This window comes from Genypterus blacodes, unplaced genomic scaffold (genome assembly GCF_046128005.1).
Source record: "Genypterus blacodes isolate CSIRO-AG114 ecotype Tasmania unplaced genomic scaffold, CSIRO-AGI_Gbla_v1 ptg000005l_1, whole genome shotgun sequence".
Lineage (NCBI taxonomy): Eukaryota > Metazoa > Chordata > Actinopteri > Ophidiiformes > Ophidiidae > Genypterus > Genypterus blacodes.
In genome coordinates, this window is record NW_027466819.1 from 518592 (window position 1) to 585397 (window position 66806).

A 66806-nucleotide genomic window follows, 5' to 3' on the forward strand; every position below is an offset into this window, starting at 1 on the left:
CCTCTAATTTTCATTTTCCTGTGGTAATTACTTTCTTTCTTCCTGGCTGCCATTTCCTTCCTCTTTGTTCTTTAAATGATATAATCAGGTAAAAATCTATTTCCATTTTAAGGGTTAACTTACTTTGTTATATTAAATTAGCTCTTTTGATACTTGAGCGATGGCTAAAACTGATTATTCTTTCTTATCTAATCTTACCTTACCCAGCAGCATGGCTACAGCTGATGTAACATCAGTATTGCCTGGTGTATCGTGTTGAAGTGGGATTCCTCCTCCACTCCCTGTGCACTTAATTTATCTCTCCCTGCTCATGTCAGGTCATTCAGGTTCACTGCCCATCAGCTGCTGCTGATGAGCCGCGAGCGCTCAGTGTTGTGCGCCGCCTCTTTGTATGTGACATGTGGGTCCCAGCCCTCCGGTCCAGCGCTTGAATTATTGAAGAGGTTCTGTTGGACTGACCTGACGGGGACCCAGAGCGATGGCACGGTGTGAAAGGTGGACGGAGTGTGACTGAACGCTCCTCCCTGCGGGCCGTACGTTACAGCGCACACAATCGGAGGAAATTAGTCAGAATACATTAATAAATCAACGGCTTGGGCTTCTTTGAGGTCAGAGTGTTCTGAGGACAGGGATGGATCTGAGAGCATACTGCCTTTGTCATATACATTGAGCAAACGTTGCTACAACAGCGTGATGTCTTATTCTGATTGTAGTTGCGAGTGATTATTAAACAGAGAAAGAGGCAAAGCTATTCCCTATGAGTTCTGCGAGCATCAGGTGGGTAATTTCCCTGCCATCATTCCCTGCCTCTCCATAACAAAGACACATCCTTGTCGATTTTGAGAAAGGAGGTTTATGTTTATGTACTGTGAAGCAGCGGAACAAGAAAGGAAGAAAAGGGGGGGGGGGGGGGCGGGGGTACAAATACATGCAGGCATCCGTGATCTGCATGAGGTAGGAACACAATATAAATCCAATGCTACAGAAGAGAACTCTGAAGGCCAGTTATTCTTTGTAAGGAGGAGTGAAGAGTAATAGTCCTTGCGCTAATGGTAGGACTGTTCTGCTGAGGAGTTGTTATTGTCAAAGATGAGAAAGGAGCTGAATCCGCCCGTCTGTCTCTACGGAGCCATAAATCTCAACACTTCACTCACAGCATCCTCCCAAAGAGACGGTTTATACCAAACATATAGCCTCCTAACACACACTGCACCTATGCCTTTAACCATCCAGATCACAATTTTACAGACAAATAGCAGTAATAAACAAATCCTCAGTGTTTCCAGATGTTGGGACAAGAGAGAAAGAGAGAGAGAAAAGAGAGAGAACACAGAGAGAGAGAGAGGGAGAGCCTGGAAATGAGCGGACAAGGCTTTCTGCTTGTACCAATCTGGTAGTTTCAGACAGGATATGTACTTTCTGTTGCACCTTGTCTTCATCCCCTGCTGCTGCTGCTGCTGCTGCTGCTTCTCCCCCACGTGTCGGCAATGAAAAGACGAGCATGTGTCTTTTATTAGTTTCAAAAGGCAGCAGGGCTCCGTCTTAAGTTGAATCTTGAAAATGATCATCTTCATGGCAGCTGCCTTCAATCCCGAGTTTGAGAGCAGAGAGCAGCGTCTCATTCAGAGCTCTGTGTACTTTGTCATCGCTCCCCTGAGACCTGGGATTTTCTTTATCCTTATCCAACCTCAAACCGCATGAAAACTTTGACTGCGAAAACGCATACATAGAAAAGTTTAGGACTCGTGTTGGGTTTTGTGAGCACTCACAATGCTCACATCAACCAGTGGAATCCCTCAGGTACGCAAACAGCAGCGGTGCCACAATGGAGAAAGAATGCAAGAATCTTGAACGCGAAATTCCACTTAATTGAAAGACGAAGGCGCCGAACCGACAAACTTTCCACCATGTTAGGCTCCAAAGTTATAGACTAAATTGTTGTCTCTAAAGCGCCACCAGAAAAGGAAAGAAAGAAAGAAAGAAAGAAAGAAAGAAAAAGTTGTACTCGTTGCTCAAAATTGTGTGTAGTTGAACAAACATACTTTTACCTTTGGCTTGCAAATTCCTCAGAGACACCTTGAGCCTGCTGCGCACACACACCTACACCTACACCTACACACACACACACACACCCCAAATTACCAAAGATTGCATACACACGGCGGCTGTCAGGCGTGTTCTGAACAGCTTGTTAAACAGAAAGCGAATTCCTCCTAGCATATTTTAACCTTAACATCTGTGGAGCATCTGTTGCAGCAGTGCGTCTGCCTCCACGCCGCAAACGGGTCAACTTTTATACTGCAGAGACTAAACGAGACGCACGCCATGTCTGAGATAAGAAATAAGTGTATAAAGAGTGATGATGATGATCGCTGCTGCAACTTTTCAAGCTTTTCTCACCTTAGTGTGTGTCCCCAGATGCCGTTACGTCTCTGATTTATGAATAATAGGCGACTCAGAGAGGGCCGGAGAAGAGAATGTTCACGAAGCTCCCAGGCTGTTTCTCTGGTGTGTAATCTGTGAGAGAGAGAGGAGAAGAGAGAGTGATGGAGAGTTGTGTTTTTATTTTAAGGAAAAAGTTGAGGATTTTCATGTCAAGACACTGTGCTGCTTTCACCGCTCCCAGAGGAGCCACTTAGTTAAAGCCCTGACCCAGCCTCACACACCACTGATGAGCCAACACACACACACACACACACACACACACACCATCCACTGCAACACAAACTACTTCTCACACATTCAAACTACATTTGATGAATCCTACGAGAAGGAAGAGACACACTGAGGTTGAGGCAAAAACCTTTAATCAGTGAGTGAGAGAAGGTAACACACAGAGTCTGAGACGGCCTGGATGAAGCTCCACAGATGAGTCATCCAGCTGTGATTCAGATGTGAAAAGCAACCGCAAAATCAGTCTGAATCTGAAGTGGAAACTTGACACAGCTCCAAATATGAGGAAATGATGGTGGCCATGAATTTTGAAGACTAACTACATCTTTTCTGAGAGTTATTGTATGGACCTTTGGGGGCAACATCCCATAATAATCTAGAACAGAGCGTGAAAGAATAGCAAAGTGTGTGCTGCACTGTGAGCACACACACTGTGATTTGCATAGGTTGAAGTTTATGGATTCGGTAGAGTGTGAGTGTGCACAGATCATTTATAAAGCCATTAAAAAATTACCGCTAATACAGAAAAATGTTGTGAACAAGGTACACCTAAGGTTTATAAAAACAACAAACTGCCTCACACCACCCACACTAGTAGGCGGATTCCGGTTTGCGGGGATAATTTATGGAAAAGTGAAGATATAAAACCTACAAAGTTACAAAAACATATTCACTTATTATCAATTATTAGTTGAGATTGTTGTACGCAGTTATGAATGTCAAGTTTGTTGAGTTATTGTGTACGGACAGGCATGTATAGATGTGTAGGCGTGGATACAGACAGTAATTGTTGTACTTACTGGATGATAAAATATGTTTCTGTTTATATGTGGGACTGGAATAAAGCATTCATTCATTCATATAAGGCAAAACACACCCACAAAACTGTTTTCAAAAAATTATAACTAGCAGAAAATTAGCTTCCCCAAAAATGGGCGTGGCCAAAAATAACTTTCACTGATTGGATATGAGCTCTTCTGTTAACGCTGAGGAAGACCCAGATGAGCTCTCAGGTGGATGGTGGAGTCTCTCCCCTCCTTCATCTTCTACCTATATGTTTCCATACACACAGTACATATAGAGTAGAGTCGCCCTGACGATCCTGTGGGTTATTTTCCGGCTGAATCAAAGCCAAAGTGCCGAAAGGGCCTTGAAAGTGGTTTTTTCCACGTTGCCAGTCCGTGTCGGGCCTGAACGCTCGGTGTGTGTTTGACAGCAATCTGAGCATATGTGGGTCAAAGAGATGTAGAGTGTGTGACCCCTGCAGTCTGCCTCCATCCACATCAAGGGCGAGGAGTTAAAGATGTAGCAAGGATGAGAAATTCATACCGACAGAAATATTCTTGGCAGCAGATGCTTCAAAGGAAGTGCGTGTGTGTGTTCGTGCGTGTGCGTGTGCGTGCATGCGTGCGTGCGTGCGTGCGTGCGTGCGTGCGTGCGTGCGTGCGTGCGTGCGTGCGTGCGTGCGTGCGTGCGTGCGTGCGTGCGTGCGTGCGTGCGTGCGTGTCTGCTTCAATCTAGTCTGGTCAATATCATTGAACTCCACAGGGATCCGACTCTGCCAGGGTTCACACTTTTTTTTTTTGTTTTATTTGGTAAATGGAGGGTACGGAAAACCCTTCATGTACAAGGAGAAGAAAATAAAGAATATGGAGTTTAGATTTTTGAATATAACAGCAAGAAAACCCTCATTCTGCTTCTGGATATGAGGTGAAGTCGAGTCCTAAGATTGCCTGCAACACAGATTAGTTTTGCTGTGGATTGAAGATCAATGGCGCTAAGTTCTTATGATTTATTCATGCGGAGTTTAAGCAGCAGCATTACAATGTTTCTCATGAAGTTCAGTTCTATATTCCTCTTCTTTCCTTCTTTTTAAAGTGAGAACATTTTAAATAATAAATAAACCTTGAGGCAGGGAATGTCTGACAGCATCACTGCCTTTGAACGCAGCAGAAGCATCTGTAGAGGCAGAGGACTGAGAGCGACTCAACACGCCGAGCCGACGCCTGACATGTGAGCGCTCAACGTTTAAACACACGTCATCTGATCATTCTATCTATTTGAGCTGATTTTAGGTTTTAATGGCCTGTGTGTGTCTGAGTGCTTAGAGCTTGCCTGAAGGGCCTCTGAAAAAATGTCTTGTCCCTCCAGAGACCTGAAACATTTCTGTCCTGTGTGCTGAACTGAACTGGAAATTGTTGGAATTCTGATTACATAACCGTTTAAATCAGCTTTACTTTCCATTGCGGTTAACTCTTTACTTACTCCCCTTTCTGCTTCCACCCCGGGGCTGTTCTACTGTAAATATATATATTTTGAAATGACTTTGCTTCAGCGGCCTCGTACCCGAGCTTTAAATGTAAAGTTCTGATGAACAGACTGCAGGCGCCGCACGTGAGCTGCGTGCAAAGCGTGCAGCCGACACCGAGCCTCTCCGTCTTGGCAGTGCAACAGCGCGGCACTGCTGCTGAGGGTGTAATGAACGCACAGAGGAGCTAATTTCAGTTAGCTTATCCACCGGCTCTCTTTGCCCTCATTGCCATTCATAGACTGCCTGGTTTGATTGGAGGTAATGATATTCCCCCGCTGCTCTCTGGAGGTGGCGAGGCCTCACCGAGCCCCCTAGTCAGCACAAACCCTCCTGCCTGTGCTGACTCAAACTCCCACAGTGCCCGGGTCTCCCTGAAGCCTCTGAGGCCGAGACTTAGCGAGGAGCCGCGTTTGTAGCAAGTCAGCTAAAATCGCCGCCCACAACACCCAGAAGAAAAGCCGGCTGAATAACAACAATGGAGTCCAGAGCTTTTGATCATTCCTGTCCACTAGCGTGAGCACCTCAGGGCTGTCTGACTCCCTCACCCCAACTTTCACAGATTGTTTGTCTGCGGTTCCTCTCCCTCCTTCCCTTGCACCCCGTCCCTCTCCGTAAGCCTCCATCTGGACGCGACTGTTTGTCTGTCTCTGTTTGTCCCCGCCGTGTCTGTTCCTGGAGTGTCCGTGCCCACTGTCTCTCCCTGCACAAACACCCAGCGTAAACCGCGGCGCTCCCTCGTTGCCGCTCCTTAACCCTCCTTCATCTCCGCATGAGTCAACAGTGACGGATGGCAGCCGTCTCCAGGTTTACCCACGGGTCTGATCTTTGCTGGCAGAGCCGGCGAGCTGCGACAGATCGATGACAAAGCCTGTCAGGCCAGCTCAGTGTTACCGGCGGCTAGATTGCATCTGAAAGACCATGCGGCATGCGGTTAATGAATTAAAGAAGTGGCCAGCCAACATTGATCAGATCAGCTGACAACCATCAATATCTTCCGGTTTTATTGGGGTGTTGAGAGATGTGAGTGATGCCCATTTTCTCTTTCTTCTGCTCTATTTGTTTAATGGCAAGCAGGGCCGGAGCCAAGAAACGTGCAGAAAAGAAAGAAAAAAACAGAAGCACAGGCCCCGACTGTAGAGCCGACTGGTCTGTCACTCGTAAATCTGCTAAAATATACAAGAAAATGGCGACAGGAAGTAACTCATCCTGTCCAAAGTAAAGTACATGTGCTTGCGTCATATTCTGCACTTTACAAGCAGGTACGCTCGTCCATTGCGCAACACTTTCTGCTTTAATCCACTACGTCATTTTGTACATCAGCCCCTCGAATTAAACAGGAAACAAACCTTTGTTATTTGCCCTTGTCATGTTTCATTTCAATTCATTTTGTGTGTTGCAGCTCAGGGACAGGAAGCGTTTGAGAATTCTAGGAAGAGAAAGAAACGAGAGAAACAAGAAAGCATGGAAAAAGCCCCCGGAGCGGAAATATGTATGTACAGATCTCGTGATGTCATAAATAACCTAAACAAATCAAATATACGCTGCTTCATTACTCCAATTTTACAATTTCATCCCGAACTATAAAAAAACGGGGGGTTGGCGTTCATTATTGATGCATTAACACATCAAAGATCCATGTAAAGGCATCAATAATTCAACACTGGTGCTACATGCTCGAGTATATATTACTTCTTTATACTCGCACAAGCAGAAATCTGAATGCGTGAGTGGCAGCGGAGTTTTATCTCATTCCACTCTGAGTCTGTCTACGTAAATAATAGGAGATGTGAGTTCTTCCTCCCGCTTCCAAACAGGCAGGATTCATCGGAACGACCCGCAAATTTACCTCACGTGATTCAAAACAGGATCCCAAAGACTTGGCAGGAGATGAAACGGCTCCCCAAATCGTTGGCGCCGTCACTCTGCGACGAGGCTCCAGGCGTTTTTCTGGGCAGGAAAAAAAAAAAGACAGAAAGCCTGTTTTTATCAGGGAGAATGTTTATGTATGAAAATAGATTTGCGCAACACAATCATCACTGTGGGGTTCCTCTCAGTGTTTGTGGTCCCGCTGTGACCTACTGCTGACTTGAAACACCATGAATCTTGATAGGACAACAAGGTAATAATAGAGGTACAGCCAGAGCGTCACCTCCTACAGCAGCGCAGCCAAACACCGCCCCAGAAATTCTCAAAATAAAAAACATTATCAGCCTATATTTACCCCAACAAACTGCCAAATTGGGCCAATCTTAAGAATTGCTGCTTTTTGAGTAAGATATCAACATATAAACAGATGGTACAGCTTGTGCACCGACCAAATCCAGCAGCAAACAGTCACAGATGTGCATTTTCAGCGAAATAATTCCCCCCCGAAAAACCGCCAGTGAAAACACATTTATATGCAATAAATTCATGAGATCACTTAATTCAAAAACACACTGCGAGCTCATACACTGCTGACCTTTCAAACGGTTGCGTCTGCCTGTCACACACTCATAGAACTTCTAGTCTCTCACGCTGGAAAAAAAAATCATTTGCATTTTCCATCATCTCTCCCTGAAATAGCAGAAATAATGCCTGGTGCAGGGAGAGAGAAGAGTCCAGCACAAAGGACAAAGGTCCCCGCAGATTGCCAGATACAAACCCCTGTCAATTTATGGCTATAATGTACCTTTTCACTTTATTGCCTCACTCGTATAAAAAGCAATACTGGAGGACAAGGGGAAGAAAATGAAATCCCATTCTTCACTGAGCTACTTTAGACGCCGTCCACCGGTGGAGAGGGAAGAGTTTGAACTCAACACACAAACCACCGACTCCAGAGGACCAACAGTGGAGCAAAAGTGTGTGTGTGTGTGTGTGTGTGTGTGTGTGTGTGTGTGTGTGTGTGTGTGTGTGTGTGTGTGTGTGTGTGTGTGTGTGAGCGCACGTGTGTGTGTGGAGCCATTTCTGCTTCAATTCTGGTCTGCCCGCGACTCAAAAGTGTGTGTTCCCGCTGAGTTATTAATACATGTTACAGCCATTAGTCTTGTCGCTCCGGCTCTGTAAAAGTATGGAAGCCGGATATAAATGGATGTGGGAGCGGAGCTTGTGACTCAGGGCAAAGTCCAGGCTTGTTTATGACACGGAAACCTCTGCTGCAGTTTTTCATCAAAATACCGCCGTCCCCAAAACCACGAGCGGCGGAGCAACTCTTCATACATTATGTATGTGTACATGTAGGCGTAGGGCACACAGATATAAATGTGAATAAACCAGGGGAATATCCATCCATCCATCCATCTATGTGTCCATCCATCTCTCTATCTGGACAAATCTCAATGTTCTGCGAGAATCAAGATGAATCAATCTTGACTCAACAGAATTCCGGTGTCCGGGGCAGATTCCCTCCTCGCTTCCTGTCGTGTGTGCAGTGTGTGTGTACGCGTGTCTTTGTGATTCTTTAAAGGTCTACATTGCACAGATGCAGGAGGAGAGGGGGGTTTTCACAGCAGATGAATCCACTGGTAATTAACACAAAACAGGCAGCCGTGATGAAGCAGCAGACTAAATGCGTTCCGCTGTGACAGGCTGAAAGGAGCTTATCATCATATCATAATGTTAAAAATCCACAGCAATTATTCTTCACAGAGGCGTGAAATTGATTCCAAACATTTTCTTTCTCCCCTCCTCACACTGTTTGATCTCTGCTCCCCCGAGACGACCTTTGATGAAATTCAATTTGGAACAGTCGCGCTGTATGAAGATTACCTGAAGATGTCAAACTTTAACATTTCGCAAAAAATTTGGTCTGTGTGCTTTGGAAATGTTCTGATTGCTATGAGAATGAAGTGGATCTTTATGATTTCCAGGTTAGAAGTTGTTTCTCACAAGCGCCGGCCCAACCCTGACTCCCCCCCCCCCACCACACACACACACACACACCCCTGCCTCCAAGCTCTCACGCATATTAAATGAGCTATGACATTCAGCCTGTGATGGAGAGAGAGATCCATTCACACAGCAGGAATGTTCCCGTGGTGAACCTGCACTCCAGGGCCTCACAGTGGCCTTAAGGAGCTCTGGGAGATCAGCGCCACCTGGTGGAAACAGACTGCCAACATGAGACAACCAGGGAAAGAAGCTCAACGTCTCTCAGACCTCAAAATCAGAAACACATGTGACAGTGAAGTGATGCGATTCAGATATTTGGAATGAGTAACTGGCAGAATGTTGAACTGAGGCAAAGGAAAGCTGATCAAAGAAACCATTTGATTAGCTTTGACTGAGAACAATTGCTTCTAGATACATAATAACAGTGGTAAGACTTTGACACAGGAGGCTGCGGTGAGCATGAGTGCTTGTTTCTACCAGTTGATTGTCGCTTCTTACTTGTCGGTGAACTGCTGACTGACTGCTCATCCTTGACCTATTTGTGTCAGAATTGTGCAGATGTGTGCAGCATTTCCCTTCCACTTATATTTTGTGATTTGACATATACAAAGCTCAGGCCGAAGAACGACTCCTGTGATATCTGTCTACATAAACATAAGCATCAGCGTTTTACAGATGTAATGCTGTAAATCTGAGGATGCAGGATATTTCCCTCAGCTCCATGACGACAATACAAAGCTCCAACTTCACTGGCCTGTTTAAATTATCCTCCTGCATTTGAATTCATACATTCCAGTGATAAGGCCTAATAGCTCCAACAATGATCTGAGTGTTTCAGAATCATACATGTAAAAGGCAATGACACACCGCTGAAAATCCTGACTGGACTGGGGCCAAAACAGTTCATCTCTAGTACAGCAGTAGAACTCAGCACAAGCCCAAGCATTGCAGAAGAAGAGCTGCAATTAAGGAAATACTTCAGCGGGGCTTTCTTAAGTGCGCGGTGTGTTCAGGTAGTCATTACAGCGCCTGGATGTGTGAAAGCTGCCTTTAAAACTGTCAGTCCCTGCAGCAGTATTGGCTTCCGAGAGGCGACTGCTGTGTGCCAGCGTGAAGTGTTTGAGTGAAAAGCAGACCGTCCAGTGTGTGTGTTTAATCATCTTACAAACTCAACGATTCCAGCTAAAGAAAATACATATTTCAGGAAAAAGCAGTGAAACAAACATGACTGAAACAGAAGGTAAACATGGAGATAATAATGTGGTACAGTCTAAACACAATTACAAACGAAATAGAAGAGAAGAGATGGCTTAATAGCTGTTTTATCTGAAGATAGTTTAAGTTATGTAAAGCTTGATTGATTCAAACATCATGTAAATTAACATAAATATTGATTTAATATCATTAGTGATAATTAATTAAAATATTGTGCCAAATGTTTATGTTCATTGCTCTATGTACAGGCTTTAGTCGACAGAAAAATAAATAAATAAATAATAACATTATGACTTACATGAACACGGAGAGATGTTGTTGCAAATTTAGGCTCATAAGTGTCTTGGAAACTTTAGCCGTGCAACTATTCAGCCGTGGAAACTATGACAAACGCGCTTTTAATTCTTTCCGGAGCTCTTCGTTGGAGGTTCAAGCCCATTCAGTCACGGCTAACTAGCTACAGGTGTGGCTAAGCTAATGACTTAGCGCAGGTATGCTAACGAGCGTACGGACAGAGCGGACTCAGGGAGCGCGGTGATTGGCTCGTTCATGTTACGGCCTGTGATTGATTGGTGGACTCGGCGCATGCGCCTTTAAGGAAAACATGAAACTTTTTCAAGCATTAAAGTTCAGTGTTCAGACTGTGACGTCAGCTCTTGTTTACGTGGCAAAAATCACTGGGCTGGAATGCAACGGAAATACAAGAAATAAGGGTTTCGTGCATTTGTTATGATTAACTGTAAGCTTGCGTTTGTTGCGTGTGTGTGTGTGTGTGGCTGTATCAACCTTTAAAATAAATACAATGAAACCATTTGACCATTTTCAAATATTTCTTTTATTGAGAACTTCATACAAAGTAAACAGATGAAGCATTATGAGGTTCAGAGTTACAGAAAACTAATGAAACAAATTTAAATACTGATATGATAAAACTGATCATAACTCAAATGGGGGAAAAAAAGAATGTACAACAGAGAGAAACTATTTCCCATAACGCATTCAAACTACCTCTACTCTACCACATACAGTATCTAACCCTATCTACACGAACTTACATATAATGTTTGATTCACAACTTTCACATGGTTTTGCAGGAGACCAAAACTAGGAAATGTTTATATTATCTGAGAAAATGAAGACTCTGTATTTAAACAAAAAGTTGATTGAGGGATTGTGTTGTTTGCTTGTGGAAGACTGTGATCCATGAAGTCCATAACGAAAAGCAGTCCAATATGTTTCGTTGCTGTTCTGGTGTCAGGTGATGTCTTACTGCCTGTACTGGCTCATCATGCCCCTCAGGAAGTCTTCAAAGCGTGGTGCAGCAGCCACCCGGGCAGGTTCGTCAGCGGCGGCAGGCTCGTCAGCAGCAGCAGCAGCAGGCTCGGCGAGGCGCAGGCGGCAGTTGTGGTCGTACTCGGGGTCACAGTCAGGGTCAGGCAGGATTATGCCATCTTTGCCTGGTTTAGGGGCCTCAAAGCCTCTGGCAAACTTACCGCAGTTTGGGTCGAATGGATGGCAAAAGGGCTTGGCTGGAGCCTTGATGTCAGCTTTGGCCTCATCTTCCACCGGGCTGCAGTCTTTGTCATAGTGCACGTAGCAGTCATGGCCCTCCCTGGTCTTGCCACGGACGCCAAGCCTGTACCGGACCTGGTTGATTGATTGATTGATTTGTGTTTGTGTTTGAAAACAGACTCAAACGCATCTGATGCAAAGCAGATTGGAGATAGCAAGTGAAAGCATTCTGCAACACCCGTTTAATTTCACTACAGCATTTAATAAACCAAATGACAAGCAATTGACAAAACAAGATTACACTAGACTAGTCAAAATAAGAAAGAATCAATCCTAGTAGCCAGAGTTCAAATTCAGACCTGGTGCTCGGGCATCTGAGGCGGGGGCTTGCGCAGGGCAGCGGCGGCTGCCAGTATGCAGTAGGGGTCATAGCGTGGATCACAGGTCAGAGGAGCAGCGGGAGGAGGTGCAGGCTGACCCTTGGGGGCATACTCCAGCACAGGCTTGGTCATACCAGACAGCTTGGTGGCAGTCAGGGGGTTGCAGCCTCCGTCAAAAAGTGGGTTGCACTGCTGCTCTGTGGCGGCCTCGCCAGCGGCCAGGGGGGCAGGTGCGGCGCTGGCCACACAGAGAGGATCGACTGCTGGGTCACAGGTGGGGTAGAGCATGTGGTAGTAGCCGGTGGGGGCTTTCTGGACCAGGATGGGCTTGCAGTATGGGTCTTTGGGGTCGCAGTTGAGGGCGGAGTAGGAAGGGGCCGGGCCAGGCGCTGGGCGGTAGCCATATGCTGCCCTCAGGTGGTACTGCAGACACTCCACATCTTCAGGGTTGCAGATTCTCAACAGCTCAGCCCTCTGGTCAGCGCCAAGGAAGGGCTCCAGGACAGGAGCATAGTAGTAGAAGCCAGTTGGGGTCTTCATGGGCATGGGGAGCATGGGGGTGAGGATGGGAGCTGGCATCTTGACTGGGGCTGGAGCTGCTGCTGGCTCAGGCTCTGGGGCGGCCTTGGGGACGATGGGGTAGAGGCAGTATGGATCAAAAGGGTGGCACAGCTTGACAGCAGCAGACTTGAACTGGGCCGGCATCACCACTGCTGCCTTTGGCTTGCTAGTGGACTCTGCAATGCACTCTGGGTCATCTGAGTCAGCGCAGGTCTTGTATATCTCACTAAGGTGCTTGAGGTAATGGTTGAATGTGGGCCCCTCCTCTGACCTGTGCTTGTTCTGCAGGTAGGCCATGTACAGGCGATCCAGATCCTCAACCTGAAGGATTAGAACAGGATACATACAAATGATAAACCTGACCAACAAAACAAAACTTGAAACAGAATCCTATGATGTTTTTGTCTCCTTTGATGAAAAATTTAATTGCTGACTAAATGTGTTCTCTCTGAGGCACTGTTTGTTACGTAATGTTGAACACCAGATGAAGAAGAATTCTACTCACTCCCTCCTGGTTGTGACTGTCCACAAAGTACTTGTACCAACCCCAGAAGTCAGGGAGGCGTTTGAAGTGGGGCAGAGTCAGGGCGGGGACGTTCCTTCTGTTACGAACCAGCCTCTTCAGGTTCTCCATGGCCTCAGCCTTCACATCATTAGACACAGCAGCCACTGAGGGAGAGAGTGGGAGAGTGGCCACAATATTATAATATAATATAACATCCTCACCTCCTTGTGTTGAATGCAATCTTATGTAACCGCTAAGTTGAATTATGTGATCGCCTCTCTGACACGATGTCAACAAGCACTGAACATTATCAGCTTCACAGAGGCAGGATTTATAGCCATGGTGTTATATTGGAGTATATTGGATTGTCGAGTGGCCTCCAGGTGCATTTTCTTATTATTGTTTGTTATTCCCCCAGAGACTCTTTTGAATGTAATGCAATATAATGTAGAACTGAATCACAGTCTCTCCAAAACTTGATCATAATGAGCTTCCCTGAAATAATCAGAGCAAGGTTACGGTTGGATTGGACGGATTGCATTTCAGTGTAAAGGCGTGTTATTGGATGTTATTGATGGTTGGATGGATGGACTTAAATGTGTCCCGGGTCCTTACCTTCCTCCGCCTTCTGCTCCAGTGGAACGGCCCCCAGAAAATCTGTAAAGACAAGCAGCAGCAGCAGCGTTAAGCAGCAGCAGGGACATTAGCTGACTGGGACCAGATGTTGAGCATCGCCCCCACATCAGGGAAAACGCTGACAGGCTAATAAGTCCCTGGGTTAACACGGCAGGTGCTGGGTCTCTGGCGCCCCAGCACAGGCAGCATCCTGCAGATTAACACACACCCCCCACCCACCTCCACTCTCAGTTAGGCTTTGAACCAGTGTGTTGGAGTTTATGCGGCTACGAGAGGCCTACTTCAAGTTAACCAGTAAAACTACAAAGTGCAGATCTTAAAGTGCCCCCACTCCTCTCTGTCTCACACACACACACACCAATTACCAAGCACTGTAAAAATGGAAGCCCCATGAACGTGCACATCCCTGTTTCCACATGTGGATCATCATCTGTTCCACCAGGGGTTTCCTTCAGAAGTTTATGACTATGAAAGCAGCCAGGTCAGCTGATTATAGCTGAGACTTCCGGTCCCTCATTATAATGAATGTGCAAAAAAACACCGCCCCCCCCTTGGATAAATGACTTTTTATGACTTTGGTGGGATTCTAAAGCACTTGTGACACATGACACGCCATGTGAGCGCTAAATGAGATAGGAGGAATGGAGCCTTGATGCCAAACGTGAATGTTCCGCTTCCATTTCTAAATGTTAAACAGTTACACGAGGATGCGTTTCTGTGTGTCTGTCAGCAGCCTGCATAATAGATGTGACAGAGATCAGATAAAGTCAAAACTTAATTCAGATTCAGTTCATATCAGTAGAGGAAATCAACAAACGTCTCACCTGGAAGTAAAACAATAGCTAGCAGGAATCCAGTGTGGACCAGGGAAAGTGAAAGTTTTCCAGCACGAGCCATCTTCTGTTTTATGTGCGTCCTGAGGGGGAAAGACAACATAAAACATTCATTGATCATTAAAATGTCTCAGGCTGATGCTTTATGGTTAGTATGAATGTCTGTTGTTAGAATGTTACAATACAGCTCCGGTTGGATAAATCCTAAGTTGTGTTGTTTTTGCAGGGACTGAACTTTTGGCTGTGTAAATACAAGAGTAGGCAGTTGGGAGGACAGCTAATAACGAAGCTTTGAAGGAATTACTGAGTATAGTATAGTCTCAACATCAGAATATCAAGTAGTGACAGAAGAGAATAACAGCAGTTTGAAATGCTTTGCTCCGTTAGTGCACAGATGGGTTTTGGATTAATTCACAGTTTCATTATAAATCAGTTCACCCCATTCATCCAAAGACAATCAAGTTTCCATTGCAGATAATGATTGCGATCAAACGCTACACGTTTGAGCCTCCACAGTGTTACTCACCTATAATGGTGCTGAAGTTTTGCAGGGACTCCACGCCTCTGGAGCCGGCGTTCAGGGGGGAGTGTTCCTTTGTGGATGCGTGAGCTGTCTAAACCCTGCTCCTCTCTGCTCCCCTGTATGGGACACTCGGGCAGGGAAACATTTTTAAGGAGCCCCTTGATCATTAAAAACAAAAGGGCATGTCAGATGGCTCAGGCGTGCTGTTAGACGCTCTGGGATTGGCTCCTTCGCCAGCAGCCACCAACCAATGGGGGTCCTGTAATTAGGAGAGGCAAACAGCGAGCCTGCACTCGGTGGAGGAAGATTATCAAGGTGGCGTCCAGGTTCCTTTTCCTCATAGGTTTGGAAGTAAGTGTTCTGATGAAAGGTGACACAGTCTAATCCACCGGATGATTTTGAGATTTGAATTTTACATAAACTGCTCAGTGGGTGTGGACTTAAAACTGTACGCTGTTAAATCTGCACAGCTTGAGGCCTCCGTTACAGATTTATGCAGAGGAGCCTGCAGCTGTTGCAGAGGTGGATCATGACCCGACATACAGAGAAAAATATATTATAATTATAGAGCATAAAACTCCTCTGCCAGTGAAAAAGTCAAATGGTCACCAGAGTTTCAACAACTTGGCTTTAGTCCATAAGTTTTGTCCATAAGTGAGTAAGAATGATTAAATTTCTCCAAGAACTGTTACTTTGATACTTAATGCAGCAGTTACAAGGGTTGATTGACAAGTTCTGAGCCAAAGATGCATTCCAAACTCTCCAGTTATCTATTTTTTCAACGTGATCTCTCTTCAACATGACACAGTTCTGTCAAAGATGCTGCGGGGAATTAATTCCGTCTTTTGTCGATTTGACATCATCATCTGAGAGGGAAAATGTGAAACATTGAAAGGCTTTTAGTGTTTGGGATGAGGTTGAAGTTTGAGGAGCCAAAATCAGGCGAGTAGGATGTCTGCTGAGCTCGAGTCAAAGCCGCCATCATGGATTAAAGCCAGCAAGTACATAATCATCGCAAGTTGGACAGGTCCGTCTGTGATGTACAACTGGCACAGCTGTGGGGACGGCTGGAGACGTTACATCCATCACTGAGCTCAGATGGCAGAATGCAAAAATGCCAAAATCTGGGCACATATAATAAAATATGTGTGTCAAGTGCAGAATTTATCAATCACCCTCATAATCGTGGCAGATGGGGAAACATCAAGTATTCTCCTGGAGCATTTATGAATTTCTCTAATGTCCTTTCCTGGAGAGGAGAGGAGGCAGCTTTGTGTTGTCTCACTCCTACACTTGTACATTCTTGCACATGTGTATGTTTTTCATTACAGATCTTAGAGGTAGCAGGAGTCATTAAGGAAGCAGACCTCATACAGAGGGGCACTAATGAAGCGAGCTGCTGCTGCTGCTGCATGAGGTTCCACTATTAGGACCGGCACGCAAGCACCCCGTGTTTGTTTGGAGCGAGAGCCGGGCGCCTGGATGTGCCACGTCGCCTCTGGAGCCTGAGAGGAATACACAGAGAGAGAGAGAGAGAGAGAGAGAGAGAGAGAGAGAGAGAGAGAGAGAGAAAGAGGAAACTAGCAGCCATTAGCTCCAAATAGTGACAAACAACACAACACAACACGACACAACACAAATCCTTACTGCTAAAAAGATTCAGATATTCACTACACATATACATTTATACACATTTGTACAGTTTGTCCTGCAAATGCATCCCTACTGCATGTCTGATAAGTGATGATGACTCAGCCTGGACCATTATCTCTGCCACTGACACATTTCAGAATGAGGCTGTCACTGGATGTCTCGTCTTCCTCATCATGGAGTGAAACAGACATCGGCAAAGATGTCTGCTGTCTCTGTGCATGGAAATTTTTAGTGGCAACCCAACTGAAATTTGAGATAAGCACCCATAAAGTGTCTCGTGCTCCTTGTGAAGGAAAAGCTCATTAAATAAAACAGACCCTCGTAAAGATGATGATGCTCGACAGCTGCTTGTATGCGAGCACTTTGTCTTGTGGTTTCTCACTCGTCGTCGCCATGCACTTTGCAGACAAACAATTCCAAATAAACGGGGCTGTGATTGTTAATAATTAAAAGAAGCGTTGTCGCGTCAGAGGAAGAAGTCCAAAGGGGGAAGAGAGGGAAAACTAAGATTTTGAGAAGCGTAAGGGAAAGAGATAAACATCCGGTCTGTAGAGGAATAGAATTATTAAATTTAAGGCATTCGAGGAGGGATTCAAATCTTTTCCTCCCTAAGAGATCAGCCATAACTAATCTGTATGTAAAATCATTCAAATATAGTGTGTGTGGTAGATGTTGAAACAGTGGATCAGATACTCACTTTAAAGTGTGTTTACTGGTGCAGAGCTGTGACTTCTAAAGGCCCAAACATGTTACATCTATCCCCACATACACACTGCACCTTCCAGTCCTTTCACAAAATGTTCACAGATGTTCAGATGCAACATAAATAAAACCTTAAAACATTCAGAATCTAAATAAATAACCAGCTAAAGCTCTTCCTCACTTCTTATGCATTTTGAACAGCATACCATTTGTTTTATTTGCGATCATAAAGGATGTGGCGTCTGGCCTGGAGAGAGAAGAACCCGGGCCTGTGTTGCTCCTGTAAAAGCTTAATGGTGATGAAGTCGATCATTTCCCTGCTCTTGCAAAGATTTTTTGTTAATTGCCTTTGATCTTATAACCTACCGCCAGATGACACAATGAACGTTTTCCTGAATATACCGGAAGAATTAATGTGATTGTCTTGATCATAACTGCAGGACGTTGCTATGCCAAGTGCTGACAGCGCTGTTCTCTGATGTTGTGCTGATTCTACACACGCAGCGAGTCAAAAAACGGGCCGTTTGCATTCTGGGCTCTTCAAACGCTTCTTATCAGTCTCCAACTCGGGCTTGACTTTTGATAGAGAATTCATTTATCCCCCAAACAGAACTCTAAGTAACCTGCAGAGCTGGTAGGATCTCATACCTGCACTCGGTTCAAGGATCGATAAGAAGTGAGAACCTGGAGTGTGTAACTACAGACAGAATTCTTCGACTGTGTGTCTGAGGATTTCATCACCCGAGTCTAAACACAGCCCAAGAATTCTGCAGCCGTCTCCACTGTCAAACCTCAGGTTGGTTTATTGATGCCTGTAGTCTTCATTTCTATATTTTATAGCAAACACTGTACTGTCTCTCTCTCTCTCTCTCTGTTTGTGAGGTAATTATAGGGTTGGATTTTTATAAAGCTTTCCTCCAAATGTGTTAAGTTGATCACAGCTGCAGGATGCGACGCTTCCAAACGGCTCACATCAGCACCGGCTCCAGTTTAGTTTGTGTCCCTGCGTCCCATCTGGATCTGCTGCAGCTCATTCTGCAGTTTTATGCTCTGGTCATGATTGGCAACTCACCAATAAGGATCCAGCCAAGAAAGTAATGCATGCAGAACTCTCCACTCGTGTGTTTGGAAATGGAAGGAGCCCAGGAAACTACTCGGTCAATTTGGCCTCGACCCAGATCCAGGAATTTCCTTTAATGATACCTTATCGTTGAAAATGAGCGATTTAAACCCAGTAATTGCCGTTAAACTGATAAATTGTGGACACATTTTAGTTCTTCTGACTTTTCTGTAAAACTCACAATGTTCGGAAGTATCAAATAATCACACACACACACACTCCTTCATATACAAAACACAATTTATTGAAAAGCTTCACACATTGAATTCATCCCCAAAATAAAAGGATGATCGCATAACTATACATATGTACAACTATGTGAACAAACGGCACGCACACACACACAGACGCACGCACACACACACACCGCTGATATCAACATACACACACAGATGTTGTATTGCAAATAACTGAAGCCACTCTGTTGACATCATTTATCATATCCCATCTGCAGTGTGTTTAGGGGTGACAGCGCTGGAGCCGCTGCCATCACAGCTATCATTACTCTCCTAACAGGTGTTCCTCCAAACACCGACACACACACACACACACACACACACCTGCAATCCAGTGTGGAAGCCGCGGACGGCGTGGACGCTATAGAAACTCATAATTTGAACATTCCGTATACGGAGGAATCCCTGGGATCTTAAGAATTCTGCAACATCTGGAGTCGGTGGCGACTTATTAAGGAGCTTTTTTTTTTTTAAAAGCTCAAAAACCAGGACGACTAGGAAAGGAAATTGTATGTCATTAGAGTGTAAATGGCTAGTTTGCTTTCTATAAAAACAGAAAAAAACTGAAGGGAAAACCGGTGCATCCATCATCACACTGCGGACATGTTGTTCTCTCTCTCTCTCCTCTCTCTCTCTCTCTGTGTCTCTGTTTCTCTCACTGGATGTCGTCGTCATCAAAAAGGTCCTCGAAATCTGCAGAGGAAAAGCGAAAAAATGCACCCAGGTTACGCAACGGCTCCACAATGAAACCATGGCAGCATTTCAGAATGTTTGTTTTTTTTGCAAGGTGGGCGCTTTCTCATAAAAGGTCGCAGGGTCGGGGGCGATAAAAGTCTGAAAGGATCTGGAAATGCGATCGCCCCGGCCGCCTCGGTGCCCTTCCTGCGTGCCTGTCGGGTTTTGTGGGGTCAGAGGTCGGCTGGGAGAACCGTACGAACACGCCGGAGAATATGTGCCACATCCTCTGTTTCTGCCAGCGCCTCTAACCTTTAAAATCCCATTTACACCTTGAGGGAAAAGACATTCAGTGCACGGCGGTGCTGCTCAGCAGGTATTCAAACCAACTACTAGAAAATAACTGCAAACAAATCAACGGGGACTAGGAATCCTTACATGTACGATGATAACAGATCCTTTAATTTGAACACTTTCATACTTGCTCATACATTGTTTATGTGTGTATCCTCAGATCTGTAGCATAACACACATTCAGTCTACATACCGTGCAATGTTTGCAGACTGAACAAAGTGTTTGCCCTAAATCTGTGTCGTCAACACGGTTGCGTGTTAAAGTCTGTCATCAGGCACGCAGAACATAGAAATCTTAGACGGCACGGGACAGGAAAACAATACTTTGAGCTTAATTAAAGCCTTGGCGTAACAAAACACATCACCTACACTGACAGACAGACAGACAGACAGACAGAGGGACTTCCTGGTCTCCTGGAACTGCAAGACCGGGACAATACTTCACGTTCATTTAGATTCAATCAAACTAGACTCAGACACACGTTCGGCCCGAGCAGCTTCGCTCCCTGAATGTGCCTGAGACATAAAATGTGCAGCAATGCAAAAAATAGATATTATCTGTCTCCAGCAGAGTCTGATAAAGGACGCAGACAAAGGGACTGTTGGTTATTGCAGTCGTGCTGTAATTGAATATTTCCTGATTCCGTGATGCTGCAGTGTGTTTTCCAAAGGGACTGGTTCATGTTTCACTCACAGTAACATTTGACGAACATTGCAGTTTTATCCCACAGCGTTAGGATGAGGATAACGTCGCTGTTACCAACTCTGACTTCCTCCTATCACTTTAAATCAGAGCTGCTGGAGCCTGAACGTTCCTCAACAACGTCAAACAACCCAAACCGTCTCAGCGGGACGACTTTACTGCCGTTACAGAAATTGAGCGAGCGATTCCGCTATGATTGTTAAGGCGAGCGAGCGTTGCAGATGAACGGGCCGACATCTCTCTCTCCCGCCGTGGACGAGCCTCTCCAACAAACACGATTCCCCCCGCAGAGACGTCTGCACGGAAAAACTTGGCCGCACGTGGAGAGGAGTGGTGGCCGTTTGATGTCGACGCGCCTCGGGACAGAGATCACACTACTTTATAAAAGGCAGTTTGTAAAGCGGGGGGGCGGGGGCACCAGGAATGTTGGGGGGGCCGGTAAAGATGTTAAAATGTTTTTTTCCTGCTGCAGATCTAACAGCGCTCTGACGCCCGGGGGGGGGGGGGGGGGGATAGAGGGGATAGGGGGGGGGGGTGGTGCTAATGGATCCAGTCTGTACTCGGTGACACCTTCGCTTAAAGATGACAGAGGGGTCGTCGGTTCGTTCCAAGACGACTTTAAAAGATAATAGTTTGCTACATTTTTCTTTTAAAACCGTGCGTCTCCAGAATGTTGACTGTTGAACATAAGAAGTGATTAACCGCTGCTCTTTAAAGGCTTTAATGAGGCAAAGAGGTCAGAGGACTTTCCCAAGCAATAAAACACAGAATCTTTCACATCTTCATCTGAAACCGTAAATATAAACTTTGAAGTAGAAACGTGGTTTTCCGTGGAGACAACAATCAATGTTTTCAGCTCTAATGGACATAAACAAACCTCAGGCTCAGCATCTTAATGTGCCGGTACATTCTGTAATATGTGCTGCCGAGCGTCTCAGGTTGTTCTGTGCTAAGGTCGTCGTAGTACAGAGAGTACAGGGGAGAAAACATCTTTACCGTTGAAGAAGTCTGCGTGCACGGCCTTCTCATTGGCAGCCAGGTCCATCAGCAGTCCTGTGCTTCCCCCAGCCTGCCAGAGCACAAACATGCAGCTCATACTAACACACTCCATGAGACACACACAGGCCTGAAACATGATTATTATTTAATCTTCTCAGTGCTTCACAAGTTCACACTCACAATCACACGAAGGAGAACACAACCGACCTGACACGTAAACAAACAGCAGCTCACTGAGGTAAGTCATGACTCACTTCAATATTTATATTGGCTTCAACTTCATCTATTATTCTTACTCTACTAGATTAATAATTACTGTTATATGTTTATATAATTTATATATTTCTAAAACCACAACACTGAAACATATTAAGGGTATATTGATATGAGCCTGAAGCCTCTTCATCCTTTAAATAAATGAAGAATAAAAGAAAACTTGAGCATCTGAGCAAAAAATCTTTTAGAACTGGCAAAAAATAATCTAATATAAATGTTGTTTTGAATTGAATTGATTTTGATTAATTCATTGTATTTAATTAAATTACATTTTGAAACTATACAAAAGGAAAAGAGGGAAAGTAGCTTTATTAATACGCTACATTTTGTTATAGTTTGTTGTGGAAACCTTAACTTTTTCCGCCTCATAACAGTTTCTGCATTACCGTACTGTTACAACGAACTAGTTCATTAGTTAGCCAACCATACAACCTATGTAAATTAAAACTACTGTCTCAGCTAAATGTAGCGTGAGGGAAAGTTATATCCTCGTAGCGTTTTCAGTTTCGTCAAGCTTTAAGTTACTGAGCAGCCAGGCTGAACAGATACACTCAGGTGTGTAGGAAGTTATTAAATGTGAAGTTTGAAGTATAAACAGCTTCTCAACTACTTGGCTGAGGTGTGAAAGCTACATTAAAGAGCGAAAGAGTCGTTATATTGTCGTTACTTGGCGCTGTGTTAGCTCGCTGCTGTGAGCGTACACGGTGTACTGTTATGCGTTAGCCTGCTAGCTCGTTAGCTGACCCACCTCGTCCAGGTCCACGTAAGGCCCCGCGCCCTCCGGGAACATCTCGTCCACGGCCGGCTTCATCACGGCCGAGTTCGACTGGTCCTTCAGCGGCATGGAGGAGCCAGACGAGGCGCTCTCTGCGTTCGAAGACAGAATTGAAGCTTGGCAAGCAACAAATGTCGCTAACGGACTGGAGGATCTGGCTTCGGTGCCTCGTCAAAATAAGTCCGATGTGAAATTCTGTTGATGAGCCCCCCGTATGTGAGGTTCCGTTGCGGGGCTTTGAGGGGGAAACCCGGGACCAGACCAGAGACCCGGCACAGCACCCATGGGTGACAGGGTCTGTTCAGAAAGGTCACCGTATCGTATAACGAACAAGAAGAACAGGGAGAAGAAATAGGTTTAATATGTTTTTTATTTTCAGTAGCAGAAATACATCAGTTATTGAAGTTTGATGTTTATGGCTGTAGTTTTAGATTTTGTGTTTCCAGTTTGGGGCATAAACATTCCTCCTCTCCTTCTTTAATCTTTCTTCTTATAATGCAAATGAAACAACACAACAAAAGGAACGTTTTAATTGAACATGTGCAGTGTTTAATAGAAAGGCAGGTGAGCTATGACCTTTAATTTATGATGTAATCCATAAAATATCTTATACCTAAAATACAACAGGCATGCAGTTAATTCATGCAGGAAATCTTCACCTTGGCGTAAGAGGCATCAAATCTGTTCCTCAAACAAAATAATGACCTTGCTCTACTTTCCACTATCGGAAATCTTGATTATTAGTGAAAGATTAGCTCAAGAGCTGAAGATTAACAACAGCGCCACCCTGTGTTGCATCTCCGTAGGTGCCTGGTGACTCAGAGGGTTTTGTCACAGCCTTGCTGCTTGGTGTGAACCATCCTGATCACTTCAATGTTGTTCTTTGTGAAGATCTGCTTGGCGTCCTCGATGGTGGCGTCTGGCAAGGTTCGCGTTCGGCTCAGAATCCAAGCGAAGTCCACGTGGAAGAGCCTGAGGACCTCCGTGCAGGAATACACCAGGGCTGAGTTCACGTAGTCAGTGGCTAGGATCCAGTAGGGGGAGTAAGGCAGGACTGATGTGGGGGAAAGAAAAGGAACAAAAGACCCAGAACATATCAGATCACATTGAACAAGTGGCTACAGTGTTCTATGTTGACCTCCTTTGGGTCGAGAGCCGAGTAAATCTAATCTAATGTGAGGTCAAATAAGTAAAGTGGAGATGAAGAAGTCTACAGTGTTGACATAGCAAACACACACAAGCCTTCAGTCATTCTGAAATGATTTGCAAATACACCCACACTCACCATATGAATAACTTATGCCCAGCTTGGCAGGATTCTTCAGATCCTCCGTGACTCCAATCCCTTCGATTTTTCTCAACTCTCCCTGTCTGTTTCATGGAGAAAATCAAATTTCATGTTGCGTTAGATCAAATCTATGTCAGACAAATATTACCAGACTCCACATGTGCAGAATGAAAGTGAGCTCACAGTATTTCAGAGCTGACCACTCGGATGGAGTTTTCAGTCGTCAGTGTGAAATTGGACTCGATGCACCTTCCCTTCTCAAACTGAGCAGGCAGTTTGGCAATTTCATACCATCTCCCCATGAACTGCACAGGCAAATACACACATGAGATCAGAGGAACGTGGAAAGCCCATTGAAGACTTGTATCTTGCTTTGGTGGAGCAAATAATGACGTCTAGTAAATGCAAACGGTATAATAGCTGTCAAACTATTCCTAAATCTGTTATCAATAACAAGTAAACACATTATTGCCTCATCATTAATGACTGATTAAACAAATTAAATGTTTGTTTTGTCCTCAGCTTCTCATAAGTGTGTGATAGCAATCCAACAATGGCATTCACAAGACCTGCCAGTGTGTTTATTCTCCACCCATCCTCCAGTGGTACCTGTTTAAGGTCAAAAGCAGCTTGAACACTTGGCTCTGGACACGGTCCCCAGTGGGGCACCTGAGCCCTGATGAGGGGGAGGAGGAGGGGAAGAACCAAAGCGAAAGACAGCTTCATACTGAGAGAGGTCACCTGCACAAAGACAAACAGCAACATATAGCATACACACGTGTCTCTATGAGAACAGACTGAAGAGGAAGAGATAACAGAAACGCTTCAGAATATAAATCCTGTACAACAAAAATAGAGCTGGAAAATGATCCAAGGACAATCCAGACATCATCAGGGCTACAAACAATAAACAGCCTTGCAAATGTACAGCATTTTCCTAACACAAATTCAATTGGAATCAGAGAAGTGTTTACCATTTTATTCTTAAAAATCGTATCTTACCTCTGTGGCACTGATATGTGTTTTCTCCTTTAGAGATCTGCGTGTATTTGAATTAGAGACGTTGCCCTCTGGGAGGTTCTGCAGCTCTGTGGCTCTGGCTCATCAATGGCCGCCTTTGTATGGAGCCTTATTTCAGACACCAAGCAGATCATTAGCAAATAGGAGTCATGGGGGACATACCGTTACAAATCTGATAAAACAATAGGAATGTCCTCCTGCTTTACACAACAAGCAACAGTTTCTATTTCTGATATGTTCCTTTAAAATATCTGAGGATTTCTTTCACAGATGTAAAGAAATCATTTTTATGTTGACTAGTTTTGATGTTGAAAGTCATTTGTTTGTGATTGTTTGGCAACGATTGGCTGTGACTTGTGGTTGTGCACACACACTTTGTTCACTTTGTTCCACAGGGTGTGATGAGCAGAATCTCTGTGTGTTCAGGAGGATTCAGCCGTTCTGGGCTCATCTTGTCAGTTATGATTCTGGTGGAGAAGATGATGTAATGTGCTCCCTCATCTCCGAGCACACAGGGGTTTAACTGTCAGACCTGGCTTAACATGTGTGTGTGTGTGTGTGTGTGTGTGAATTTACATATCTGGACCTGATTGGACTGTTGATTTAGAAACACATGAGCTGACATCAGTCTGGAGGTGGTGTTTGTCTAGATGGATGTAGAAACCCTGGCACACTGTGTATTGTTTCAGACTCAGTGTTGGATTAGACCAGATGAGTTTGCGGTGAATAGTCAGTGAACAGGAATAACATCCTGCAATGAGGGACAATAGGCATATATTGGAATTGGAATATATGGAATTTCTAATCAAAAAGGTTTATGAAACGTTACATCCTTCCATTCTCTTTCACCTTTACAGAAGCAAAACCACTATCTTAGTCATTTCACTCAATCGGTAAAAAGGAAGAAGGATCTGAGAGGAAACAAAAAAAACTGGAATATGAATGCTTTTATGATTGACAGGCACCATTACATCATGTCACTCTCACACACTACACGTGGGGTCACATTAAGGCTCCACGTTGGTAAGGCATGCGGTGATAAAAACACCATCACGTGTCGGATAACACACACGCACAGTTTGGGAATTTTTCCTGCTGTTGAGGGACAACAGAGGTCAGGTCGAGCATCAGGTCGGCAGAAGGAAATGGATCTAGTGTATCTTTGCTGTATGTGAAGGAGCCGAAGATGGGACTATAATGACATCAGACAACAAATTGGTTATGAGGGATTAGAGTCAGTAATGTGAGGATAGAATAATATACAAATGCTCTCTTGTCCTTTATCTACCATCCACCATCCAATGAATGTATGGAAACACCAAAGAAAGACTCTAACACAAACAAAAATCAGTGTCTGATCTTAGATCTTAGAACATCAAACATGAACTTGTTTTCCATTAATTACTAAAACAAATCTGTATTCTCAGTCTCTGTCAGGGAACGAAAGTAAGCAATCCACCTGTGAAACCACCTGTAAACAGATCTGAGTGAGGATCATCAGGCAGCACTTCTACTCTGCTGTACGTTACCACACTGAGCATTTCAAACCCACTTCCACACTGAAATGTGATTAATATTCCAAGGTTGTAGCCATTGTTTACCACAGTTTGTTGACCCTGAGCTTAATATTTCATTCATTTTAGGAATCTTTGTTTGGAGATGTTAAAACTCAAAGCAGCGCTGATTGTTTCTCTGATTCTACTGCTGTGTGTGTGATGATGATATTCAAATGTTCAACGGTTTTAATGAGCACTTTGTGTCCTGTGGCTCTTTGTCGGGTCGTGTTTTCTGTCTTTCCTGTTGACAGCCCACTTCAACTTCAACCCATTTGCCATCCCAGAGATTTTCAAGTACCTGAAAGCTTTCTGTAAGTGCAGCCTGGGGATTAAAACTCAGTCCAGACTCACACGTCAGGAAAACAACAAGCACCTGTGACCAATTAATTTACCTTTACACCTATGTGTGTGTGTGTCTGTGTGTGTGTGTCTGTGTTTTAACTGAGACAAGGGAAAACAGATATTGGATAGAATGGAGCAAAATGTATGTGTGTGTTGTGTTTGTCTTCTCCTTGTTAACCTCGAGAGTCCCACCATCGCACATTTCCTGCTGCCTCTGCCGCGACTGATCCTTTCATCTTTTCAATCTGACCGTAAAATCCCAGAAGAAAATAGTTATTTGTCTGAGTAGGTGGTAACATCGTCTCCCTGCTCAATAATTAAAGCTCTGTATCTCAACACTGAGCCTGCTCTTTAGAGGGCTTCTCACACGCTTCCCCATCACCTCTGCAGGAAGCAGTGAAGGAGCTCACACCAGCATCCTGGAGGTCGAGGGGTCAACATTTATGAGGTTCTTAACTTGTCAGAATCTCCTTTTGGCAGAACTTATCATCTGGAACGACTCGCACATCAAAATGTTGGTGGTTAGAGGTGAATTCTTGAAATATTAAAACTCTAAACAAACTTAAGGTAAAATTCACTTGAGACCTTTGGCTCAAAACATTAAACATTTACAAACTATCTGCCTCCTGCTATCCAGGCTTCCTCTGAAAAGGTTCTTATTATTCTTATAACAACTATCACATTCCTGCAGTACCTAAACCTGGTCTTGGTGAGGGGCCTCTTTGAACAACACATCCATTTGAACAGGTGCCAGACTTCACACTCACTCAATCACAACAGTGTTATACATGTAAACACAGAAGAGGCCCCTATAGATCCAGGGCCTATAAAAACAGCCTGAAACTGAAGCAGTCAAGCTGATTACCCACAGGTAAGCAGACCACAGCTATATGCTCTGTTTCTGTGCATGTCTCTCACTCTTCCTCCTTTCTATATTCACTCCATAGCGACGTTGTGCCCTCCTCACCGGGCTCCAGAGCCTCCTTTCCATGTACAGCCCAAAGCCTCAGCAGGAGATGTTTCTACTTACTGATTGTTCTGCTTGTTTGGTTTCTCTACAGGTCACAGTGAAACCATGACGGCCATCCAGATGATTTCTTTGACTCTGCTGTGTGTTCTGTCAGCCGGCACTCATAGTTTGAGTTTCGGCAAATGTCCCAAACCCGCTGTTCAGCAGGACTTTGATCCTACCATGGTGAATACTAAACTTCTCTCCTCTCTCCTTGGTTTGTGACTCATTCTAGTTATGTACAGCACACATACTTTCAGAATAAATTGGACCTGCCACGATGACTAGCAATTAAGAGCTGTAAATATTCAGAGCCCCCTGAGCTTTGTAGCATGTGAGCTGACAGCCTGTGTTTCCTCTGCAGTACCTCGGTAAGTGGTACGAGAACCAGAAGCTGCCAACGTTCTTCCAGAAAGGCGAGTGTGCCACCGCCATCTACAGCCTGGAGAGCCCCGGAGTCATCGATGTCCTCAACAAGGAGCTGCTGTGAGTACAAAACATGGAGTAAACTCACATATCTGAAGTATTACATGCACTCAGATACCATTTCTACAATAAGCTTGGTCTATATGTTGTAACTTTAAATATGGAATTTAAAGGGAATGTATGAAATGACCCAGTTTTCATATTGTTTGTTTCTTTCAGTAAAGATGGGAGAGTGAATGCCATCAATGGCTCTGCCAAGGTCAAGGACCCGTCTGAGCCTGCCAAGCTGGAGGTCTCCTTCTTTGAGTGTAAACACAAATTATTGTCAACACTTACAACACTATTAGCATTTACTGTTTAAACCTGCTGGACACTTTTATCAATTTGAACTCTGACACACATTCCTTTTGCAGCAACTCCCCCTGGTCCCTACTGGGTGCTGTCCACTGACTATGACAACTACTCTCTGGTCTACGGCTGCTCTGAGTTCGGCCCGTTCCGCTCTGAGTTCACCTGGATCCTGAGCAGGGAGCCCACTCTGGATGAAGAGATCGTGGAGGAGCTGCACGCCATCCTGACCTCTGTGGGAGTCGATGTGAACAAGATGGTGATGACCAACCAGGACGAGGACTACTGCCGCCCTGTGAACCAGTAAACCTGTTTGAGACTACAGGGTATCTGGACACAGGATCACTCAGATTGATGTTGTTAATCACTCTGTAGTGTCTGTAATGCCCTGTGGATGTGGATGTGGATGTGCTGCCCTGTTCATGCAAAGTCAGGGCAATAAACCTGTACAAAGAATCTGCTGTTGTTGTCCATTTTGTCATTCTCCTTCACAAAGATTCTGTTAATGAATACCCCGATGAATACTACATTAGAAAGAAGTGTGGTTTCCCATTGTGGGCCAACTCTCCTTGGGGTTTTCTTGCTTGAGGAGAAGGAATCAAGACGTCGTTTAATTGTCTTTCTACAATTAAATTTAGATTTTATTTGATCAGAATGTTATTTTAATGTTCTGGCACATCCAGTTGTAGCTTTACAATGTCTTATATTTAGTTACTTAAGTTTCTATATTTGTGACAATGTTTTGCTTCCCTGAGTCGTTTTCTAATGTAAACAAAGTGTTATTCCCAATTTTATGCACAACTTTGGCAGTTTTATTCTTTGTACATATAAGCATGTTACCATTGTGTTTATTACTCCACACTTTAGATCTCTGCTGAGCCCAGATGTTGACACTATTTACTGCAGTTATGATTAGGACTTTGTAGTATTCCAGTCCAGGAACCTCTTATAAGAGCTGACACAAGATTATTACAGCAAATACAATGTGTGTATAAAGATAAGACCACCAGAGACGAGACCATCGCCTGCATTTTTATCTTACTAAATTCACGCGTTGATGTTGCGTGAGATGAACAGGCTGAGCACACACACAGCGGAGTACACAGTGTTCCTCTGGCCTGTGCCCTGAATCAGGAATGTCTCTGTGTGTGTTTACTGGTACATGGGGCTGCAGAAATCCAGATCCTGTTTGGTGCTAACCATTTTATCCACATGGACTCCGAAAGAGGCCAGGACGCCGCGCAGGTCAACCATCGTCTGCTCGGGAAGCGTGTGCTCCCTGCTCAGGATCCAGGCAAAGTCCAGACGGACCGGGCCGATCTCTGAGCAGCTGTAGACCAGGGCGTGACTGTCGTAGTCTGTGGACAGCACCCAGTACGGGGAAGAGCGTCCGTCTGGTGGAAAGGAGGAACAGGTAGCTGAGTTCTATATTTCTGTTATAAATATGATGTTCAACCCCAACAACCTTAGAGTAAATTCAGACGTCCTTACTCTCTATGAAGGTGACCTCCAGCTTGGCGGGCTCAGAGGGGTCCTTAGCTGTGGCACTGCCGTCGGTGGAACTAATGGTACCATCAGCACTGAAGGAGACACACAGGAATTACAAATAATGACAGTGAGACGGAGCACGTCTGTGTCCTAATGTGTGTGTGTAGTCCTCACAGCAGCTCCCTGTTCAGGACACCGACGACTCCAGGGCTCTTCAGGCTGTAGAGGGCAGTGCTGCACTCACCCTTCTGGAAGGGCTGAGGCACTTTCTGGATATCAAACCACTTGCCGAGATACTGCAGAGGTAGAACGTGGCACAGAGAGGAGGGAAGTCAAGACTGGTGCTTCGTCCCCCAATGGAAAGGAAAGGAAAGGAAGGAAACGAAGTGTATTCACCCTGGCAGCATCAAAATTCTCCTGAACAGCAGGTGTGGGGCATTTTCCAGGCATGATGACCTGAGCGTTGGCTGCCAGGACGGACAGCAGAGTCAGAGAGATCACCTGGATGGCCTTCATCGTCAATTACAACCTGCAGACAACAAAGCAAGCTCTGTAATGAGGCAGTTTTGGGGGAAAGAAAGAAAGAGTGACCTGCTTTTCTTACCGTGCAGAGGATGTTCTGACCTCTACGTGGCTTTTTATAGATCTCATATGTCCGCTCCTCCCTGCTTCTGCACATGAAGCTAAGGTGTCTGCGAGAAAACTGGCACCTGTTCAAATACCTATTTAGGTTTTGTACTTAAACAGGTCAGAAAAATGGGATAATGGAGTAATCTAATTACTGCAGTCCTCAGCACACAGATTATAAAAGGGGACAGTTTATGATGTAACAGTTTAAAGTTAACACACAAACAGCTGGAAATGTGACTTTTCTTTTGTGCATTATTGTGACGATAACTCAAATCTCCACAGAGTCAATCATTGATATGCAGCTGCTGCACATGTTGTACTAGTAGCTCTCTGTTTGACAGCGTTCCATGGCAGGAATTACTTTTGATTCAAGCGTTTGATCAGCCCACTTAATACTCAGGAGCTTTAAAAAGCCAAATATTCCTTTTTTTTAAGGCAGACATGGGAAATGTGATACTTCAGTGGATAGAAAGATAGACTCATGACTCAAAATACAACCAGAGTATATGACTGCAGTAGATTTCTTACCTTTAGCAGCTGTATTTTTTTAATATTGTAAATTTTTGCATATTGGGCATTTCTGTTAAGCAAGTCTGGAGCTGACTGAAAAGTTCTGAGCCTTTAATTTAATCTAATCTAATTAAATTTAGAATTTTTTAGAATATTGAAAACACTTCTTCCGGAGTGATTTAATCTGAGTTTCATCTTGGTCTTACTGTCCATAACATCCTCCTTGGATGATGTAGCAGCATCATCTGAGAGCAAACACGTCCCAGCTAAAGCCTGTATTGGTGTTTGGGATGAGGTGAACCTCTGCTGGGCCAAATCACTCGATACCATCACTGCATGCTCAGTCCACACTCACAATGCAGTTAGGATCTAAGGATTTTAAGTTATTTCAGGGATTCTTGATCCTAAATAATCTCGCTACCAGGATCACACTGTAAGCGAGTCTTTAACGAGATTTTCAGCAGGCGAAGGCGCACAAGGTTTAACACTTCCCGCATGAAGGGATAAGGCCACACATTTGACCCATTACACCAAGGGGTGTGTCTCAAAACCCTTTACTTCACTGTGATTCCATAACACTAAAATCAGACAGAAATCCCATAAATATGTTTGCATGCAAATTTCCAGATTGAAAATGACCTCAATGTCTGCACAAACACACACACACACACACAGCTACCAGAGGCAACCTCCTTGTCAAACATCTGATCACTGTCATCCAATCAACTGTAAAGTATTGGAAGTAAAGTATCAAAAAGTAGTTCAAGCACAGCAAGATTTGTTTTGGAAATATTGTATCTCTAGTTTTGAGGATTATCATACTTTCAGATCAGATGGAGGATTTGCATTACAGGATTACAGATTATAGGATTTCAGATTATTTGAGTGACCAATGTCAGGTTTAGACAATAACATTATTATCAGATGGGAAACTTTCTGGCCTGCATGGAGGGAAAACTGTATCTTTTGTATTTAGTAGCGGAGGTTGTCACTCACCAAACACAAATCTCATCCAGCAAATTAACTACAAATTAGGAATAGCCGGTACAATATCGCCAATATTCCCTCCAGTAATCTTGCCAAACTCGGTTCAGGTCTGCTTCTTTCGCTCAATCACCTCTCACCTGACCTTGTTGTTAATAAATGCTCTTTATTCTGCTGAGCAACAAAAGCACAACTCAAGTTAGTTAGGTTAGGTTGGTGAGCACAAACAGGTTAAGTGGTCCGAGTGTGATCGGTTGGAGTTATCTGGTTGAGGAAGTAGCTTCTCTCCATGAGGCCAGTGAGCAGTTGGAGGGGGGGAATGTTGCCACTGGAAAAGGAAGCTAAGCGTTTAGGTGTCTTAACTATGGCCTAAAGTGCTAACAAGGGATTAGTGAGGTAAACGTTGAAAGAGGTTTAGTGCTCCGTGCTTAGGACCAGTGCTGCGCCAGTAATTACACATCATTTGCTAGGTGGGGCAGGCAGTTGGATGGGAGATCACAGTGATGTCAGGGCAGGGAGGGCTTACCACAGGAGATAAGGCCAGCTAATGGAGATGAAATGAATCGTATTTCAAAGTACTTTTTTAGTTAAGGCAGTTACCTGGCACCTGACCCCCCGATCGCAGCAGCAGTTGGCCGGGCGTGAGGACGGCGTTTAGCTGGAAGTGAAAGAGGTGTGGAGAGTTTCAGAAGGGCTGCCATTCATCTTATTTGACTTGAATCTGCACTTGGATTTGGAAGGATCCCGTTCCCCGGTCCTGCTCGCTGCTGTGAACTTGAAGGTGAGTTGCTTCAAACGTTCCCACTCTTCACGCTTCCTCTCTCCCCTCTCTCATCACTCATGTTCCTCTTTGTTGACAGGTGGATTTGTTTAGAATTGATTTCATTTGATTTTCATTTATAGAATTTCATATTAGTCACATTGAATTTGTAAATCTTGCAAAGCAACAAATGATTTCCAAATGTATCAGTCTGAATTAAACCATAAAGATTTATTGATGACTCAGCATGATTGACCTTCAGATCTGTAACCTCACAGGAACAGATCTGAAGTCTTTACACAAAGCTGAATGTACTTAAGGTGCACTTGAATGATAAAGGATGAATCTTAACATGTGCACTTCACTCCTCAATCCATCAAAGGCACCAAACCTTCAGCAAAGGACTCATCATCAACTAGATTAGAAGAACAGCATAGAAACATGTGTAATGTGACAGAATGATTAACCAAGGCTGTGTTGTGTATTTAAACGCAATATGTAAAATAGTGTTCCTTCCTTTACTTCAATGTCCTTCTTTAAAATAATCATTATCTCACTCTGTCCTTTCAATCTGCGTGTTTTCCAACAGGTTGTCAATACCTAAGGGCTAATGACACCACCAGAACATCTTAAATCAGTACTAAGTGGAGTTTACCACTCTACTCAATTATCTCATAAAATCTAAGCCGGAGAAATAATGTGCGCGGCTTTAGCACGTGTGTGTGTCATGTGGGGGGGATTAGGGCGGCTAGACGATACTTCTGTCCTGTCTGATATGACCTCTCCTCAGGGCTCCATTTAAGTCGTCAGCAATTTTTCCATCTAATTCATTCTTGTAATGAGATTAACTAGGCAACGGCAAATCCAAAGCGGTCCAATCCCCGGCCTTGGCTGCTGCACTAGGGCCTCTGTTTGTTAAAGGAAAACGTGGCGACGGGCTTTTATTCTCACCTTTGACTACTTGAAAGTGTAAATCTTAATGTTTGTTCATCATTAATATGCGTAACAGGAAGTTCACGCACATTCTCAAGTTCATTCTTACTGCATTGGAAGTCTTGTTCTGCGTTTGCCGTGACTAAAGATGATTCCTTCTCATGGCTCAAGTTCACACAAGCCTTCTTCCTGGGGCGGTGCTATTTTGGTTGAACTTTTAATTCAAAACGCTAAAGCATCAAACCCTGCGTCTCTATCGGCCCGATTGTGACATTTTCAATATTTAATTGGATTATTAGCTGCGTGAGTTGCTCATCCACAAAGGTATTTACAGCCTCACATATGGAAGTATGAATCATTAATTCGCTGTTAAGGGTTTAACACATCACGCACCAGGCTCAGAGCTTAGTGCCCACTTAAGAATTACAAGGACATAAACATTAAAAGACATTTCTACTGACATTAGAAGAGCGGCAGAGGGAGGGCGGCGAGATGCGTGTGCCACATAGCTGCACATAAACCGATTGCATCCCCAGATTTATCCCCAAGGTGTTTTTAGGACATCCTGAGGGTTAATGGGGACTAATAGGCTTAGCACTTCGGGTGTATTGTCCAGGATGCTTACAGGCAAGGTTTGCTGAGGGTAAAACTCTAAACGTGTGGATTACCTCCAACACATCCCTTTAAAGTGCTGTATAGCCAGGACTTAGCTAATAGGATCCGGGGGGTAGCAGGGGCCTGGGAAGGTGGGGAAGGCGGGGGGGTTGGCGGGGCCGGCAGGGAGAGCAGGGCCAGCAGGGCCAGCAGGGCCAGCAGGGCGGACCACAGGCTGCTCAGCAGATGTAGATAGCAGACTGTTGCTGGACTAACAGGGGGATTACAGCCCTCAGATTAGATGGGCTTCAGAGGGAACTTGAGGGCCTGTGGATAATGCAGAAGGCAAATCTCATGGTCACATATGACAGGGGGCGGGGCCAATGCAGGGGGAGGGGCCAATGACATACAGTATAGAAATGACAGGATGTATAGACTCGTGCTGTGTAATGAAGATGAGGTCGGCTTCATTTTGCTGCTCGGGTTCAGATTCCTCTGTCCAAAGTGCCACAAAAACACACACACACACACACACACACACACACACACACACACACACACACACACACACACACACTCACACACTGGCATTGGATTATCAGAGCTGGATTACTGTGATGTGGTTTACAGTATCACATTAGACTAACTGAAGGTGTCTAAGTCCATTGTGTTTGTGTACACAAGCTGCTGGCTCAGCTAAGAACAATTAGGCCAGTTGGTGTGTCTGCGTGTGTGTGTTCCACCCTCATGAGGGACTACATTTACATTAATTAGGAAACATTAAAAGATTGAAAAACACTCAAATAAAGGCAATTTTGTTGGGTCACAGGAAAGAAGCTCCATTGTTCCCTTCACTGGCACAAAGGTCGTCTGCAGGTAGAACAAAAACATTCTGTCTGCAATTGTAAAATAATTGTATAAAAATATTTGACCCACAGTACTTTTCTTAATTTTTAAAATTTTAGTAGCCTTAAAAAAAGAGGTATTTTGATGGGACAACACTTGTCAATATTCATGTAGTGTGTGGATCACTGCTGCACCCTAGTGGTAGGATGGTGAACTGCCTGTCAGGTGGCTGTCGCTGTGGTTTAACATGACAACAAATCAAACCCATATTTACGCCTCAAACTTTTATTCTGTGCAACATCCATCATCATAAAGTTGTTGAAGGAATTCTTACATATTCCAGTTGTGTGGGGACGCCACTCTTGACCCTGACCCTCTGTTCAACTTCTATAGCATCTATAGGTGGAGGTTCAGAGGTCGTGAGGGACATGACTCCCCGGGAACAGCTGAGGAAGATGACAGCTCTGGGAGAGCAGGGAGCTCTGGATGAGAAGCACTGGTACCGCCTGGTCAACGGTATGTCGGCTGGAGGTGAGAGGGAGGACGACGGTACACATGGGAGAGGGAAAACACACACACAAACACACACACACACAATGTCACTGAGATGTCTTGAAGTCGGTGTCATGGGATTTATATTTATGTTATATTTTATGACAGTTGTAAATGGATGCTGGTGTTATTTAGTACAAAGTCATAAATTGTGGAGACTTTGAGGCGGATCAGAAAAGTGTGTCACGGTGACCTGTAGTTGTTTGTTTCCATCCAGAGCTGAGGCAGAGGCAGGAGATGATCATGAGGAACCAGATGGCCATGGCCCCGCAGATCCTCGCCCAGGGCCAGCAGAGGTTACAGGGCGTCCCGGCTCAGTTTGAACCCCGTTTCATGGAGAGGTCTGTTCAGAGGTTAAATCAAAAACTACAAATTACAAATGATAAATGTATAGATGCTTTAGATTGCGTCTTTCAGTGCACTAAGTGTCTTTCCATGCCTTTCTCTCCTCAGGGAGTTGGTCCCTCCCTCTGAGATTGTCTCCAACGAAGCCAGACAGATGCACATGGGACCTCACCTGAGTGCTTCCCTGCCCCCGCATGCCAATGTCCTGCCTGGGAGAGCGTTCCCTGGAGCAGGTGAGCATGAATCCAATACGCCTTCATTCCTGAGAGAATAACAAACATGTCTGTAGAATCAGGGACTGCAAAACACGCTCGTGCACCGCCTCACTCTCTTTCTCTCTCTCTCAGCAGGCTATGGCTTCTTGCCCTCAGAGCCCATGGAAACAGTTGCTCGGCGACAGGAGCTCATTCACAAGCAAAATATTGCCAGGTACTATGTGCAGAATTTCATCAGCATCTCATGAAAACTTCCCACCTACACAAACTGTAGGCCTGCTGAATAAAACTGAATATCATTCATTTCCATCTGATTCAACAAAGTCTTATGCTTCCATCATCCTCGTTACTCAAACATGTTTAAAAAATATGTGTTTCCTTACAGAATGGAGATGAATGCCATATTGCATCAGAAAGAGTTGGAAAACGCCCATCAGAAGGGCCTGATGGGAATAGAAAATTCCATGCCGTACCCGTCAACCCCGATGGCATTTAGAGGTCGTCAACGCATGCCTGATGGACATGACATTTTTGTCCACCGCCCTACTCTGGATGAACTGCACTCCAACAGCATACTCATGTCCACCAGCCCATACCCACCAATCAGCACGCTCCACAGGGAGAGGGGACGCAGGGCTGGGAGAAGACCCACCGCTCACAAGAATGCAGAGAGCCACATGGCCAGCATGAAGGGCCACACCGAGGACAAGAATGTAGAACAGAGCCCGGGGGCGACATCAGGGGAGGAGAAAGAGGTGGAGACAAAGGGGGACCTGGGGGAGGACGGTGCCACCATCAAGACACACCATCAAGCCAAAATAGACTCTGAGCTCGCCACGGGAAGCAGGAAGAACTACAAAGTGGGGGAGGCAGAGCTGCATAAAGCCTGTGCTAACAACCAGGATGGATGCTCAGATGTGGCCAACAGTGGAGCCAATGACAAAGACATGTCCAACCAGTGCTCGGCTTTCCAGGAGAAGTTCATGTATCCCTCCTCTGGCGGCGCTGCAGGAATGCCGTACATGTTCCCCGTACCTGGAAATGGTTTCCTTCCATCTGGTGGGTCTGAAAGAAGTCTGAAGCTGGACAAACCTAAATAAAATGAATGAATGAATAAATGAAGCAAACATATTCTAAACGGTTCATTTTAATTCTTTTCTAGGTACACCCAGTCTCTTCCTTAACGGTGATGAGGTGTCAGAGGACGTGAGGAAGTGGACAGTGAATGATGTGTATAACTTTATCAACAGTATACCCACGTGTTCAGAATACGCTCAGGTCAGCACATGCAGAGTTCTGTGATTGCTTATTTATCTGGGTGGTGTTGGATCTTGTGTTAATGTGATGTGTTTGCACCCTGCAGACGTTTAAGGACCACATGATTGATGGGGAGACGCTGCCTCTCCTGTCAGAGGAGCATCTCCTAGACACAATGGGGCTGAAGCTAGGGCCGGCACTCAAGATCCGCTCACAGGTATGAAGAGGGACTCAACTCTGACATATTCCAGCTCTACTCATATGAGACAAACACATCAACAGTCATTGGTTTCTCATATGCGTACCCTCTTTTCCCTGCACCCCAGGTGTCCAGGCGTCTGGGCAGCATGTTGTATATGATGAACCTTCCGCTCTCCACTGCCACCATGCAGCCTGCACCTGAGAAGGCAGGGGACCGCTCATCAGAAATCAGCTCCCCCGTCAACTGCAACAGTGATGAGATGCTGGCGAGTCCACGAGACGCCGACGTGGTTAAATCCACAGAGCTCCTTAATGATACAGAAAACAATTCCCCTCCATCTGCCAGCAGTGAGACGGCCTGATCAGCACTGACACAACCTGTCACTTCAGCATGGCTCAAATGTGCTCCTGCGCTAGTGGTTTTGTTTACATAATGATTTGATTTAAATGACTTTTCACAATTAATACCTGGACTTTACGGCCCCACACAGGTGTCTGCTACATATATATTTTGTACTTGTACATATATTTTCTAATTTATCTGTAACAGTGAAGTGAAAGTCATGGATCTTTAGGTTCTGTTAGGTTGATCTATTCTTAATAGTCTAATTTCTCCAGTAGGCCTGCTTAAGGACAATAACAATCATATCAAGTAGACATGAATTCAACAGCAAATAATGAAGTAACTGTTGTGTTGTTTTGGAATTTGAGTGTTTGATACGTTTGTAATAATTTAATCAAGAATAAAAGGCTTTAATGTTGAACGGTGTACTTATCTATTAACTTAGAGAGTAAATCTCACTTTTATGGCGGCTTCCTGTCTATCTTCGTGCCGGGGTCAGAGCTCAGAGGTTCCGCTGCTTTTCCTTCCAGCTCCTGGGAAACGTGGGGCTTTAACTTCGTCGCTTCGCTATATTTTGGTTGTATTTTGTATTTAACGACAGAGCTGCAGGTTACGGCAGGAATCGGGACGGGCGCGGGGGCAGTAGTCCACCTGGCCGATAGGGGGCGATCGGCAGTGGAGTCCAGCAGGGCGACGCTAGCGAAAAACACATTTTCGGGTAACACAAAAAATGCTCATTCGTAAACAAACAACCTTTACATGAACACTGATACACGTAAAATAACCATCTGAACTTATTGTCACGCAGTAACAAGAGTCTCTAAATTAACATCATGTTGAGAGTTAATTAGGATAAAGAATGAGGAATGAAATCACATTATATTACCTCATTTTGATGTGAATAGGAAAGATTACGTATTCTCTGTTGACAACCTCATCCACATTTTCAACACAGTTATAAACTGTTGCACAAGTGCGTAGCTGATATCTATTCATGGAAATTTAAACAGTAATCTCTTAACACCGTTTAAACTCACGCATCTATTGGCTATAACGCTCATCCGTGTTACTTATGAATGGAACGATTCAATCGTGACGAACGCTAATTGGTTAGTCTCGCGATAGTCCGCGTTCAATGCGCGTACGCAAGCCGCGCGCACGTCGGAAGAGCTGAGTTGGAGGATCATGGCGGAGCGCAGGAGGCACAAGAAGCGGATTCAGGTAACAGCTTTTCATTGATATAACACAGGAAAGGCTGCGTGTACAGGTCGAAGCGGCGGAGATGCAAACACACACGGGGTTCTAACCTGCTGCGCGACATTTTCTAACCGCAACCCCTCTGCGTGGAGCCGCGAAGTGGCCACTGATGGAGACGGATGGTAGCTAGCCTGAACGGCTGCTAGCATTAGCTATCTGGGCGAAAACAGATGTTAGTGTGTCTGTTTGGGAAATACGTTATCTGTCACCGTCACTACCGGCTGTGGTTACACTGGTCTTTTAATGAAATCCGTGTTGTTGTTTATAAGCGTGGCTCGTTGTCATTGTGAACCGGCTGTGTGTTAGCTGGCTAAGCTGCGTCAGCTCTAAGCGGGCATGTTTACCAATATGGGGGAGTTTGAACTAATGAGTCGATCCAGTGATGCTTCAAACACAAGAGAGCCGATTGAAGATGGAAGCTGCAGTTTAAAGCGTGAGGGTCGCTACGGGCTGACGTGGAGAATGAGTCGCGAACATGTCTGGACCGGTTGCACAGGCTGCAGCTGATCTCGGTTGTTATTATCATTTAGTCTGTTAGGTATTTTCTTGGTTAGTGATGGACAAATGATGAAATGGACAAAATGTTCCCAAAATGTTCCCAAATGTTCAGCTCACACATCAAACCAGATGGTGTATTCAGGTGTCCTGCTAAAGTCTGTAACTTAGATGTCTCAAAGTTTATCAGCAGGTCATTGCAGTGGAATAGATTGACTCACATATTGGGAGTGAATGGACTTAGGACAGTTGTTACATGTGCATTTCTCTGCATCATGTGGAGGAGCGCTTGATTTGAGACAAGCCTTGTTGGCCCATTATGCCATATTCAGACCTGAGAGGATCCTGACCCTGAACTGATGCACAGCTGGAGTATGATGTCAGCCTTGGCAGGACGAGGACACTGGAGACGATGTCACGATCTGTCATGGTGCAAGATGAATGGAAATCTTGAATTTGCCTGTTGACAGTTTAGTTACGTTTGTTAGTAACATAACAACACACATTCTTATCTCCTTTATGAGCCTACTGCAAGCATGCAGGTCTGGATGACATACTGTATATTGAGCTTTATCTCAGTGTCCAAGGGTTGATGTTGACATGGGTCACTTTTCAAACTAAACATGTTGCTGGATCGTAGATATTAGCCTTTACTTTGTTCTAGGTGTGCTGGACTAACTGCAGTGCTTACATGTTTAGTTTGTGGGCTTACAGAGGAAAGCAGCTAATCCTCAGGTAGGTGGTGTAGACGGGGACGGGCGGGGGGGCTTTCCATGAGGGGTCTCGTATGACTGCTTCTTCAAACAAAGGCTTGTTTGAGGGCCTCGTCTTCCTCATGTTGCTGCCGTATGTCAGCCGGCCAGTTGGATCAAGAAGCAGTGACTCTCATTGTGCTGATGCTCTCATTCCCCTGTGCTGGCACACTGATGGCGGTGCAGATGCTGTGAAAAGTGAGCAAATGCAGAGGAAGGGAATGAATTCTGGAAAGAATGTGAGATTGATGATGAACAAAAACTCTGCTGGAAGAAATCAAATTGTTGATGTAAACTGCGTGTTACCTGTGTGTGTGTGTGTGTGTGTGTGTGTGTGTGTGTGTGTGTGTGTGTGTGTGTGTGTGTGTATGTGTATATCTGTCCATATCTGTCCATGCAGGAGGTGAGCGAGCCCACCAAGGAGGAGAAGGCCGTGGCCAAGTACCTCCGCTTCAACTGCCCCACCAAGTCCACCAACATGATGGGCCACCGGGTCGACTACTTCATCGGTACGCGCTGCAGGATAAACCACACACAACAATAATTATGAATTTGCAGCAAACTGTCAAACCGAGTGTTGGCCCGTATGTTTAGATGTCCGTCTCTGTCTCTCCCCCCCGTTAGCCTCCAAGGCAGTGGACTGTCTGATGGATTCTAAGTGGGCCAAAGCTAAGAAGGGCGAGGAGGCGCTCTACACCACCCGGGAGTCTGTGGTGGAGTACTGCAACAGGTCGGCTCCCCACCGCCCTCTGTCACACTCCTCACACTGTCACACTCTTCAAACCGTCACACTCCTCACACTGTGGCTCGGGGACGGTTTAGAGTTACGCAAGCGTCACAGGCTCCCTTCAAAAATGAAGAAACATGACAAGACCAAATTTGCTGCAAAGATACAGATCTGAACTTTAGGGAGAGGTTTCCATTTTAAATGGAAGTGTGAGTCAGACTTGCTGCAAATAATGAGAAGATGTTACGTGTGGCAGCATGAAAGCAGCTGTGAGTAACAGAGAAGCAGAGAGCGACAGCTCAACATGAAACTGAAACCATTTCTGCTGTTATTTCTGAATTTGAGGAGTTTGCATTTCTGTTCAAATTCAAATTTCTGTTTTTCCAAGGCTTAAATATTTGAAATCTTTCACGTTTGCATCTGAGTGATCAACACAGGAATGTTTCCTCTGAACAGTAACGATCTAATGAGCTGATGTTCTCCCACTGCAGGCTCCTCAAGAAGCAGTTCTTCCACCGGGCTCTCAAAGTGATGAAGAAAAAACCAGAGAAAGACGGCAAGAAAGAGAAGGAAAAGGAGAAAGAGAAGGTCAAGGGGGACAGCAGCAAAGAGGAGGAGAAGAAGGGGAAGAAGGACAAGGAGAAGGAGAAGAAGAAAGAGCCCGAGGCTGCAGACGCCAAGAAAGAGAAGAGCGTACGTGACCGCCAGAGTGAATCGTGACGCTTAATCACCGTCCCAACTAGAAACAGTAGCTTCATCACAGTTGAGGGCTCAAAACGTTCCTTCTGTCATGTTAGCGTAACGCAACTCAAACAGATTTACTGCAGAACGAGAAAATGAGCAGAACGAGCAGAACGACACGCAGGCAGGCTCGGAAATGCAGGCGGTGCAACCAGTCGGTCCTTTCCAAAGGATGGTTTGTTGGATCAGTCTGTAACGCTGTCGGATTCATTCCAGTCCGCTGCACTTTGTTGTTTGTTTTCTGATTAGTCAGGGTTGTCTGGCCTCCTAACTTACAGTAAAAGGGCAGATATTGACTTTTCTACGTGGTGTAAAGTGCAACTGCAGATGGACCTTTAGAGGCTACATTCTGTGTGTGTGTGTGTGTGTGTGTGTGTGTGTGTGTGTGTGTGTGTGTGTGTGTGTGTGTGTGTGTGTGTGTGTGTGTGTGTGTGTGTGTGTGTGTGTGTGTGTGTGTGTGTGTGTGTGTGTGTGTGTGTGTGTGTGTGTGTGTGTGTGTGTGTGTGTGTGTGTGTGTGTGTGTGTGTGCGTGCATGGTGTCGGGACGATGTCACAATGGAGTCTGATCAGCCAATTACCGTATTTAGTGCACAGGACATCTTGTAAAAAGGCACAGTTGCATTAAATGCAGACAAAAGAAGACCAACAGGAAAATAGATGTTAATACTACATAGATTTCATTAAAAAGGCCTGTTGTTGGTGATCAATCTCACAGGATGACTGCCCTGGGACCCCAAAGAAGAAGAAAGAGGTGAAGAAGAAGTTTAAGCTGGAGCCCCATGAGGACCAGCTGTTCCTGGATGGAAACGAGGTGAGTGGAGCTTCACATCCCTGCTCTCAGCTTTCTCACCGCTTTACCCCGTATGATGGAAACAAAGGCCTAATATTGCCCATCTTGTCCTTTGTCTTCAGGTGTTTGTGTGGATTTATGATCCCGTCCATTTCAAAACATTTGCCATGGGATTGATACTTGGTGAGTCAGAATCACTATCAATGGAGTTTTGCTTGAAATAAGTCATCAGCAGTTATTTCTGCTCCATGAACTTCCTTTATTTAAACGGCTTTGTACTCACCGTCTGCCTCTGTGTTGTCTTCAGTCATTGCGGTGATCGCAGCCACACTGTTCCCACTTTGGCCAGCGGAGATGCGTGTGGGCGTGTACTATCTGAGCGTGGCAGCCGGCTGCTTCGTGGCCAGCATACTGCTTCTAGCTGTTGGTAAGTACAAAGACTCAGACATGTTAAGCTTCAGGACCATGTTTACAAGTTCCTGCAAGAACTCAGAATTCAGCTTGACCCCGTGACCTCTCCCCTCAGCCCGTTGCATCCTCTTCCTGCTCATCTGGGTGGTGACAGGCGGGCGTCACCACTTCTGGTTCCTGCCCAACCTGACGGCAGACGTGGGCTTCATCGACTCGTTCAGGCCGCTCTACACCCACGACTACAAAGGCCCGCGCTCCTCCAAAAAGGACAAGAGCGACGAGAATTCCGGGGACGCGGCCTCCTCCACCAAGGCCCAAAAGTCTGACAGCGACGAGAAGTCCGACAGCGAGAAGAAGGACGGCGAGGAGGACGAAGAAGACGAGGAGGACGAAGGCAAAGAGGCTGTCCCGGAGAAGAGCAAAGAGGCCGAGGAAGAGGGAACGGGGGCGGAGTGCCACTCGGACTCGGACAGCGACCGCAGGGAGGACGAAGGATCGCAGCACAGCAACGGAAACGACTTTGAGATGATCACCAGGGAGGAGCTGGAGCAACACACGGAGGAGGAGGAGGAGGAAGAAGGAGAAGAAGAAGATGATGATGAGGAGGAGGAGGAGGCGACAGAGACGCAAAAGAGAGAAGAGGGGGATGGGAGTGAGACTAAGCCCCAGACTGCTGCAACATAAACTCTTTGAACCCAGTCTCTCTCTCTGTCTCTCTCCTTCTCTTTCTCACTCTGTCCCTTCTCTCCCTTGATCCTTCTGTGATCCCAGAACCTGCTAGCCCAGCGTCCGTCCCTGCCCAGGCACCGGCGACGCTCCCATCTCTCTCATTGTTGAGATCTTCCACCAAACGACACCGATAGACCAGTACAGGATAGACACAGCGGTGAAAAGTAAACGGCTACGACAACGGGGGAAGAAAATGTAAAAGAAGCCTTACGGTGGATCTGACTCCTCCCGTCATCTTATTTACTCTTATGTTGATCAAGTTTAAATGAAAACTGCCACCGCACATGTTTGCCTGAGGAAGTCGTCAACAAAAAGCGCCTCAGCTATCAGACCGGCAACAGACGCCCCGAAGGAAGGTTTTTTGATTCACTCATTGTTCTCAGTTCTCATGTCATGAAGTTGCTATCTCCTAGTTTGCCCACGATGTTATATTTATGTGCCCCCGTGTTTAGTTTCCTTCAGCAGTTTATGTCAATGTCAGTTATGGTCAAATCCCAAATCACTGAAGAGAGCCGTCGTCCTAAATTGACCAGCGAGTGAAAGAAACTCTGGTCCGTTGCCTTATTTGAGAGCTTCACGTGTACAATCACAGTAGTATGGAGGTGATGGAAGGGGGGTCAACCACCTCTCAGCCCCTCCGCCACCTTCTGACCCTTTAGGTGGCATCACGCCCGGTGAGCTAGCTATGCCAGGAGCACACTTCATTCACGCCCTATTAATCGCCATGGAGTCTGATCGCTTTCTCGGGCTTAAAGCAAACCGTTTCATCACAGAAACCCTGAACGAAGCCAGACGGACCAAATCCTTTAGTTGACTCAATTAAAGCTCAAATCCACCGTTGGTTGGTTGGAGTTTCTGAGGAGGAGCATTCGTACGTGGGTCGCAAGGCTCTGTGAGGAACTTGGCATTAACGGTTTTGTACGGCTGATGACGATCGGTCTTTTCATTGCGTAATGCAGTGGGACTCATAATTAAGAGTTAAACTGTGTGACGGAGACGCCGCTGATGCTTCATTTCATTAAGAAAAAGAATCAGCAGCATCACTGGGAGATGATTAAGTTAGCAGATTCACAGTACCAGATATAAAGTGCAGCAAACTCTAGTGCCAAACACAACTTACAATGTTATGCATGCCAATTTAATAAGGAGAGCGGGAGGAGGAGCATAGGATGTTGGTACAGTTCATTCGTTTTGTAACCGTCGTGTCTGATTTCTGAATCGTTAAAATCTTGGAAAGAGAAAACGCTTATTAAAAAAAACAAAAAAAGCACAGCACCAGATCTTTGGTCTCAGTGTGAGCGAGAGTGCAACACACTCCCACCTACAAGCCATCACGTCCTGTCTAGTCTAGCACAAGCCGTAGTGTGTGCGTGTGTATGATCACTGAACTCCAATGACCAGACGTTTTGCTTCGCTCTCCGCTGGTTTCCAGTCGAACCTGCTCTCCTCAATTCCGTTCCCAGTCGAAGCCCAGCGAGTCACAGCTGAGGTCAGAAGCTGTTCCCTCCTGCGTTCACGTTCTCTTCTGGCTACAAATGTTTTAGATGCTCTTTTAAGTCATAGCAAGGATAATATTTAAGTATAAATATAGAAATGTATCATTTATATATGGATTCTATTGATATATCAAATATATACATACCGTCTAAGAAATTATAAAACGGCTTGTTCAAGTTGAACAGATTTTTTTGGTTTGTATTAAGATGTATAGTTTCTCTCCCCAGGTTGATTTGTAACACTCATTTTTTTTTATATACAACCATCAAAACGTTTACTTAGTGCTGATGTGGGATTAGAGAACGGTGGGAATTTATCGGGACGATTCTAGCATTTTTAGTTTTTCACGTTTGGCAGCATCATGTCCAATGAGTGAGCTGCCACGTGTGTGTGTGTGTGTGTGTTTCCCTCACTCACAGGCAGTCAGTCATTAACTCGAGCTTGTGAAACTAGTGGCTTGTGTAACATTGACGACCGCGACCCGCTGCAGCGTTTCCCACCACGTCGATGATCTGAACAAGACGGGGAAATGAGGAATTAATTGTTAATATAATCAACACAATGTTTCTGTTGACGCTTTTTTCTTGCATAAACACCAAGTCACCTAGTTGCCCTGTGTTGAGTAGAGTTCTGGTCCTCTAAACCTGTTAATTATATCTCTATATTTTCCTTTTCACACAACATATTGTTGTCGTTTCTTGTTTTCAGTCCCCAGCAGGTGACGTCCGTCTCTCTTGCCAGTGTGCCAGTCCCTGTCCTCTTAATATTGGCATAAACCTTTTCACAGAAACTCTCCAATAGTTCTGACTGTTGCACAGTATCAGTTTGTTGTATATTGTAGTATTACTCTTTGCTGCTGCTGCTTCTCATCGCACATTTCTGGGGGAAACAAAAGTGAAAGTGTACCCATCCATGTTTTATCTCTGGTCAAAGCAGTGTCTTTTGATCACCTAGTTGTCCACATTTGGATCGATATCATTCTGAAGACTTTCTCATGCAATATTGGAGTATAATTTAATAAAATTGGATGTCTGGAAATATATCTGTATCTTATCATTGCAATAAAAATATAGAAAGCAGTGGAATATTGTGATGTTTTTCCAGAAATAGATCATTTCTTCTATTAAATCCTGGAGGGGGGGTAAAACAAATACATATACATCTGTCAACTTTTACATTTTAATCACAAATAGAGTAACGTCAAAGCAAGTACAGGCTTCCTGCACGGCAACAATGTCAATGCAAGTCAAAGAGAAACCAAAATATAGCAGCAGATATTGAAAAGCGAGTAGTTTAGAATACTTCACAATCTAATTTACTCTCCCCCTATTTAATGAAACACAGCCCCCTAGTGGCTGATTAGGGTAAAACACCACAGCAGCCTCTTAGACCCTGTCAGAGAACATATATTTTGAGAGCATGAATCTCTCAAAATATATAGTCAAAACTAAGAATGCACTGTTTTAAATTAAGATTAAATATTTAAACGACTTAAATACACAGTGGTGACTCAGTGCACTTACATTCAGGTGATGACAGGAGGCTTCAGGTGCTCAGGACACACTGCTACTGTACTGCTACTGTACTAATGCCTCTACACACTGGCCTGTCTGAAATGGAGGAAATGCCAAAAACATTCAATGGTTATAAGAACAAATGTGTGTTCAGACTTAACACTGAAAATGTTTTACTTTCACTGCAGCATTTCATCTCTAGGTGCTGAAACCTGCAGTCTGACGTCTTTCTGTCCGTCTGTAAAGTGGAGATCCGCCGTTTAACTCATCTTTGCTTGACTTCACAGCATTTCCAATCCTGACAGCTAATAAATATCACATAAATATTAAATTATATTGTTCCGTAGAATCCCTTTCTTTACAGTTTTTACATTCTAGCAGGTTCAGTTTCAGTCCCGTCCTCACACCAGCTACAGAAAGCGTGACAGTGGATCCTCACAGAGAAGGTTAAGAGTTAAAATAAGCAAAGTTCACAGCAACTTAACATCACACGTGTGTATGCAGTTATGACTTCTGTTAATCATGTCTGGGTGGGAAACATGCCTTTTCTCTGTAAGCCTTTTATGTTTGCACGGAAAATAGCGGAATGTAATGAATTATTGAAATGCACGACTCCATGTATTAAATATAAACGGTCTCCTGGCTGTACGCAGCATTTATACTTGATGAGAGCGTGTGTCTGGTGAACGTGTGCCCGGGTCACCTCGTGCTCGCACAGACAGAACAGAAGGAAGGAAGGAAGGAACGCGGGGTTCAACTCTTAAATCTGGCTGTTAAAATTCAGTTTTCCGTCTCGGAGGAGTCAGAGACGTCGGCCAGTCGGGCCTGCCGCTTGCGCACGTTCCAGTGCAAACACTGAGCCAGGCTTTCAAACCAGTCGTACACCAGGTCGTGGCAGCAAATGGAGGGCACCGGGTAGCAAGACGTGGTGATCTTGATGCTGTAGGGAGACAAAATTGGAGACGGGCACTTCCTCAACAAGCTGAATACTTAAAAGGTGAAAGTGAGGGTGCCTGAGTGCAACTTAATGATGTTTACCAGTCGCCGTGCTGGATCTCCTGCCTCTTCCTGCCATCAAACGACACCCAGGCAGTGTTCCTGGCATCAGGGGACAACGTGATCTGTTTACAGGGGGGGAACAGGAGTAAGATGTCACATGTATGGAGTTGTACTGTCTCCTGATAATGTGTCACATATAATTTACAAGTGTTCAATCAGTGTCGTCCTCCTCCACCCTCACCATGAGCTCCACCCCGGCGGGCACCACAATGGGTCTGAAGGAGAGCGAGTGGGGGCAGATCGGGGTGACCATGATGGCTGGGACGTTGGGGTGGATCATGGAGGCTCCTGCTGCAGCCGCGTACGCAGTGCTGCCTGTAGGAGTGGACACGATGACGCCTAGAGGAGGGAACAGAGCAGCGCACTGACGTAAAGAAGCCACCGGGAAGCTACTATTGGAGAGTAAGCCATGGAAAATATGGGTTTCAGGGTGAAATGTCATAGGAAAACACTTTGTCAGGAAACATATTTGTGTCTAACTGAATTCACAGGCTTTTCCAGGTTTTCCATGGATTGTGTTCTGTGGTTCCATGCAGGTGCAGTCTAGTGGGACTAGATCAGAGAAATACTTAACAGTGAATTTCATCCTGCTCTTACCGTCTCCCTGCACTGAGGTGATGAGGCGTCCGTCCAGGTACAGATCCACGTTTGACAGGTAGGAGGACGGACCCCTGTCCACCACCACCTCATTCAACACCTGAACACACACACACACACACACAGACACACACATTTAAAAACAAAGTATGGGTTCATAAGAGGTGGAAACATAAAACACCCTAACAAAACAAACCCTGAACATGCATTGGTCTGAGCTGGATTTGAACCAAGAACCTTGTTGGTGCAAAGCCACAGTGCGTACATGATGTCGTAAACGCTTTCATTTAAAACAACTCCTTAATCTTCAGGCTCAGAAAGACGAGCGGGGCAGCATACAAATCACCCTCAGTCAGTACAGTGAACACACACACACACACACACACACACACACACACACACACACACACACACACACACACACACACACACACACACACACACACACACACACACACACACACACACACACACACACACACACACACACACACACACACACACACACACACACACACACACACACAGTGCAGCGCTGAGCAGCACTGAGTCTGATCGCATGTCTGGATAGTGTTCTGACGTCAGTGCAGCAGTGAAAACATCCTGCTGGACATGATGTTATGTGAGGTCAAACACGGGCCGGGAGACGAGAACAATCCATCACTGTCCGTTATCGATGAGAGGTACGACCCCAGGGAGAGAGCCAGACGTACCCCTGTGTGTGTGTGTGAGTGAATGTGAGAGAGTGTGTGAAAGTGAGCGAGAGAGTGTGTGTGTTCTTATGACTGAAGCGATGTGGCATGTTATTTAGTTACCGAGTGTGTCAGAGCTCGTTAGAGATCCATTCGCCATTGGCTCCATTGACGCCACAGTCGCCATGGCAACCGGCTCAACAAAACAACACAACATCTGCCTTTCTACCTCATATTTTCACATAGCAGCTTTATTATGACTGTCGCCGTGGCAACGCAGCTGATGCACCCTCGCTCATCCGCACACCAAAAAACGCAAGTGGGACAGACGAAAATTCGGAAACAGTGAGGGGGCCAAGCAACACACACACACACACACACACACACACACACACACACACACACACACACACACACACACACACACACACACACACACACACACACACACACACACACACACACACACACACACACACACACACACACACACACACACACACACACACACACCTCGTGACATAAGTTTAGGCGTTTGATGGTTACATCAGCCTCCATCTTCACACAGCTCAGTGTAACACACCATGAACCAAACTAACACGTTTTGTCTCAAGGACTTAAAAGGATGAAGCCGAAGTTTTTTGGGTCTTTGTAATCAACAAATCCTGTAATGGAACAAAAACAACACATTCATACTGGTTTTAAATATCGTCTGTGAGGCCAAAGTCCACTGTCAATCAAAAAGAAATGAGTTTATGTATGTCAGATTCCTGTTTTAATCAAGATGACTTCATTAAATAAATATATGGGAACAAATATTCATAGTACTTCAGCATTGTATCTGTCATTATAAATTAACAATTCTTATATTCACTATCAATCTTCACTATAGACTGCTGAAGCCTTTATGCCTATTTCATATTACAGTGAATAAATAGATTTATTGCCTCAAAGGCAGTATAATCAGATTTAATGTGCATGGACTCAAAGTCACCCGACCCAGACATTGTATATTTTCCAAAGACGTCTCAGTGGCGTCTGTCCAACAGACTTTCCAGAGTCCAAAGTTGTTGGACTTGACTTCACGGAGGCTGTTTGAATGAAGGATGGTGTCCTGCAGAGCCTTGAAAGGCTCTCGTACATGTGTGAATAATTTTTGGATGACAGTGGAGTTTAAGCGGCGGCGGGCTTTGACTACACACAGACACGACTTGGAAGATGTTGACGCATGTTGCTTTTCAGTCTTTTTATGGGATTTGTTTATGCTTTGCGATGTCTGGCCAACAGAAAAACAGAGCAGATGTTTATTTACAGTCCAGCAGGTTGTTACTTCTCTGAACATCCCTGGCAGACACACTTTAACACACACACACACACACACACACACACTCCACCTTCTTGCCTCTTCCTCCTCACCTGTAGCTGCAGCGTGACCTTCCCGGCCTCGCTGTTGGCGTGTCCCTGCGGGAGGAGGAGGCCGTTGTGCTCCGGCTGCTGCGACTCTCTGCTGCCCGGCTGCTGACCCGTCCTCTGAAGCATGTCCTTCACCACCTTCACCTTCAGACGGCTGCGCAGCGTGATGGCCGCGTTGCCTTACGATACAAAGAGATGCAATGCTTGACCTTTAGAGTAACAATGTCCAATCTTCATTTCGTCTACATAAACATTGAATGGAAAAGGATGGAGTTCTCAGCTGCTTCATACCTTCAAATACTTTGTCTACTTCCGTTTTGTACGACTCGAACTTGAAGGGCGTCAGGAAACCCAGAGAACCGAGATGAAAAGCCATAACGGGAGGAACGCTGCCCTGCAGGAGGGGAAACAATCACAGTTAAAGAGCAGCCTGAGACGGAACAGTCCAGCCATGCATGTGAGTTAAAGTTGTCAGCTGTCCTCGTCTTCATGGTGATTACCTGGAAGAGGGAGGAGGCGTAGAGCAGCGTCCCATCGCCCCCCAGACAGATGATCAGGTCGATGCAGTCGGAGATGTCGTCATAACCTGCAGTCAGAGAAAAAGAAAACACATTCAAGAAGCTTTATAATCTGTCAGTTTAACAGAAATTCATCCTTGACATCGCTCACAGCACTGAAGACAAAACATGAACCACAAACAACACATTTAAAAAAAGAAAATCTATAAAATAAATCAATGTGAGGGTATAAAGGTTGAATTACACAACATAGTCACAAGCTCCAGAAGACAATAAAGGGGGAGAGAGAAAGAAAGAAAGAAAGAAAGAGAGAGAGAGAGAGAGAGAGAGAGAGTGATGGTCCTCAGAGGAGCAACAGGAACAGGAAGCTCCAGACTCCACTAACACTTTAAAGCTCAGACATAAATAAAGTTATCAGCCCCGATGCTTAGTGACATTTACACGCATTAGTGTGGCCTAAAGTGGATCTTGGCAGGCCCGGGTGCGGTTATCTGCAATATATCTCACACACAGTTATATCAAACACAGAAGTGGAAAGTATAAGGACTTAAATACTCTTTACTACAGTATTCAGGGGAATTAACTTTAGCGTTTGAGTTTTATGACTTCATAGTTTTACTTGGGTGCATTTAAGAGGGAAACATTGACTTTTAGCTGGGCTACATTTGTATGCCGGCTCTGTTTGCTTGTTACTTAGCAGATTACAACATTAAGCTCATAAAGTATACGGCTCGGCTCTTGTTAACCTACTTAGCAGCACCTGGAACAAAACCTGGATAACAGATGACATCAGCGCCTTTCACAGCCAAAGGGAAAACTACTGAGAATGACGATTTGGATTTGGATACTTCATACATTTATGCAGCTTCCGTAGATAGAGTGTTTCAAAAGTAAACCTTACAGAGCATCTGTTGTGTTTTGTTGGACAGTAATGAATGTTTTTACAATGTGTTTACTTAAGCAAAGGATAAGAGCAAGGTTAGGGCTGTGAGGGAGTCTCACCCTCTCTGAACGTGCACAGCTGATTGCGGATGGAGCCAAAGGTTTCGTCCTTTGACAGCGAGGCGTCGTCGGCCACTCGGCGCTCCACGTACACCATCATCTGCTTCTCCTGGGGCACAAAGAGAAGCTTCAGCCGTGCCAGACTAAACACAGACGGACAGACTCATAAACACGCTCTCCCATGATTCCTACACGCCAGACATCTGTATCTGAATGTGTGTCTACGCAACCTGGAGGAGACTACACTGTGTTGGCCAGAGAGGTTTGGGCTTGTGGATGAGTTTGTTCTGGACACATGTGGCTTAAAGGTGATGTAACCGGAACACAACCAACATAACTGAAGAAGAGGATTTCAACTCCAGCAGGATTTATACGAGACAGGATTGACTTTGTTGTTACAGTATCACTACAATTACTGTTTAGATTTTAAAGTGACCGTCTTCAAAATGCATATTGTTGTACTGCACATATACGGGGTATAAAACTGTGGTCCTGCACCTCCACTAGAAACCTGCAGAGCTCTTTGAAGGGCTCCACCAGGCTCTCATCTCTGATCTTCCTGATAACCAGCACATTGACGGGAGGTTTATTCCAGGTGAGCCTCTGGCTGGCCGGGTCCTGGATGTGCCTGAGCCGCAAAACACAGACAAGATAACAAATGGGCACACAAACACGCTCCACTGAAGACTGTAAAACCATGTTTGACACGCAGAAGGACAGATAAAAGGAAGAATATAGACTCAATATATAAATCAGATAGAAGATAGAATACTTAACAAGTTATCTGTTGCGTATTCACAAAGTCCTGCATCTCTGAGTCACTTTGGTTTAGACTAAAAGCCTCCAGATGAAGTCAAAATGTTACCACCATTTCACCTCGGCTGAGTTAAATGAAGGTAATCCTACATTCCAAAAGCTGCAGTCGCTCATTTACTCAAACACTGAGGTAACGTCTGCACGAATGAGGTCCACTCCAAACTCCAAACATCAGAACTTGACAAGCGTCTACCTCTTTCTCTTTCTCTCCACTTTACCGTTTGGCCGTTCCCTCCTCCTTGGTTGAATGGTGGATGACGGGCATGATGCAGATATTATCGCTGTGTGTGTGTGTGTGTTTTCAGATCAAGCCCGAGGAAACACTCTGAGACGAGGGGAAAGTATGAAACTCTAGCCTGTGCCAAGAATCAATTCATTGCATTTAACAGCCAATCACAGCAGCTGCAATTTATCTTATCTCACCGAGCGCAGTTACGTAAGAGTCAATGTCTCAACAAACAAAGTGTGCAAACGTATGCTCCTCTTTGTTCCTAATCGGTGTGTACTGTACTAAACCCGCACACACTTACACACAGAGTCACACTCATGCTTACATGACTGAAGTTGGATTGGGAAGAATGCAGGCTTTGGGTCCGAAGTGAGTGGCAGGATACGGTCCATGTAGGAAGTGGGCTCTCCTGTCAAGAGGAAGAAGGAGAGGAAAGGTCAGGACACGACCACTTGGTCCCCACCCAATGTACAGCAGGCACCCAGCACCTCGGAGCAAACCTCTTAGGAGAACTTTCCGACGTGTCACTTGCTGAGCTGGAGGGCTTCGAGTGCTCGAGTTGGCCTGGCAACCGCCGTCGCTCCATCTCCCAGAGCAGCTGTTCGTGACCATCCCCCTGACGCTGCGACCTCTTCCCCTCCCGCCGTCTCCTAGGTGACTTGGAAGGGTGCTCCCTGTACTTGCTCGACTCAGGCGGTTGCCCCGGGTGGTCCGAGGATCGTCCACTACTCCTGTCCAGGGCTGCTGAGTGGGAAGATGCAGGAGTAGTCTCGGAATTCTCCATTCTGAAAGGACAGCACAGAACGTGGCATTAGAAAATATTTTACTTTCACTTCACTAAAAGAGGAAACTTTAAAGGTGTTTCTCTCGGTTTACTACTGAAACAGAAGCTCACTTAATAACGGAGGTTCACTTGTGACTATTGACCCTTTACGAGGCTACATACGGGTATCGTATCCATAAACTGTGGGTGTCAATTGCTGTATATTACGGTAAAATCACAGAAACATCTCTCGACATACACACACACACACAGCAGTAGATAAAATATAAATATTTACTGTTGGCTCCTTGTCTTGTTTCAGTGACCTTGGACCAAAGTGAAGATAAATGTTACTTCAAATTTATAACAGATGATAATGTCCACTATCTGGCTGGTAGGAGTTCAATCCGCTATGAAGCGGTACTCTGTGTCAACTAGCTAACAACGCGAAACACGGCGGGGAAAAACGTTCTTACTGTGTCAGAAAGCGGCGGACACGCTAACGTAGCTGCAAACTCATCAAAACCGGAGTGTGTGAATGCTGACAAACGAGTGTTTACGGCCGAAACACCGACAACAAACCCGAAAATGCTGGATTATTACTAAACACTGCGGCGGCGCCCGGAAGTGACGTAGTGCGGCACTGTTCACGAGCGTCACTGTGCGAGCCGTTGTTTGTTCATCACAGGAACAGCGCTAAATGTGCCCCTGCTGGCCATATTTATACAGATGACCAAGTGTAATTACCACTTTTACTTTTTGCCGAAAAACCTTTGAACCATACTTCATAGGATCCAAATTCGTCTGCTACTGGATTCTTTGGGTCTATCCGCATCCATCCATGTAGGACACACCAACTACATTTTTCATGATTATGTTTCTAGTATCCAAAACAGTTCTACAAGTTTGATTTGTTGGACTCACTACATATGCCAAAAAAAATGAAGGAGGGTTGTGATGATCGACGACCTGTCAAAATGTCATCATTGAGAGACGGATTGACAATATCAGGACTAATCAACCTTGGCAGACTCTCTGACTGCCTTTTAGTTTTATGACGTGCTTTTACTGAGCCAAACTCCAAACATGAAACCTTGACAACAGCCTCTCTCCCTGGAGCAGATACTTTAGTGTTTGCGTGTGTGTGAGTGTGTGTGTGAGCTTTGAGATCGAGCCCAGTGAAACTGTGAAACAAGGCGAGAGTACGGCTCTGTAGTCTATACCGAGACCCAAGCCATTCACTCACAGCTGTCGCATTGTTTCTTATCTCATGGTGCTCTATTACGCAATTAAATAACACACACTCAGTAAACAGTGTGTGCTTGTGTTTTATTAGTGGACTGCCTTCTGCACACACTGTATGTGCAAGGGTTTACTATTATTGTTAACCTTCCCATAATTTGTTAGGTAAAGCTATATTCATATATGGTTTAGAAAGTCGTTCCAATGTGGATGAAAGATTGATGACATCATCTATCTCGACTGCTCGACCTCGAAAAGGGAAGTTCCCTGACCGGGAATCGAACCCGGGCCGCGGCGGTGAGAGCGCCGAATCCTAACCACTAGACCACCAGGGACCTGAAAAACAGAGGGACACAGCGTGTTCAAGAATCAGGTGATGGCTGCGGCCTTTGATAATTAATGTCGGTAACACAACGTTGTGACGTAAGGAAGCAGTGTGTTGTAAGTCCAGCATGAGAGTTTAAATGACTCCTACTCATTTACTTCTTCTGAACTTTGTCACTTTAAACGTCTCCTTGCTCTCCGATGTTGTAAAATGGAGCCTTATGTTGGACACCTGCACATTAAATCATAAATGAAAGTCAAGCTTGGATAAAACCTCCTATAAAAAAAGCTTTTTCAATAAGGATGTGCATGATCCTTCCGGGGGACTCTATAGTCATCTGCTCAGCATCTCACACTATCATAATAATAATAACATTTATGTAAAGCAGGACTCTCATGGTTGCAGAGTGAATTTGAATGACATGCATTGTGTTCCTCTGGTGCCTCACTGTTCTTCCTCTCTAACCCCACCTCCTCGCAAACAAAAGCCTCTGACTGTAGACCTCCACTGAAACTTGATTCAGTGCGTGTGACACACCCAGAACAGAACCTGAGACAGACAGACGACTGCATCCTAACAGGTAACACCTCGATGTGTTTAACCCATATGGTGGATATGCTTTGTCTAACTTCAGACAGACATTAAGGACATTTCTTTTCGGACATTTCCCAGATTTTATTACCATGCCGACTCTTGAACTTGCCAATTTGCTTAACACACATTTGCAAGTTGATTGAACTGGAACTAGGTGTAAATCAATATGTTTGTTTGTGTGTGTGTTGATGTTTAGATAGAGCTGTGAGCTGGACAGGTCCTTCTTCTCCACAGAGCCCCTGTGAACCTGCACAGGATAAACCAACGCACAGAAAGTTCAGACAGATGGCTAATAAATGAAAATATAAAGTTAACTGAGGAAACACAAGCTGCAATGACTTTTGGCACTGAGGGTGTGTGTGTGTGTGTCTTATCACTCCCCGTGAAGCTTACAGAGCAGCACAGGGAGTGATCACTGCAAATCCCCCTCAGGGATTGAAAGCACTGAGCCGGCAGGTGGATCCTGGGAGGTGGAGGGAGGGGGTAAACAAAAATGCACTGAGCAAAGCAGAGCGGTGAAGCAGCAGCAAACAGTCGCATCAGCAGGAAAACCACAGGGGAGGAGCCTGTGGTTTCACTGCCGGGCTTCTCACCATGCAAATCAGATTTATTATTTACATGGTTAGTATGATTTACATTTTGTACAGCTCATGTTCAGAGTGTGATGAAAATGGTATGTGTCGTTTCTGGAAAGGAAAGGTTGATTATTTGTTTAAAAAATGTGATTATTTAGCAGTATGCAGTGTCTAACTCCGACGAGCAGAGGGCTTGTTCGCTACACTGTGTGTTCAGGTAAATCTCGCGGGATTACGTTCAGAAAACGAGAACACAGAAGAAGTTACTTGTGTGAGTGTGGCGAACTGTGTTGTAAAATACATATTTTGGCTCTTTGCAGGTAAGAAGGGAGAGTTGGAATTGTGTAATTGGGGAATGATATGTGTTATGAGTGGGTTTATAATCCCGTTCGGACTTTATGTGTTAATGTTTATAAACGTTACTTGTTCAACCATTGTAATGCATAGTATGGCTAGCCAGTAGTTTGTTGATTGCTGGTTGATAAGCTACCTCGAGCACGTGTGAGGCTGGAGAGGAGAGCTACGAGCTGGTTTTAAGAGCCCGGACTGCTCGTGTGTAGTTTATAGATAAATAAATAGATAGATAAAATAAATATGTTAATTAATAAGTTATAAGTTAATATGGTATTAAAATAAGTTAAGATATATACATGATACATGATTGATTTAATCAATGTGACAATGGCTGGTAGACATGATTGGTTGACTGTATTTTAGAAAACAGGTTGATGTTGAATGTACACGATAAACTGAATAGCAATGCAACAGCCGTGATTACTGTTGGAATGTTAGAGTAGATGTTCATGATTTTTCTGTTATCAAAGGGAATACGTTCAGGAAAACGAGAACACAGAAGAAGTTACTTTATACATATTTTGGCTCTTTGCAGAACAAAATAAAAGACTTTCAAATTAAATGTGTAGTGGAGGACAACTTCACTGTGTATCACGCTACACACACACTGACCAGAGATCATTTTTATTTACTGGCAGAACGGAAGAGGAAGCCTCAGGTCGGTGGATCGATGCAGAGGTTACACGCCTCATAAACCTGTGGGCTGAGGGTGGAAATCAAAGGCAACAGAGCCGTTTGTGAAGACGCTGCAACAGACAAATTACAGGGCCCGTGTGAGATGAAGAGCTGGAAACCTTCAGTAAGTAAAAGAAAAAAGCGGCAGCAGTCATATCACACATTTGAAGGTTTGTATCCACTGCCATTGTTCCACATGAGTAGAATGAGTGTGAATGTCAAAATGTCTACTCTGTATGACCTACACTGTTTTAACACCTAAAAGGTAATCATCATGTTCACCTCTTTGCTTGCCAGACGACACCTCTCCCTCCACAGCAGCAGAATCTCCGTCCATGGTTCCCGGTGTAAACCAGGCTCAATCCCACCCGACAGAGCATCATGAACATCCCCATCCCCTCTATCCTGCTCGCTCTGGGGGGAAAGTGTCTGCTGAACTGTGCCCTGGTGTTTCTCCAGAGGCGGCACATCTGCAGGAGCTTCGTGGGCGTCTTCAGCGTTTCTCTGGCCATCGTCGACGCCGCGCTGACCCTCCTCTTCGTCGCCCTCTACTTCCGCGCCGACGGATACGCTCTGCTGGGTTTTCGGCTCACCGGCTACCACGTGTGTTTGCTGGTTCAAGTCCTGGGGCGGCTCCATAGCTCACTGCGGTGGCCTGTTGTGGCTGTGGCCAGCTTGGACCATTACGCCACCGTGTCTGGGACTTTGCTCCTCGGCGCCAAGAGGGCCCGATGGATCCTTCACTCGCTCGTGACCGGCCTCCTGTGGCATCTGGCCTGTCTTTATGTCTTCCTGCTGTCTGACTTCATTCCAGTCTTAGAGGACGTTCCTTTGCACCAAATGCAGCAGTGTTGGGTCTCCAGCAGCTCCCAGGCAGACACGGCGCTGCTCTTCCTGGCTCTGGGCGGAGCTGTGTTGTACGCTGGGTGTCCTAACCTTGCAGCGAGAAAGCAAACTAACGACCAGAGCCAAACTTGTTCAAGGAGAGAAGTTGTCCACCAAAGCCTGTGTATATTTGTGAAGACATGGGCCTTCTTCCTGGCTTTTCTGGCTGTTATCCCTCTGCTGCCCGTGGGAATACCTGAACACATGGAGCTGAATGTCGCCTGGCTCTGCCTCCTCAGCAGCTTTGTGATAGGAGTGGTGTTATGCTCAGTCTGCCCGGCGTCGCACTTAGCGCGGGGTTTGGCAGAAATCCCCCCCGACAGCTTCTGTGAGTGGAGGTTTAAATTTAGCTTGGCAGCAGAGGACAAAACATGACTGCATAAAGCCACAGCACAAGATATCACACGTTAGAGCCACAGACTGTCTGCGGCTCTCCACCCCGAGCTGAAAGAGGTTTTTTTATTTTACGAATTTTCAGGAATGTATGTACAGACTTGTTTAATGTTTTTATCAATATTTGGTCTGTAGGCCTTTGAATGGAGACTTATGGAACCTGTTATCATCTTACAACGATTTCAGCCTCACTTTGACCTACGATTCCATTTTTATTCTACCGCCGCCATTTGAAATGTTGGGCAAATTTTAAAATGACTGTAAAAGGGAAATTTGTATGAAAGAATCTGAAACAAGAAAAAGTCTTTATGGGCACATTTGGAGTTGATTTGTTTGGTTTTTGTGGGCGATTTTTTAAGTCAATATATACTGGAGTGGATGTGAGTTTAGTGTGTTTGTATTTTAAATCTATTTTTTATATTAAAATGGAATTAAATGATTGTTTAATGTGGAATTTGAAGATTGTATCAAAAGGATTGAACGCCACAATGAGGGAACGACAGATTCTCTACTTTTGTTTTTACGTTTTGAGTATGGAAATAATCCAAAAACATACTTTAGATAGAAGTTCAATTATGAGTTTCACTAAGGTATTTACGAATGGAATTAGAGGAACTTGACCGAGGTTCAGTCACTTCCTTCGCACTGAGGCCTCAACATCTGCTTCCCCTCCAGATCACATGCGGCTCTCTCTAACTTACGCAACCCGTACGAATTTCAAGCAAATGTGGAAGTTCACAATCATCACATCAGCGTTTGATGCTAACAAAAAAAAACAAAGAAACGGGACAAAGAGAGAAAAGGTTTTGACACTACAGAACTTTACTTGAATTTGATCCAAGTTCTTTGTCTATACAGGGTATATTTACAAGATCGGAAATCAGAGAAAGGGCAAAAAACAGGAAAAAAAACAAACACTAGATACAACTGAGGTATTAGCTAAAAGCATTTACAGGTATGTCATTTACTAGTAAATATCAATGATGATAAACAGTTACAGATGCAGTGTCTTCTGCTTAAAAAACATCGTTTTATATCACAACATGAGGTAGGAGAACAGTGTCTCAAATTCATGCAAGAACAAACGTCTCATCACACTGTAGTATTGGCAACGTAGTATGCAATGGTCATACACAGACACTGCGCTTTTATGTTTCAGAATAGCATCGAGGGGGGGAAAAGGGTATTTTTCATATTTCTTAAAAGATATGTAAGGTGAAGAAATGTGTACCTATCATTAGTAACCAGTCACACCTAGTATTTCTCGGGGATCAATCAGCAATGCAGCTTCTACTTCCTACTTCTCTCCCACACTGGCATAGAATAATTCACTGGCTCGAAAATGAGACAAAGCGAGAGTGAGCGCTCGTCTGCTTCTTCTTCACGCTGGCAAGGAAGCGACGGGATTGTAAAATGCTGCCTTGCTCCTTCCAGTGGGACGGTGCAAATCCTTATTTTAGTGCGTTGGACAAACTTCACACCTGTAAAAATTCTGTACAAAGCATATCCAAATTCTCATAACACTGCAAAATGCAAAGGGCCCAGCACACACACCGAGATACAAGGGACCCCCCCCCCGCCCCCCAACCCATCACTTAGTCTTTTTTTTCATCATGGTATACAACTAAAGATAAAGAGCGCCCCCTTGTGTATAAAATGCAACTTACACATTGAAATAAAGAGAATAACATTAGACATCGATGGTTTTTCTTGGATAGGATATTTGTAGACTGCCAAAGAGGTAATTGTGTCCATTTAGAAAAAAAGAAAGAAAATAAACCCAAATACTGATTACATCATTTGAGTGACGTCATCACATCCAAACGATGCACCGACAAGGAGACGTGATGTCCAATCTGAGAGTGCACAGCCAGAGCTACAGGAGCAAGACTCTCGCTTTCCCTTTTCACTGCCGCCGCGCGCGCGCACACACACACACACACACACACACACACACACACACACACACACACACACACACACACACACACACACACACACACACACACACACACACACACACACACACACACACACACACACACACACACACACACACACACACACACACACACACACACACACACACACACACACACATTATTTCCAAATCAAATTAGGCTACACTTCATGGACTTCATCATTTGAATTCAATTTCAGCCAACTTCTTAACCAATGACAATGACTCCATAATAAAACTTGCACATGTTCATGCATATAAGCCGTCTCAACAGCTTGTGCTCGATGTGGGGGATACATCTCTTTTTTTCTTCTTTTTTCTTGAACAATAAAGGGTGATAGAGTGGCCCGGTGACACAACAAAACATAAGGGGGGCAGCAAAACATGCAAAAAAGATCTTTTTGTAGTTTTTTTCTCTCAACATAGTGTATTTTCTTAAACAAATATCTTAAGTTTTAAATTTTTGCTCAGGAGAGGATTTACCAGGGTTCAAAAGGAGAAGCTCAATACGTTACACATTGAACAGTCCAATCCACAGAAACAGATGAAGCTCTTCGGCTCAGAGGGGGAAAAACTGCCTGACAAAGTATTTCTTATTCCTATTTTGCCTTTTTCCTGCATCACATCTCAGTAAACGTGGTTTTTCCGTTCCCCCCCTCCCCTCCCCCCTCACACACACATCCACTTTGCACCCTCAGGTGCAGGGCGGCCACCCGACGGGTCAAGTTCACTTTTTTTTAAAAGAAAGCAAAAAACATTTCGGCCGTCTGAAGCCTCATTTCTGGTCCGATTCATATAACCTTTAGAAGATTATTCATATAAGAACAGTTAATATATTAATGACTACTGTATTTACAAAGTGAATATAAATCTTTAGTTAATACGTTAAATATTTTTCTTTCATAATTTCAATAAAGATTTGAATGGAACGACAGTAGAGTGTACATCTGTGGCATGGGCTGGATATTTGGGCTTGGATCTGCGCTGTAGACAAACCCCAGCTGTTTCTCTGCCCCGGCCTTGAAGGAGGCGTAATCGTAAAGGGAAGCTGTGTAAGAAACTCTGCATTGAAAATGATGGAGCACAGTGGAATGTCTATCAATTTGCATTTATAGCAGATGCATAAAAAAAGCTGACTTTCGCCGAGGCTGATCCCCTTTCGTCTTTTTAAACAATTATTTACACACACACACACACACACACACACTCGCTTGTGGGGGGATTTCCTTTAGTGGCGATAAAAAGCGCTTTTTGCCTGGCAACTGACACAATAAAAGTCCTCTCTTTCCTCTGGCTGGTTGTCTGCTCCCTCTCCTGGGCATCTACGCCCCAGCTGATGTGGCACTGGAGACGGAGAGACGTGTGTGTGTGTGTGTGTGTGTGGGGATGGTGGGGGGGATCCTGTACAGGCTCACCCGAGGGCAGCGAGAGGCCCCCCAACAACAACAGCTGCCCCCATTCTAACGGGGCGAACAAAAAAGGACTCCCCTCCGTACCGCTGGCGTTCGGGCCACCCAGCCTGCCACAGGGAGAAGCCCGTCAGTCCCTTTTGTGTTCCCCTCTTCCTCTCCCCAGCCCGGGCCCTACTGTTTGTTCAGCCAGGCAGAATAACACGAAGCAGGGGCCGGACTCGAGGCCCGAAACGCCCCGGACCAACCGCTTTCACCTGCGACCCACATTCTTGGAATGAGATGACGCGCTGACAAATAGGGTGAGAATAAAACCTTCTGCTCACAATGAAGTCAAAATAACACAACGAAAGAGGGCCCAGAAAACAGGGACAGGCTGGAGCTTTGATCTTCTGCTGGGAACGTTGGGGTTGGCCGTCGTCGAGCCTGAACGCTCGGACGGCGCCGACACACTGGCGATGTCGCACGCATTATGGTGAAGACAGTTTTGCTACCACACATGTGAGACTCTGCTTCTCTTCCCGTTAGAAAAACCCAGACTAGAGCTCAACCATCCCCCCATGTCCAGACGCATTCCTTTCCCGGAGGGTCTGGGAGTAGAGCGGGTTAAGTGCATAACACTGCTCATGAGCTTCCTCATGCCAAGCATGAAAAGAACACAGTGTTTCCTGTCTAGCCCAAAGTGGGTGAAAACCACAGTGTTAAGGAGTTTCCAAGCAGAGGGCATTGGTTCTAGCCGACAGCAGCGGTGGGTGTGAGGTCTCCTGAGGGGGGGAGGAGGTGGGGGAGGAGGACAAACCGGGCAGCGGGCGGATGTGCCAACAGACTGTTTGGTCTACGAGACGAGGGGTCCAGGTGCTGCCCGGCGGCGTGAGGAGGGAAAAGAGGAAACCGGTCTGCGCCAGGAGCAGCTGCTTTCCAGACCAGAACAGCAGCGAGCCGCCTCACGCTTCACACTCACACACACACACATCTCAGCGCTCAGCGTCACTATTGGCATTTTTTCACAAGGTTTTGTTTTTTTTACGACGTCTGCAAATGTCTCTTTTTTCTTTGTACAATAAATGTCTCTCTGCTCCGTATAGATTTGACATTTTTACACACGTAGAACTTGATACACTTTGTAAGGAAAACTATATTGAAAATGTTGATGCAGTTTCCTGTAGTCGCTGGTACTTTGAAAGTTGGTGCTGTAAGTACATAAAGACAGAAAAGGAGGCACGCAAACCGGGCCCCGGTGTGTGTGTGTGTGTCCACGGGCACAGAGAGCGGCGACAGGTAGTAGCATGAAGTCTTTAGAGGAGCTGAGACGGGAATCGGCCGCGTCTGAGCCAAAGTCTGAACGTCTCCATAGAGTCACCAGCTCCGTAGTCCAGAGAGAGAGAGGGAGGGAGGGTGAGGAGGGACGGGAGAGGAAGGTGAAGATCGGCTGAAATTAGTCTCTCGGCGATCCAAGCAGCCGTTTTGTTCAGTAAAAACTATAAATTAAATCAAACACATACATGCCCAAAAATGTTTAAATACTGCTTAGAGAGGAGAGGAGAGGCAAAACAAAACAAGAGTCATAAAAAAAACACAAGGTAAAAGTTTGAAAGTGAAGTTAAATTACAAAAACAAAAAGTCAGCCTGACACTGAGAAGGGGAGAAGGGGAGCAGGAGCGATGTGCACCAGAGGAGGAGGGAAAGAAAACAGGGCCGATCTGTTTGTGTCTGTAAAACTGGAGACCGATGGGAAGAGGAAGAGAGGAATGAGGGAGAGAGGCGCCTGGAGGGGCAGCAGCTACTTCTGGCCGGCCTCTGAGGCCTCTGAGATGCAGGAGGAGGAGGAGGAGGAGGAGGAAGGTGGAGAGTGGGCATTGGGAGGTCCAGTGGAAGGGGTCGGCGGGGGAGAGGGGCTGCCTCCCGCCGCGCCAGACTGGGCCATCTGCTGCTTGAGCTGGCTGATGGTGCGCTCCAGCTTCTCCCGCGCCTCCCGCTCCTGGCGCAGCTCCTCCTGCAGCTCCTGCCGGTCCGCCTCCGCCTGCTCCAGCCGCTGACGGAGCTCCGACAACTGTGTGACACAAAAGGGGGGGGGAGACAAAGGGACACGTTAAGTATGAGTGTACGTTGTTTACTACACCTCAGTTTTACTAGCGCTGTGCTGAGAGCGGAAGGCTTTATCATCTCAAAGCTCGTAAACAAACGTGGTGATGGAAGATGGAAGCTCTCCACTCTGAGCGTGAAGGAGAACAACCTCTGCCAATTTGTCTAAAACTGTGAAATTACTGCAAATGTCTTGTGGTTGGTCAGCGACACTGTTAAGTCTCAAAAGCACCCCCGCCTGCACACGCACACACACACACACACACACACACACACCCCACCCCCGTCACTGGCAGCCAATCTGAGTTTGGTGCCAAGGGCGGCGGAGCAGGAGAAGCACGAGCATCAGGCAGACAGAACAGCTCCAATCTGCAGATAAAGCCCAGTGGAAACCCAAACAAAGGCTGTGTGTGTGTGTGTGTGTGTGTGTGTGCACAATTACACACTTCAACAGCATAGAGACAGACCCCTACTGTCTGTATAAACACTAGGGTGCGCACACACACACACACACACACACACACACACACAAACACACACCAAAGATTTAACTCCTAAAAACACGACGTCACGATGTCAGGAAAACGTGATGCACAAGACTTGTAGGAGACGTGTGTGTGTGTGTGTGTGTGTGTGTGTGTGTGTGTGTGTGACGACTGTCTGACTGTCTGCTTGTGTACGTTCCAAGAATCTACAGTACGATCTCCAAGTGTGTCAACTGTGTTTGGCATCCATGAGAGCTGCCAGAGCATCAACAGGAGCTTTTACTGCGATGATCTGATGTGTAAACGAGAAACAGAGAGCGAAGAGTCACAGTCACTCAGGAGGCTGCTGAGTGCCGTCCAGTGAATTTAGGCCTTTATGAAATTTGTGGAGGGCTGATGATGTCCCTGTGTGTGTGTGTGTGTGTGTGTGATGTGAGGTTAACGCATTACAAAGCACTAAACAGGAAGCGGCTTTGACAGATTTCCTGTGAACGCTGACATTGTGACAGATCCGGGATCAAAAAGTCTGCATGTGATGTGATGCGTGTAACTCTGCACATCAGTGTGAGTCAGTGTGTGTGTTTCCTGCGCTGGTAACGGTGCTTGCACATGCGCTTGTTTCCCCTGGAAGCCTCGTACCTGTGCGGCGTAGTGGGCCTCTTGCTGGCGCTGCGCCCCTGGCTCGCAGGCGCAGGCCTGCTGTCTGAGCTGCTCCAGTCGAGTCTCCAGCTCCAGCTGTTCCTGGCGGGCCTGGCTGAGCTGCCGCGCCTGCTCGCTGTGCACCGCCTCCAGCTCGCTGCGGAGCTCGCGCTGCTCGGCGCTCAGCTCCCGTAGCCTGGCCGCCTCGCCCCCGCGCACCGCCTCCATCTCCTGCAGACAAAGAGCCCCAGTCAAGATAAACGCTAACAACGATATACTTTGCTGACCTCGCTGGGAAGGATTCTTTACACTTTGACCTTTACAACAATATCACTGCTGAGATACTGGAGACGCAGACGTAAAGTTCTCAACCATCACTTGAAATTAAATACATTCATTAAAGTTCCCTATGCTATTAGATATTCCATCAGTGTGTGTGTGTGGGTCTGTGCATCTGATCCCTTTAGGTATAGATGACATCATTCAGCTGTAAGTGTAAATGGAACTGTAGATGAAATAAAGTGGATCAATCTGGAGGCAGTTGACAACAAACACACTCCAGTAATCCTGTCACACTCATATTAACTGACAGTCACATCAACGCCTGTATGGCAGATACTAGATACTTAAGATACTTTATTAATCCTCAAATTAATCCTTAATTTGCCATTTTATTAGACAAGAATAGGGTTTTTTTGTAAATCACAATCAGTCATTTGAGCTGCAGCCTTGTGGAGTGTTTCCCTGTGTGTGTGTGTGTGCTGGGAGGGAGCGATGGAGGGGTCAGGGGAAGGTGAACATCACCTCCGTCTCCACGCCAAGGACACTTTTAATGGGCCGGTGAGGGGCTGGTTTGTGTTGGACTCATTTATCTCCGGGCCTGGACTCACCATCTCCAGCTGCAGCTGCTTGTGCAGGGTGGAGTTGAGCTTCTCCTGCTGCCTGCTGTACATCTGCATGATCTCCACCACGATCCGGTCCTTGTCGTCCTCCAGACCCCCCGCCATCGCTGCGGCGTCGCTGG

At 45.4% G+C, this 66806-nt stretch overlaps 10 protein-coding genes and 1 non-coding gene across 17 annotated transcripts in view; 4 read left to right on the forward strand and 7 right to left on the reverse strand.

Annotated features, from left to right (window-relative positions):
• Positions 1-11338: 11338 nt before the first annotated feature.
• and2 (actinodin2) lies at positions 11339-14563 on the reverse strand. Its single transcript, XM_076147046.1, has 4 exons — positions 14491-14563; positions 13031-13194; positions 11944-12846; positions 11339-11719 (listed from the first exon to the last, which is right to left on the reverse strand). The coding sequence occupies exons 1-4, from the start codon at positions 14561-14563 to the stop codon at positions 11339-11341; spliced, it is 1521 nt and encodes a 506-aa protein (XP_076003161.1).
• A 4152-nt stretch (positions 14564-18715) lies between these two features.
• On the reverse strand, positions 18716-22715 carry LOC143000192 (COP9 signalosome complex subunit 9). The gene is made up of 3 exons (XM_076149434.1): positions 22489-22715; positions 21462-21534; positions 18716-19426 (listed from the first exon to the last, which is right to left on the reverse strand). Exons 1-3 carry the CDS (start codon positions 22582-22584, stop codon positions 19389-19391), a joined length of 207 nt encoding a protein of 68 aa, XP_076005549.1. The 5' UTR covers positions 22585-22715; the 3' UTR covers positions 18716-19388.
• A 198-nt stretch (positions 22716-22913) lies between these two features.
• Positions 22914-27841, reverse strand: apoda.1 (apolipoprotein Da, duplicate 1). Of its 2 annotated transcripts, XM_076147324.1 has the most exons (6): positions 27752-27841; positions 24806-24931; positions 24413-24544; positions 23987-24108; positions 23801-23886; positions 22914-23569 (listed from the first exon to the last, which is right to left on the reverse strand). In XM_076147324.1, the coding sequence occupies exons 3-6, from the start codon at positions 24527-24529 to the stop codon at positions 23334-23336; spliced, it is 561 nt and encodes a 186-aa protein (XP_076003439.1). In that variant the 5' UTR covers positions 24530-24544; positions 24806-24931; positions 27752-27841; the 3' UTR covers positions 22914-23333. The 2 variants fall into 2 exon arrangements, with proteins under 2 accessions (XP_076003439.1, XP_076003448.1); XM_076147333.1 differs by lacking the exon at positions 24806-24931 and having other exon boundaries at positions 27752-27835.
• apoda.2 (apolipoprotein Da, duplicate 2) lies at positions 27785-28960 on the forward strand. Its single transcript, XM_076147312.1, has 4 exons — positions 27785-27916; positions 28095-28216; positions 28376-28464; positions 28570-28960. The coding sequence occupies exons 1-4, from the start codon at positions 27797-27799 to the stop codon at positions 28809-28811; spliced, it is 573 nt and encodes a 190-aa protein (XP_076003427.1). The 5' UTR covers positions 27785-27796; the 3' UTR covers positions 28812-28960.
• A 563-nt stretch (positions 28961-29523) lies between these two features.
• On the reverse strand, positions 29524-30508 carry LOC142997020 (apolipoprotein D-like). The gene is made up of 4 exons (XM_076148186.1): positions 30389-30508; positions 30167-30288; positions 29996-30084; positions 29524-29898 (listed from the first exon to the last, which is right to left on the reverse strand). The coding sequence occupies exons 1-4, from the start codon at positions 30506-30508 to the stop codon at positions 29657-29659; spliced, it is 573 nt and encodes a 190-aa protein (XP_076004301.1). The 3' UTR covers positions 29524-29656.
• A 187-nt stretch (positions 30509-30695) lies between these two features.
• Positions 30696-38181, forward strand: samd7 (sterile alpha motif domain containing 7). Of its 3 annotated transcripts, none has more exons than XM_076148126.1 (10): positions 30696-32897; positions 35233-35279; positions 35643-35780; positions 36019-36142; positions 36255-36379; positions 36494-36575; positions 36747-37420; positions 37524-37639; positions 37725-37835; positions 37945-38181. In XM_076148126.1, the coding sequence occupies exons 3-10, from the start codon at positions 35678-35680 to the stop codon at positions 38179-38181; spliced, it is 1572 nt and encodes a 523-aa protein (XP_076004241.1). In that variant the 5' UTR covers positions 30696-32897; positions 35233-35279; positions 35643-35677. The 3 variants fall into 3 exon arrangements, with proteins under 3 accessions (XP_076004241.1, XP_076004259.1, XP_076004250.1); XM_076148144.1 differs by having other exon boundaries at positions 36497-36575; XM_076148135.1 differs by lacking the exon at positions 35233-35279.
• Positions 38182-39282: 1101 nt separating this feature from the next.
• On the forward strand, positions 39283-44214 carry sec62 (SEC62 homolog, preprotein translocation factor). Its single transcript, XM_076148175.1, has 8 exons — positions 39283-39383; positions 41067-41175; positions 41291-41396; positions 41885-42086; positions 42850-42945; positions 43047-43107; positions 43232-43351; positions 43451-44214. The coding sequence occupies exons 1-8, from the start codon at positions 39348-39350 to the stop codon at positions 44017-44019; spliced, it is 1299 nt and encodes a 432-aa protein (XP_076004290.1). The 5' UTR covers positions 39283-39347; the 3' UTR covers positions 44020-44214.
• A 2335-nt stretch (positions 44215-46549) lies between these two features.
• On the reverse strand, positions 46550-54793 carry nadkb (NAD kinase b). 2 transcript variants are annotated; one of them, XM_076148155.1, is made up of 12 exons: positions 54641-54793; positions 53902-54186; positions 53727-53810; positions 52855-52984; positions 52357-52465; positions 51337-51422; positions 51128-51230; positions 50840-51015; positions 48732-48831; positions 48316-48473; positions 48114-48196; positions 46550-48015 (listed from the first exon to the last, which is right to left on the reverse strand). In XM_076148155.1, exons 2-12 carry the CDS (start codon positions 54183-54185, stop codon positions 47856-47858), a joined length of 1473 nt encoding a protein of 490 aa, XP_076004270.1. In that variant the 5' UTR covers position 54186; positions 54641-54793; the 3' UTR covers positions 46550-47855. The 2 variants fall into 2 exon arrangements, with proteins under 2 accessions (XP_076004270.1, XP_076004277.1); XM_076148162.1 differs by having other exon boundaries at positions 54463-54793.
• Positions 54794-55669: 876 nt separating this feature from the next.
• Positions 55670-55741, reverse strand: trnae-cuc (transfer RNA glutamic acid (anticodon CUC)). Its single transcript has one exon. It is a non-coding gene; the product is annotated as a tRNA-Glu (tRNA).
• A 484-nt stretch (positions 55742-56225) lies between these two features.
• gpr160 (G protein-coupled receptor 160) lies at positions 56226-60154 on the forward strand. 3 transcript variants are annotated; one of them, XM_076148218.1, is made up of 3 exons: positions 56226-56311; positions 57893-58099; positions 58227-60154. In XM_076148218.1, exon 3 carries the CDS (start codon positions 58311-58313, stop codon positions 59187-59189), a length of 879 nt encoding a protein of 292 aa, XP_076004333.1. In that variant the 5' UTR covers positions 56226-56311; positions 57893-58099; positions 58227-58310; the 3' UTR covers positions 59190-60154. The 3 variants fall into 3 exon arrangements, with proteins under 3 accessions (XP_076004333.1, XP_076004324.1, XP_076004340.1); XM_076148209.1 differs by having other exon boundaries at positions 57893-58053; positions 58227-60153; XM_076148225.1 differs by lacking the exon at positions 56226-56311 and adding an exon at positions 57016-57220 and having other exon boundaries at positions 57893-58053; positions 58227-60153.
• Positions 60155-62354: 2200 nt separating this feature from the next.
• Positions 62355-66806, reverse strand: part of skila (SKI-like proto-oncogene a) — a 30879-nt gene continuing 26427 nt past the window's right edge. The window contains exons 6-8 of the mRNA XM_076148197.1: positions 66673-66806; positions 65783-66013; positions 62355-64626 (exon numbers count right to left, since the gene is read on the reverse strand). The exon at positions 66673-66806 is cut by the window's right edge and continues 249 nt beyond it. Coding sequence (XP_076004312.1) covers positions 64357-64626; positions 65783-66013; positions 66673-66806 — 635 coding nt within the window. The 3' untranslated portion in view covers positions 62355-64356. The remainder of the gene's footprint in view (positions 64627-65782; positions 66014-66672) is intronic.

Bases quoted from the DNA above. Each gene is read 5' to 3' on its own strand.
- apoda.1 (XM_076147324.1), bottom strand. From the start codon at position 24,529: ATGAAGCTGTCTTTCGCTTTGGTTCTTCCCCTCCTCCTCCCCCTCATC. The intron at 24,109-24,412 runs GTACCACTGGAG...TTGCCTGTGCAG, and splicing joins CTGCTTTTGACCTTAAACAG to TTCATGGGGAGATGGTATGA. The intron at 23,570-23,800 runs GTGAGTGTGGGT...CCCCCACATCAG, and splicing joins GGGCATAAGTTATTCATATG to TCCTGCCTTACTCCCCCTAC.
- nadkb (XM_076148155.1), bottom strand. From the start codon at position 54,185: ATGGAGAATTCCGAGACTACTCCTGCATCTTCCCACTCAGCAGCCCTG. The intron at 52,466-52,854 runs GTGCAGGACCAC...TTTGTGCCCCAG, and splicing joins TCTGCAGGTTTCTAGTGGAG to GAGAAGCAGATGATGGTGTA. The intron at 48,197-48,315 runs GTGAGGGTGGAG...CCCTGTAAACAG, and splicing joins CCGCCGGGGTGGAGCTCATG to ATCACGTTGTCCCCTGATGC.
- LOC143000192 (XM_076149434.1), bottom strand. From the start codon at position 22,584: ATGCCGCTGAAGGACCAGTCGAACTCGGCCGTGATGAAGCCGGCCGTG. The intron at 21,535-22,488 runs GTGGGTCAGCTA...GTGCTCTGGCAG, and splicing joins CTTACGTGGACCTGGACGAG to GCTGGGGGAAGCACAGGACT. The intron at 19,427-21,461 runs GTAAAGATGTTT...TTTCCTCTGCAG, and splicing joins GCACGCAGACTTCTTCAACG to ATTTCGAGGACCTTTTTGAT.
- samd7 (XM_076148126.1), top strand. From the start codon at position 35,678: ATGACTCCCCGGGAACAGCTGAGGAAGATGACAGCTCTGGGAGAGCAG. The intron at 36,576-36,746 runs GTACTATGTGCA...GTTTCCTTACAG, and splicing joins CACAAGCAAAATATTGCCAG to AATGGAGATGAATGCCATAT. The intron at 37,836-37,944 runs GTATGAAGAGGG...CCTGCACCCCAG, and splicing joins CACTCAAGATCCGCTCACAG to GTGTCCAGGCGTCTGGGCAG.
- and2 (XM_076147046.1), bottom strand. From the start codon at position 14,563: ATGGCTCGTGCTGGAAAACTTTCACTTTCCCTGGTCCACACTGGATTC. The intron at 13,195-14,490 runs GTGAGACGTTTG...TCTCTCCCTCAG, and splicing joins AGCTATTGTTTTACTTCCAG to TGGCTGCTGTGTCTAATGAT. The intron at 12,847-13,030 runs GTGAGTAGAATT...CTAATCCTTCAG, and splicing joins ACAGTCACAACCAGGAGGGA to GTTGAGGATCTGGATCGCCT.
- LOC142997020 (XM_076148186.1), bottom strand. From the start codon at position 30,508: ATGAAGGCCATCCAGGTGATCTCTCTGACTCTGCTGTCCGTCCTGGCA. The intron at 30,289-30,388 runs GTGAATACACTT...CTACCTCTGCAG, and splicing joins AGAATTTTGATGCTGCCAGG to TATCTCGGCAAGTGGTTTGA. The intron at 29,899-29,995 runs GTAAGGACGTCT...CCTTTCCACCAG, and splicing joins GGAGGTCACCTTCATAGAGA to ACGGACGCTCTTCCCCGTAC.
- gpr160 (XM_076148218.1), top strand. From the start codon at position 58,311: ATGAACATCCCCATCCCCTCTATCCTGCTCGCTCTGGGGGGAAAGTGT.
- sec62 (XM_076148175.1), top strand. From the start codon at position 39,348: ATGGCGGAGCGCAGGAGGCACAAGAAGCGGATTCAG. The intron at 39,384-41,066 runs GTAACAGCTTTT...CTGTCCATGCAG, and splicing joins GGCACAAGAAGCGGATTCAG to GAGGTGAGCGAGCCCACCAA. The intron at 41,176-41,290 runs GTACGCGCTGCA...CCCCCCCGTTAG, and splicing joins CCGGGTCGACTACTTCATCG to CCTCCAAGGCAGTGGACTGT.
- apoda.2 (XM_076147312.1), top strand. From the start codon at position 27,797: ATGACGGCCATCCAGATGATTTCTTTGACTCTGCTGTGTGTTCTGTCA. The intron at 27,917-28,094 runs GTGAATACTAAA...TTTCCTCTGCAG, and splicing joins AGGACTTTGATCCTACCATG to TACCTCGGTAAGTGGTACGA. The intron at 28,465-28,569 runs GTAAACACAAAT...TTCCTTTTGCAG, and splicing joins GGAGGTCTCCTTCTTTGAGT to CAACTCCCCCTGGTCCCTAC.